Below are 72,089 nucleotides of genomic sequence, written 5' to 3' on the forward strand. Positions count from 1 at the left end.
GTCTTAGGATGGATTAATGTCATCAGGTCCACATGAATACCACAAGAGTTATGCCAACAAACACCTCCAGCCCACCCCTGAAATGTGGGCATTAGGTTGATGCTTATATAATAAATTTTAAAAAAGAAAACACTCTCCCATTAAAAAAAATCTTTGGTTACCCATGGCACCAAGCACACTCACTGGCAAATATTCCATTGAACTATATGAAACTGCCATTTTTATAGTTCCCACGCAGTTAAATGTTCAATATTTCATATGATTCCACCTCATACAAGAAGATCAACATTGACATGTTGCATAAGTGTCAGAGTTCACAATCCAGGGCTTGTCAACCTCATTCAATTATCCCCACTTTCTGCTTACAGATAAATGGGATGGAAAAACCTGACCAGCGTGTCTGAATTTTTCCTCCTGGGGCTCTCAGAGCAGGCAGAGCAACAGGAGCTCCTCTTTGGGCTGTTCCTCTCCATGTACCTGATCACAGTGGCAGGAAACCTCCTCATCATTCTGGCTGCCATCAGTGATGCTCGACTCCACACACCTATGTACTTCTTCCTGGCCAACCTCTCCCTTAATGACACCGGTCTTGTGTCCACCACAGTCCCCAACATGCTGGCAAACATGTGGATCCAGAATCAGGTCATCTCATATGCAGGGTGTCTGTCACAACTGTATTTTTTTATACTGTTTGGGACACTGGAGGCATTGCTCTTAGCAGTCATGGCCTATGACCGCTATGTGGCCATATGCCACCCACTCCATTACACCATGGTCATGAGCCCTGGGCTCTGTGTCCCCCTAGTGTCTGCATCCTGGATCATGAGTGGCCTCTACTCCCTCCTGCACACTCTGTTGATGAACAGCCTGTCCTTCTGTGCAGAGCAAGAGATCCCACATTTCTTTTGTGACATCAACCCCCTTCTGAGACTGTCCTGCACAGACCCCTTCATCAATGAGCTGGTGATCTTCAGCATCGGAGGTCTCACAGGCCTGGTGTGTGTGCTTTCCCTGATTATCTCTTACGCATACATTTTCTCAACAATCCAGAAGATCCCCTCCACTCAGGGGAAGCAGAAAGCCCTTTCCACCTGCAGCTCTCATCTCTCTGTGGTCTCCCTATTCTTCGGGACTTCCTCTTGTGTTTATTTCACTCCTCCCTCAACCCGCTCAGCACCAAATGGTGCAATTGCATCAGTGATGTACACAGCAGTAACCCCAATGCTGAACCCCTTCATCTACAGCTTGAGGAACAGAGACATCAAGTGTTCCCTGAGAAAGCTAATTTGGGTGAGGAAAATTTACTCCCCTCGGTGGTAGTGACTTCACATCCAATATGGGGGTCTCCCCTTATGTGTACTCCCCAAAAATTAGCAGTGAGGAGCAAGAGAGGGAGAGCAAGTGGAAACCTACTTCTAGGACCTATGATCTGAACTTGAAAAATTCATGCTTAAAGTTCTAAGAGCACATCAGAATAAACCAATTTTCACAGCAATATCTTTAGCTAAAGTTCTTAAAACCATAATGTTTAAAAGTCATAGCTATCCTGGTATATAATGTGAGAAAAGATGTGCTTGAAAACTTTTAATAGAACAGGGAATAGTTCATGAACACCAGGAACATTTGGTCGTGCTGTTTTATCTCGCCAAGAATACAGTCCAGGGAAAGTTAGCTCCCCCCACACTCCATCACTGTGACCTTGATGACTTTGACCCATACCAACTATGCCTTTCATACTTGGACTCCCCATGTGTGCCACCACTGTGCTGAAAGAACAGAAGGTAGGACTGGGAAGGATTTGATGGAGCACTTCCATTGACCTGCTGGCATATTTTACCAACCATCTGAGAACCCCATCACTCTTAACATCTTAAATTTCATTTTTGTTTTTGGGAAAACTTTTCCAAGTCAATTTTATCTTTGCTGCCCCAATGCTTGCCACTTGGCATAATGTCCGGGCCTCTTAATATGTTCTACACACCACAGGCATGACTATAATCATACAGTTAGGGGCCAGGAAAGAATGGTTTTATGAATACTTCATAATTGCTTACCTGAGTGATTGACACCCCCTCCTAGAAGTTCCCCAGTCCCCAGTCTCTCCCCATTCCAACTATTCTGCACACCGCAATCAGACTGATCTCCAAAATATATGGTTGCTTACATCACCATGACTCCCATCCTATTAGAAGACCCCAGTAGCTCTCCACTGCTGGCAGAATAAAGTTCAAAGTGTTCTTCCTATCGTTCGGGTCCACCATCACCAGTTCACAACTTATATGTCCACAGTTAACCCACTCTGTCCTATATGCCTCCCAAGATCAACTCAGGCCAATATTTTCATAATGCACTGATTATTATTGATGGTTACCAAAAAGCTACATCAGCAGTAGTTGTTGGAAAGATGACTCAGTAAAAGTTGGGGGAAAGGTATACCACGACCAACTCGGTTCAGTAAGAAAATAAAAGGCTAGTACTGAGAACTATTTTCATTCTTGCCCACTTCCCTTTAAGAATCAGGTTGCATGCTACAGTGACATAGGTTGTGATTCCTGCAGATAATATCTCACCAGTGGAAGGCAGCAGCTGATTGCTAGCTCACCTGCTCCCTATTTACCTTAAAGGAAGCTCACACACTCCTTCTGACAATAACAAGTAGTGTAGCAAAGCGGTAGACAGCACTGGCTCTAGAGTAAGACTGAAGCAAGTTCAGTCTTGGCTTTGCCACTGGTAAGCTGCATGATCCTGGGAAATTACTTCACCTTTCAAAGTAAATATAAACTACCTTCCATGTCATCAGGAAGTAGAGTTTGAGTAAAATGTGTAAAACATTCTGTGTGATGATTTCAATATGCATGTAAGCATGTAAATGGTTTATTCCTAGTATGTAGTATACCTTCAACAAATGTTAGCTGTTGTAGCAGTAGTCCTTGTTAAAAATTAAAGCTGAGCAGCAGCAGATAATGTGAATTCACTCTCAAAACTGCTGATAAGGGATTGCCTGTTTCTGCACTGGGAAACCAGAAGGGATCCTGTGCTTAAATCATTCTTTTGGAGAACATGGTGGGGCTTAATGTCGGGTCGTTCACTTAGCAGGATGCATGTGCTGGGAAGTTACCGGATACTGAAATTTACAGTAACAATTATGCACTTCACTTAAAATACACAGGTTTGCACCATCCCATGTGCATCTTTCACTATTTAAATTAATAATCACCAATCATTTTAGTTTTACTTTTACCTTAAACAGTATTTATATTTTATATATGAATGTCCCTGTAATGACCCAGTTTGCACATTTGTCATAACTACTTTCTGAGATGTGCCGAGACGCCCTTACTTGGTAGTTTTGTCGAGATTGCCCGACATTACTGCCTGAGGATTACTTCAAATTTTTGAATATTAAAAATAACCATTCCAACAACCATTACTTTTTACATGATTTGTTCTCCTAGCCTACATTCTTAAAAATACATATATCACATGTACTTATGGATACTTTAAAGCTCATGTCCTATACTGCCAAATACTTACAAAATGCAACTGTCTCCCCAAGGCTGCATCAACTGTTTCATTTTGTTATTCACTTTACTAGCAGCAAATTTACTAGCATTTTACTATAGGTACTTAATAAATATATAATAACACAAAATAATTATTGGTAAGAGTGATAATTTTCCCATAAGCATTAAAAAGTGAAAATTATTTCCATTGTCAGGGTTACAACAATTTTTCTATATTATTATTACATACTCACCAGAAGATTTAAAAATAGAGACATTTGTAAATGAACTATATGGTATCCTCATCTCAAATTTGAAGAACCATTGTTTCTTTTACAAAAAATTATGTGTATTATATGTATTTAAGAACCATTGTTTCTTTTTCATAAAAATTATGTGTATTTAAGGTGTAAACATGATAATAAATAGATATAGGCAAAGTAAAATCATCACCACTGGGAAGTTAATTGATATATCAATCTCACATAATTACCTTTCTTTGCCTCTGATGCGGGCATGTGAAATCTATTCTTTTAGCAAGTACCCTGTTGTCAGTGCAGTGTTACTAACTGATGTCCTCAAGCCATCCGTTAGATCCCTAGAACTTCTTTATCTTACAAGCCTGGAATTTTGAAATCTTTGACCAATATCTCTCTGTTTCCCTCACCTCCCTGCCCTGGTAACCACCATGCTACTCCCTGCTTCTGCGAAATTCACATGCACTCAGACTTAGTGAAACCCCCCAAAGCCCGTTATTCATGGCATCAGAGGATCCCAGGCAAGTGGCGAACTGTCAGCTCACAATGAGCAGAAATGAGCAGGGAAATTTCCACCCCGGCCACTGCTGAAATCAGGAGAATGGCTGAGCAAGATGTGAGTCTGAATATCGGCTCTGTCTGCTCTAATACTTCATAGACTTGTAAGGATGGAGAGGGACTCTGAGTGCAGAGTCCCTCTAGGGCCTGGCCTTGACAATCGTATTGTTTGGAAGCCCCCAGGAGGCCTTCTAGATCGATAGAGCCCTTTACTGCCCCTTCAGGCATCATCAAAGGAGCCCAGGAGAAACAGTCCCAGGCCACGCCCACTAACAAGGCCCTGAAGGGGAAGCACCAGGTTCCTGAAAACTCACAGGGACTTGGGCTTGAGGAAGGCTTCTCCCTCTGGTCTCTCTCCAGGCCTCTCCCCCACCCCACCGCATTCTCAGTCTAAGGCAAGTCTGGAAACTACCTAGTCTCTGTGGGAAGGCCCTGCATGGGGCGGGCCTCTGCCAAAGCAAAGCCCTCCCTTAGGGAACCTGTCTCTGGTCTCAATTGCCCTTCTGACTTCCTGGAGGACTTGGGGGACGAGGACAAGTCCTACAGGCCTCAGCAACCCATGATTAAGGGAAACTTACATCATCTGCCAGAACTACCTGTCATAAAGCCAGGGTGAGAGGTAAGGCCTTTTTAAAGAAAGTCCAAATACCAGCAGGTGGAAGACATTGTTGCTATATTCATGAAGGGCTGGAGTTGTTTACAAAACATCTTGGATGACTCCCACCTGTCTCTTCTTTCTTGGGAGGGATCATTTCTGAGACCCCCCCAGAGACAACACCTAGTGACTGGGGCCCTAAGGATAGAGAAGATATCAGCTTGTTTTTCTTCATTTTCTTCTATACAGCTGCTTTCTTTCTGAGTAGTTAACTGAGTCTGCAGAGCTCCTCATCTTCTTTCCTGAAGAGAACTGTCTGGCTTCTCTGCCCATGCCACAGTAAGTATTCTCAGGGCCCATCCACTGCCCTCCTGCTGCCATCAGCTCACACTCACCTTCACACAGGGTGCAGCTCATGCCCCTGAAAAGGGAAGCCTTTGGGGGAAACACCTGTGGTGATAACACATAGGCCTGCTTCCTCTCTGGGCCCCAGTGCCCTTGTCCCCCTTCCCAGATGAAGCCAGCCTGCCCTCTGGGACTCGTAGGAGAGAGTGTGAAGAGATTTGCTGAGCCTGGTTCACTGCCAGTTCTCGACACCAGCTTCATCAGGCAGCCTCGAACCTTCACTGCAGTCATAGGCCTTACTGAGCCTTTTCATCCCTGGGAGCAGGGAGGACTGAGGTGCAGTTCCAGAGCAGGGAGCTGCCTGAACTCCGTGAGGAGAACCTGGGCTCATGACACAGCCCCAAGAATGGTGATGTGAAAGGGCTCCTGATGATGGGGATCATGGTGACCCTTTGAACACTCTGGATGTCTCTGGTTGGTCAGAGGTCATCCCAGAATCCCACCGATTTCAAACAAGCTGTGCCTGTGTCCATGCAGGGACTGGCTGCAGCTGTTTGCTGCTCTTCTGTCCCTGGGTATAACTCACTTGCCTGGAGGGTACACCCCTCCCAAGGGCTTTATTCTCTGGGTGATTTACATTCAGTCTGTGGATTATTACATGCCTTGCCTGTTCCTTCAAAACCAGGAGAGCTGTAGTCCTGCCACCAACCTAGCACCCAGCACTTGCCCTTATTCCTCCACTAAGTCATTGTGATTCATACAAGTCGAGCTCTAATTCATCATTAGAGCTCTCTGTTCACTAAGTCTTTGTGACTACTCCAGTTCATACTAGATAGAGCTTTCCTTCTCTGATATCCTATGGACACTTAAACCATCACTTACTTGTTTCAGAAATATTGAGTATCTACTACTTATGAAGTATTATGTTAAGTACTGCTATTGGAAAACTGAATCAGTCTTACAGACAAGTAGGGGAGATATGCGTTTTAGAGTGGTGACTTAGTTAGAAGGTAGACAGTGAGAAGTTCCCTGAAATAATGTGTAGTTGTAGCTGAGGGAGGGAGGGAGAAATCAGGGAGGAAGGGAGGGTAGAGAAGAGACAGAGAGAGAGAGAGGGAGACTTTTCAGATGGAAGTGTTTCCACCAAGAAGTCATTCAGCAGCCAGTATTTGAGTCAATTGGCCTCCAGGAATTGGAGGGAGGCCTGTGCAGGGAGGGAAAACAGCATGAATAAAGGGGTAAAAATCACTGGTCACCTTCTAATGTTTGTGTGCAAATGGACCCTAGGAGTAAACAGAAAGTAGTTCATTGTCCTTTAATATGATAATATATGTAAAGAGCTGTTATGTATCCATTGACTTGTCAGTTGGCAAGGCATTTATCTCTTTGCAGTGAAGACCAGGCCTGGGGAGCATCCTCCCACCATCTCAGCAATCCTGTGCTCTTGGGATGTTAAGGCCCTTTTAGAGATCACCAGGTCCACCTTTTTTTCCATGGAGCGCAGACTCTCATCCCTGTTCCCTTTTGTTAGACTCACTGGACTCCAGCTGCATCCCATCTTCTGAATCCAGTGTATTCTCTGCAGGGAAATATCATTACTGTTAGTGAAGATGTAGCTCTGCTTATTCCATGGGCAATAAAGATACGTGTACAGTAATATATTTTGACCAGGAGTTTATTGTAAGCCGTGAAAATCTTAGCTCAGTCTAGCTCTGTATGTATGCACTTTCTTCTTTGAGAACCTCTTCTTACAGCTATTGGTCAGTCTACCTACTGTGCCTGAGTCAAAGACAAGTGCAAGGCTATGCAGAAAATTAACTTTGCAATGCAGAAAAGAAACTGCCCCTTAGCAGGAAACCACACATAGGTCATGTTACAATTTTAACTTGTGAAGCATGTAGCAGATACAATAAAAAGAAAACATCATTTGATGAAGCTGTTATTCAAAGTCCAGTGTAAAGGCCTAATTAAGAAAAAGACACTGGTACTTTATTGACCAAGGGATGTTGAATTTGTATTTGAGACTGTGTCTCTCACCTTGGAAGAATGTACTTGGCTAGAGTATGTATATCCAAAGTCATGGAGACCTTTCACCTAATTCTTGCCATATCTTTGTTCATCTTCAATATTCCTGAGAGTCTTCAAACCTCGGTTAGTTTTTCAAATGCCTAGTACTTTTTCTGGAAATATTATTAATTTTTGTTTTGAATTCTCTTTTTTGCTTTGGGCTAAGCCCTCAGAGGAAAATTGGGGAATTCCATCTTAAACTTACTGCTGTCAAAGAGGAAGTCAGCTTTTATCTTAATTTATTTTCCCCAAGTATTGTGACCCTTACAATAGGGACAGTATGGGAGGGACAAGGTGATGTTGATTTGGGGCATCTCAGCTGAGAGCAGGATAAAGGCTTTGGGGTAATGGGAGGTCCATGAGTGAGGTGTGGTCAGGGTGGGGGAAAATCAACACCTGGAGAACTGGGAACATATAAGGAAGCTCTGAACACAGGTGCTATAAACCCTTATGTTGCATAAATACACTGAGTCAACTGAGGCTTCCACACTGGGATGTTTCCTTACAGGTTCTCATGGAACCAGAATCCAGGGCAAATGGAACTGCTGTTACTGAGTTCATTCTACTGGGCTTGGTGGAGACTCCAGAGCTGTGGCCTCTTGTCTTTGTGCTCTTCCTCTTTGCCTACCTGGTCACAGTCGGGAGCAACCTGAGCATCCTGGCTGCCATCTTGGTGGAACCCAAACTCCACAACCCCATGTACTTTTTCCTGGGTAACCTGTCAGTGGTGGACATTGGGTGCATCACTGTCACTGTTCCCTCAATGTTGGGTCATCTGTTGACCCACAAGCATGCTATTCCTTATGGAGCTTGCCTCACACAGCTTTTCTTCTTCGATCTCCTGGGTGGGATGGACGGTTTCCTGTTGACAGCCATGGCCTATGACCGATTCCTGGCCATCTGCAGGCCCCTCACCTACAGCACCCGCATGAGTCAGACTGTCCAGAGGATTTTGGTGGCTGTGTCCTGGGCCTGTGCCTTTACCAATGCATTGACCCACACTGTGGCCATGTCCACGCTCACATTCTGTGGTCCCAATGTGATCCATCACTTCTACTGTGACCTCCCACAGCTCTTCCAGTTGTCCTGTTCCAGCACCCAACTCAATGAACTTCTGGCCTTTGCTCTTGGTTTCATAATGGCAGGTATGCCCGTGGCTCTCATTGTCACCTCCTATGCCCACGTGGCAGCTGCAGTTTTACGAATCCACTCAGTGGAGGGCAGGAAGAAAACCTTCTCCACATGTGGTTCCCATCTCGCTGTGGTTGCTCTATTCTATGGTTCAGCTATCTTTAACTACATGCGACTAGGTTCAGTCAAGCTTTCAGATAAGGATAAAGCTGTTGGAATTTTTAACACTGTCATCAACCCCATGCTGAACCCAGTCATCTACAGCCTCCGGAACCCTCACGTGCAAGGTGCCCTCTGGCAGGTGATCACAGGGAAGCGGTCACTGACTTGATAAGCTGACCAGTGTCACTTCCTCCTTTTCTTTTTGGAATAAAGGAGAAATCCTCTGGGGCTGATAGCTAGAACAAATGATCCAGAACTCTTTCTATCTCTCTGAGCATGATAACTTTTTTTTGGAAGTGATAATAGTTATTGTTTTCCACAGAAGCCCTGCCCAGTTATAGACAATGGGTATGTAAATTAATGCTAGGTCAGGTCAGTTGACAAATTACAACTTCAGTCACTGACTGCTCCCTATGCCAGGTAGAAGTGAAACCTAGGAATGCTTACAGGTTCATATCCCACAGGGAACGGCTTTTTAGTTGGTTAGATTGTGGGTTTCCGAAAACATCCCTGCAGATTTCCTCACCAGGGGGTCATCTGATTCACTCAGGTTCAGGTATGGTTGGTCTGCTTATAAAACTTAGGTCTGGAGGTCAGGATTATTTTCTTTCTCTCATCAGGCTTCTACAAAACTAAAAGAGCAGCTCCTCTCTTTCCCATCACACAGAGATGCCCTGGCAGACAGGGGAATAGATGGGGAGCTGTGCACTCATGTGTTCTCTGGTAACTCTGGAGAGCATAATCGCTGTGCGCACAACTTTAAACCTCCATTAACACATATGATACCTCTTATAATACCATGATGAATTTTCCTCATCTTTCCTGCCTCATGTGTTTCAAATCTTTGAAAAGCTAAGCATTTATAATCTGAATATTATTTCAACTTGAACTCCTCTCCAGAATACTCCATATGAATTTCCCCTCTAAATTCTTACTCTCAGTCCCCTAACCTGTTAGCTAAGAACCCATATCTGTAAATACAAGTCTGTTGTATTTGGTGATGTCTCACTTTAAGTTCCTGTTTGCAGTGGGAAAGTATGTCTCTAACCTAGAACACTATCTTATCTGGTGAAAATTAATGCTAGGTCTTATATCCTCACCTAACATTAATTTACATAATCATTGCCTTTTCTGCTTACCAGACTTTGGTTCAGTAATCATTGAGCTGAATTTCCCTTCTAGCCTCCCTATTAGGAGTAAGTGTCCATTCCTGGCATCCCTACTGGGCCACTGATGATTCACAATTCATTTCCCTCATAATCCCTTTGCCTGCTCCTGTGACATGGCTTCTCTGTGATATTATGTGGGGATAAAGCGATTGAAAGGATGAGAAAGATGGAGGTGAAAAGACATGAGAGAGGGAAATAAAACAAGGTTAAAATGGGGAGTTTGTGGAAAAGATAAAAAGGAAAAATGAGGAAGTGAAAAACAGGATGGAGTTGCAAGCAAAAGGGTAAGGTATGGGAGGGGTCAAATAGGGTAGAGATAGAGTGGGAGATGGGGAACACTGGAGAGATGTGATAAGAGGAAGGAAGTGGAGTAATACAATTAGTGGGTCAGAGATGGGAGAAGTGGGCTTCCTATTCTGCACTTTCCAGAAACATCCAGTTCTGGCAGCTCTAATACCATCATTGTAGTCCATCTACTCTACCAAGAATGAAATTATATTTTGAATTATGATAAAAGTGCTAAAAATGTAGTATAGGGCCCTGGCCAGGTGGCTCAGCAATTTGGAACATTGTCCTATATACCAAAGTGTTGCAGGTTCGATTCCAGGTCAGGGCACACACCTGGGTTGAGGGCCCTATACCTGGTGGGGCATATATGGGAGGCAAGCCATCACTGTTTTGCTCTCACATCGATGCCTCTCTCCTTCTCTATAAAGTCAATGAAAGTGTGTCCTCAGGTGACCTTTTTTTTTTAAGTGTATATAGGGAACTCATTTTCTGTTTCTCTGAAGAAAAGATGTTCCTAGAATGTGAGGGAGAAGGTTTGTCAGAGGGGAAAACAGGAGAAAAGAGTGCTGATATTTCCTCCACCTGCATCTCTAACGTCTCATCAGAGTTAGTACTAACTCCTCAACTTACCAGGTTACTCCCTGCCTTTTGAGTCACGTATGCCAGTGCTGTCAAAAGCCAAGGGAAAGATGGCTCTTTCCTCATCCTGTTTGAGTCTACAAACTTCAAGGATACAAAAAGCCAGCTTCCTTCAAGGGTCAAGAAAACTGTAGAGGAAGACCTGCAACATGGCTATCACCTTATCATTTCCTCTCGTCCACAATGCTCTTGACATTGAGTATGTTCTTTATCTTCTCTGGACCCGTAGTTGACAGAACCACCAAAGAATCATCACGGTTCTTCCACCTCTAATGTTCTCCGATTCTACTCGTCTGAAGGAACAGGAAACCTGTGTCATTCTGTTCACCCTGAAAAGTGACTCCATCTGCCACCATCACTTCCACCCACCAGCATTTAACCCTGCAGCAGCACAGAGCTTTCTGTTTCCTTCCGAAAGTCCCTGCGCCTCGGATATTTCCGCCATGTGAACACTGATGTAGAGCCTCAAGGGAGGATTTGGGGAAACATCACCACCACGTGCAATGGATCCACAGGCTCAGCATCACAAAGGATGGCCAAGGACACGGATTCCCAGCACTCTGTCCACTCTCTGGGATCACAGGGGTTTCTTAACAATTTATAGTTTCTTCACTTTTGTTCAGAATTTGTATCTGCTTTTTTTATTCTGAATTAGAAATCTTTGCTCTTTAAAAATGTCATGCTGCATGTCATATATCCTGTTGTGGAAGTTCAAGCAATAGAGAATGTCACCAGTGCCCTTTTATACCGTGCTGACCACAATCCTCTTATTTAAAGGCAGCTATTGGTAATAGTTGGTGTTTAGCCTTTCAGAGAAGTGAACACACGCATGCTCCCACACACATGTGTATTCAAAAGACTACACTAGTTTCTAAATGGTTTGGTCCCTGTTCACATTACAAAGTATAATTCTTTACATGTCAAGCAATAAATCTATCTCATCTATTCCAAGGGCTGCATACTATTTTATTTCAGATATAAACTGTATCTCTTTAAGTAAACCTATATTGATGAGATTCAAGTTATTCCTTTTTCTTTTTCTTTTTTTGTAATTGCTAATAATACTGGCATAATGTTCTTATTTACGTATCTTTCCATGCTTCTGAAATTATTTTCACTAGTTAAATTCATAAAAGCAACGTATGTGTTTATTTCCTTAGAGTGGGGAACCCATTCTAAGGAAATGAAGTTAAAAACTTGCAAATATTCTGCCTTCCTACTTGCCAAAAATTGTGCTCTATCTTCAGTCTTGGTTGGCAGTTTGAGAAATTTCCAGGGCAATTGTAAGGGCAGATTCAGAATGCTCGTGACCTCACTTGTTGACTTCACTGTGTGTTACAAATAAAACTTCAGAATGTAATTAATTGTGGCATTGTTTCTAAATTTGAAATTTTTCATTTATTGTATAGATATTTTACATCTATTATTATCTATATTTATTCCTTTTAAATTGCTTATTGAAACATTATTGTCCCTTTGCTGTAGGATATCTTTTATTTTTTTAATTTTTATTGTTTTCAATTACAGTTGTATGCCTTTTCTCCCCGGATATCTTTATCTTAATGATTGGTAGAAACACTTCATGTTTGGGGACAGTATCTCTTTGCTGTATATGTTCCACATATATTTCCCAATTTCCCAGTTGTTTTTAACTTTGTATAGGATAACTCTTTCCCAGATTAACTTTGACATTTTTATGAAATTTATTTTCTTTGGTATCATGCTTAGAGAAAATGACTTTTCCATGAAAATCCTGTGTAAGTATTTGTCTGCGATCTGTTTGCAGTACTTTAAAATTTCTTGACCCACTCATTTACTGATAGGAACTTAGGTTGCTTCCTGCACTTGGCTATTGTATATTGTGCTGTTATGAACATTGGAGTGCCTAAGTTCTTTTGGATTGGTGTTTCAGGGCTCTTAGGATATAATCCCAGCAGCAGAATGCCCAGGTCAAAAGGCAGTTCCATTTTTAGTTTCCAGAGGAAATTCCATACTGTCTTCCATAGTGGCTGCACCAGTCTGCATTCCTACCAACAGTGCACTAGGGTTCCCTTTTCTCCTCCTCCTCTCCAGCACTTCTTTATTGATATGTTTATGATGGCTATTCTGACCAGTGTGAAGTGATATCTCATTGTGGTTTTAATTTGCATCTCTCTGATGGCTAGTGATGCTGAGCATCTTTTCATATGTCTTTGGGCCCTCTGTATGTCCTCCTGGAAGAGGTGTCTGTTCAAGTCTTTTGCCCATTTTTTAATTGGGATTTTTGTCTTCCTGGATGAAGTTGTGTGAGTTCTCTATATATTTTGGAGATCAAACCCTTGTATTCACTGATGTGTCCCCTAAAGCAAGGAACAGAAAGGAATGAATAAACAAATGGGACCTCATGAAATTACAAAACTTTTGCATGGTTAAAGAAAACAGCATTAAAATGAAAAGAGAACCAAGTATATGGGAAAACATATTTGCCAGAGATACCTTGGATAAGGGTTTAAAATTTCTTTTTACATCAAATACTTAATACATTAACATTTACTTTTGTGTTTGTTCTAACTTTCCCCAGTTGATATCACCCGTAACCATAACCAATATACATAATGTATGTGCTCTTTCTCTATGTATATAATATATGTGATATTATATATATTATAATAGCCAATAAGATGGCACAAAAGGAGATTTCCACTCATATTCCCCCTAGCAACAATTCCTGGCAGCCATACTGAGACCAAACTGCCTTGTGGGAGCTTTCGATGGAGGTAGGGGATTGTGGGACCCTAGAGCAGCCCAAGACTCAGGAGGGCTCTGTTGAGTAAGCAAGCCTGTGTCTAGGTGGTAGACTGGCTGACAGTAGTCCTGGGCACACCTGGACAGAGCTCTGATCCCCTGTCGCCTCAGCCACAGCAGTATTAACAGCTCCACCATCCTTGGCTGTGTATGCTGAAGTAGCCTGTGATTCAGGTCCACACCATCTTAGCTACCAGACATGCCCGCCCAAGGACAGGGCAGCAGACACACTCATCTGTGCCCCTGAGACAGGCCCTCCAACCTCAGCACAACTGCAGGCATTGAAGGGGCCCTGTAATGTGGCTCTAACAGCTTTAGTCATGGGCCAGGAACACTCCTGCTTGTCCAGCAACCTGTTAGAAGACACATTCGTCTTCTGTGCCTCCAGAGGTAGGCCCACTGACCAATCTCTAGACCTTGAAGTGACCCCATAACCCAGCTCCTGCCCTGGAACCACAGTTAGGAACACTTCTGCCCACCCATTGACTTGGAGGAAGGCATGATCCCACAGGTAGGCCTGACAAACTTGGTTGGTCTCACTGTGGTTATTGCAGAGAGAGAACCTATAACCAAAAGCCAGTTTCAAAGAGACATCTGAAGAGTGTATTTGGAGGACACCTAGGCATCCTGGCCAGGATATTAAATCCTGAATCCTGCAAAGTGCTGCATGTCAATGAACTCTCCCCATTTAATATTAACGTTCTACCTGCTCCTTCATTGTTCATGATCCACTCCCATCATGCTCCTCTATAAAGGGGTGGAACTTCCAGATTCTCCCAGGATATATTAGCCAGTGGATTCACTTCTTATTGCTCTGATCACAAATTACCATAAACTTGGGGTGACTTCAAACAACAGAAATGTATTCGCTCATGGTTCTGGACGTCTCTCCACAATGAGCCCTACAGGGTTAACTTAGAGGTGTCAGCTGGGACAGTTTTTCTGGAGGCTCCAGGGAGAATCCATTCATTGTTTCCTCCAGCTTGTAGTGACTGCTGGCTTTCCTTGGCTTGTGACCACATTAGTCCACTCCGATTCCATCACCATCTTCCCTTTTTTCCTGTATAGCATCTCTCTACCTCTCTTTTGTAAGGACTCTTGAATTACTTTTAGGCTTATTGGATAACCTAGGATATGCTCCCTGGCTGAAGACCCCTAACAATGTGCCAACTCTTTTTTACCATATGAAGTGGATTTCAGGAGTTAGGGCCTAGATATCTTCGAGGACCAATATTCAGTGTACCTCAGACAGGTATGGGAATTCTTTTCAGTGAGTAAATTATTTCCTCTTGGATTATAGATGAGATTACCTTTCTCAGAATATACTTAGACCTAACCCAAATTTTTCTGAAAGCACTTGGGGGGATTTGGGAGAAGTTCTGGAGGAGGACAAGAATCGCCTTGTAAGGCATCTGCTTCATATAAGATCTTTGCATGGTCTTCAGGCAAAAGGAGGTTGACCTCCCCTCACATGGAGACCAGGATGCTTTTGCCAATGAAGTTCAGGAGGGCCTGAGGGGTAAAAATTCTCATGTTGAACTTGTCAAACATCCCCATCCAGGACTCAAGGTCTCAGTCCTTTCCTATCAGGGCTCTGGATTTAGCATGTAACAAAGCTACACACTCATGATCCCTTGTAGCTCTGCCACCCTTACAATTAGCTCCAAGGTCTATTTCCAGCCCTGTCTGCCTTGTGGCAGCAGAAGATTACTGTCTCATTAAATGTTGCCATGGAGGTATCCTGCCTTTCACAACAAACTTCCTAATTGATAGTTGGCTGACCTGGGCCCATCACTCGATTTCTTCAAGACTTCAGAATAAGTTAACAAAGGCCACCCTTTATTCCTGAAACTCCACTATTCTAATAATTATCATGGTTCACATAATATTAATGTGCCGGTGTTAACACATAACCTCGTGCTTTGCCTTGCACCTGTACATCATCCCAGTCTACCACAGGTGAGTCTCAGTAACTATGCTAGGGGTTATGATGAACCCCGCTTACCTAAACAGTAGTGAATGGTCCAGTTCCAGATTTTCATCTGGAAAATATGCTTCCTAGGGCTATCCAAGTACCAAGTGTCAGAACTGGGTTCCCTCCAACCAAGCACAGCCCAAGACAAGATGCATGTGTAGTTTAAAGAGGAAGTCATTTCAGGGAGCAAGAGGAAATTTATTTATTTGAAAGGCAGTCCCAAGGAGCAAGACCAAGGTTATGGATATGTGAGACCAAGATGGAAGGAGTATTCCTCACTGAGGGGTCTTTCCCAAGGTGCCTGCTATGGACGGCCCAGACTGGATTGTGCAAGAGCATACAGAATGCCTCCCAGCACTGTCTGAAGTAGAGGCAGTGGGGTGTTTATCCATTGGCTCCCTGCCTCCTATTTTCCAGGTTTCCTCTGCCATCAGAGCTCCACATGTGCTCACACCTAGTGAAACCCCCCAAATCCCGTTGTTCCTGGCATCACAGGGTCCTAGGCAAGTGGCAACACTGTCAGCTCACAATGAACAGAAATGGACAGGGAAATTTCAGATCTGGCCACTGCTGAAATCAGAAGAATGGCTGAGCAAGATGTGAGTCTGAACATCGGCTCTGTCTGCTGTGATGCACTTCATAGACTTGTTGTAAGGATGGAGAGGGACTCTGAGTGCAGAGTCCCTCTAGGGCCTGGCCTTAACAATCATATTGTTTGGAAGCCCCCAGGAGGCCTTCTAGATCCATAGAGCTCTTTACCAGCCCTTCAGGCATCATCAAAGGAGCCCAGGAGACACAGTCCCAGGATACCCCCACTAACAACACCCTGAAGGGGAGGCACCACGTTCCTGAAAACTCATAGGGACCTGGGCTTGAAAAGGCTTCTCCCTCTGGTCTCTCTCTGGCCTCTCCCACACCCCACCTCATTCTCAGGCCTAAGACAAGTCTGGAAACTACCTAGTCTCTGTGGGAAGGCCCTGCATGGAGCTGGCCTCTGCCTAAGTAAACCCCTCCCTTATTGAACCTGTCTCTGGTCTCAATTGCCCTTCTGACTTCCTGGAGGACTTGGGGGATGAGGACAAGTCCTAAAGGCCTCAGCAACCCGTGATTAAGGGAAACTTACATCATCTGACAGAACTACCTGTCATAAGGCCAGGGAGAGAGGTAAGGCCTTTTTAAAGAAAGTCCAAATACCAGCAGGTGTAAGACATTGTTGCTATATTCATGAAGGGCTGGAGTTGTTTACAAAACATCTTGGATGACTCCCACTTGTCTCTTCTTTCCTGGGAGGGATCATTTCTGAGACACCCCCCACCCTCAGAGGACAACACCTAGTGAATGGGGCCCTAAGATAAAGAAGATAACAACTTGTTTTTCTTCATTTTCTTCTATACAGCTGTTTCTTTCTGAGTAGATAACTGAGTCTGCAGAGCTCTTCATCTTCTTTCCTGAAGAGAACTCCCTGGCTTCTCTGCCCATGCCAGAGTACGTATTCTCAGGGCCCATCCACTGCCCTCCTGCTGCCATCAGCTCACACTCACCTTCACACAGGGTGCAGCTCATGCTCCTGAAAAGGGAAGCCCGTGGGGGAAACACGTGTGATGATAATGTAGAGACCTGCTTCCTCTCTGGGCCCCAGTGCCCATGTCCCCCTCCCCAGATGAAGCCAGCCTACCCTCTGGTACTCTTAGGAGGGAGTGTGCAGAGATTTGTTGAGAGTAGTTCACTGCTGGTTCTTTTTTGCTTTTTTTTTTTTGATATATTTATTGATTGTGCTATTACAGTTGTCCCATTTCCGCCCCTTCACTCAACTCCATCCTGCCCACCCCCTCCCTCCCACATTCCCCCCCTATAGTTCATGTCCATGGGTCATATTTATAAGTTCTTTGGCTTCTACATTTCCTACACTATTCTTACCCTCCCCCTCTCTATTTTCCACCTATCATTTATGCTATTTATTCTCTGTACATTTCACCCCTCTCCCCCTCCCACTCCCCTATTGATAACCCACCATGTTATCTCCATTTCTGTGGTTCTGTTTCTGTTCTAGTTGTTTGCTTAGTTTTCTTTTGTTTTAGTTTTAGGTGTGGTTGTTAATAACTGTGAGTTTGCTTTCAGTTTTACTGTTCATATTTTTTATCTTCTTTTTCTTAGATAAGTCCCTTTAACATTTCATATAATAATGGCTTGGTGATGATGAACTCCTTTAACTTGACCTTATCTGAGATGCACTTTATCTTCCCTTCCATTCTAAATGATAGCTTTGCTGGATACAGTGTTCTTGTATGTAGGTCCTTGCCTTTCATGACTTGGAATACTTCTTTCCAGCCCCTTGTTGCCTGTAAGGTCTCTTTGGAGAAATCAGCTGACAGTCTTATGGGAACTCCTTTGGAGGTAACTGTCTCCTTTTCTCTTGCTGCTTCTAAGATTCTCTCCTTCTCCTTAATCTTGGGGAATGTAATTATGATGTGCCTTGGTGTGTTCCTCCTTGGGCCCAGCTTCTTTGGGAATCTCTGAGCTTCCTGGACTTCCTGGAGGTCTATTTCCTTTGCCAGACTGGGGAAGTTCTCCTTCATTATTTGTTCAAATAAGTTTTCAATTTTTTGTTCTTCCTCTTCTCCTTCTGGCACCCCTATAATTCGGATGTTGGAACATTTCAAGATGTCCTGGAGGTTCCTAAACCTCTCCTCATTTTTCCGAATTCTTGTTTCTTCATTCTCTTCTGGTTGGATGTTTCTTTCTTCCTTCTGGTCCACACCATTGATGAGTCCCAGTTGCCTTCACATCACTATTGCGAAGGAACATTTTCCTTTGTTTCTCTTGGCATAGGCTTCATTTTTTTCATCTGGTTTTTGAACAAATTCAACCAATTCTGTGAGCATCTTGATAACCAGTGTTTTGAACTGTGCATTGGATAGGTTGGCTATCTCTTCCTCACTTAGTTGTATTTTTTCTGGAGCTTTGAATTGTTCTGTCATTTGGACCATTTTTTTTGTCCTGAAGCTTCTGTTACTTAAAGGGGTGGAGCCTTAGGTGTTCCCCAGGGCAGGGTAAAGCTAGTCGCTGCACTGTGACACTGTATGTGGGGGAGGGGCCAAGAGGGAGGAATGGCACCCATTCCACTCTCCACTGGATTTCAGCCACTCCCTCGGCTACCCACAATCTAATTGGGCCCCTCTGGTGCTGGTTCCCGAGTGGGTGGGCCTGTGCACACTCTAGGTCCCTGTGGGTCTCTCCAACAACCTCTCCTGTGAGGCTGGGAGTTTCTCCTGCTGCCGCCCCAACACCCATGGGTATTTTCAATCAGAGGGTGAGGCTTTATTTCCCCGTGCTGGAGCCCTGGGTTACGCGGTGTGCTCCCCGCCATTCGTCCCGGTTTATCTGTGCCCGAATGTGGGGACGCTGGGTCTGCTAGTGGTCCGAATGCCTCCTCTGTTTGTCCCACACTCCGCCAGTCTCGGTCCCGCCACAGCCAAGTGAGTCCTCTCTGCCCGGCTGCCTGTCTCCGCCCCTCCTACCGGTCTGGATGAATGTTTATTTTTTATTTCCTTGGTGTCGGACTACCTTGCCATTTGATTTTCCATCAGTTCTGGTTGTGTGAGGAGGCGTGGTGTGTCTACCTAAGCCTCCATCTTGGTTCTCTCTCCTCACTGCTGGTTCTTGACACCAACTTCATCAGGCATCCTCGAGCCTTCACTGGAGTCACAGGCCTTGCTGAGCCTTTTCATCCCGGGGAGCAGGGAGGACTGAGGTGCAGTTCCAGAGCAGGGAGCTGCCTGAACTCCGTGAGGAGAACCTGGGCTCATGACAATGCCTCAAAAATGGTGATGTGAAAGGGCTCCTGATGATGGGGATCATGGTGACCCTTTGAACACTCTGGATGTCTCTGGTTGGTCAGAGGTCATCCCAGAATCCCACCGATTTCAAACAAGCTGTGCCTGTGTCCATGCAGGGACTGGCTGCAGCTGTTTGCTGCTCTTCTGTCCCTGAGTATAACTCACTTCTTTGGTGGGTATACCCCTGCCAAGGGCCTTATTCTCTGGGTGCTTTACATGGAAAGAAACATACCAGTGTGTCTATTTTCACATGCCTTGCCTGATCCTTCAAAACCAGGAGAGCTGTAGTCCTGCCGCCCACCTAGCACCAGGCACTTGCCCTTATTCCTCCACTAAGTCATTGTGATTCATAAAAGTCGAGCTCTAATTCATCATGTTCACTAAGTCTTCCTTGACAACTCCATTTAATCCTAGATAGAGCTTTCCTTCTCTGATATCCTATGGACACTTAAACCATCACTTATTTGTTTGAGAAATATTGATTATCTACTATGTGTGAAGTATTATGGTAAATACTGCTATTGGAAACTGAATCAATCTTACAGAGAAGTAGGATAAATATGTTTTTAGAGTCATGACTTACTTAGAAAGTAGACAGTGATAACTTCCCTGAAATAATGTGTAAGTTGTAGCTGAGGGATGGAGTGAGAAGTCAGGGAGGGAGGAAGGGTAGAGAGAGAGAGAGAGAGAGAGAGATGCTTTTGAGATGGAAGGGTTTCCACCAAGAAGGCATTCAGCAGCCAGTATTTGAGTCAATTGGCCTCCAGGAATTGGAGGGAGGACTGTGCAGGGAAGGAAAACAGCATGAAAAAAAGGGTAAAAATCACTGGTCACCTTCTAATGTTTGTGTGCAAATGGACCCTAAGGAGAAAACAGAAAGTAGTTCATTGCCCTTTAAAATGATAATATATGTAAAGAGCTGTTATCCATCCATTGACTTGTCAATTGGCTGGGCATTTATCTCCTTTCAGTGAGGACCAGGCCTGGGGAGCATCCTCCCACCATCTGAGCAATCCTGTGCTCTTGGAATGTTAAGGCCCTTTTAGAGATCACCAGGTCCACCTTTTTATCCGTGGAGCACAGACTCTCATTGCTGTTCCCTTTTGTTAGACTCACTGGACTCCAGCTGCATCCCGTCTTCTGAATCCAGTGTATTCTCTGCAGGGAAATATCGTTACTGTTAGTGAAGATGTAGCTCTGCTTATTCCATTGGCAGTCAAGATACGTGTACAGTAATATATTTTTACCAGGAGTTTATTGTAAGCCATGAAAATCTTAGCTCAGTTTGCCTCTGTATGTATGCACTTCCTCATTGAGAATCTCTCCTGAGATCTATTGCTCAGTCTACCTACTGTGCCTGAGTCAAAGACAAGTGCAAGGCTATGCAGAAAATGAACTTTGCAATGCAGAAAAGGAACTGCCCCTTGCAGGAAACCACCCATAGGTCATGTTACAATTTTAACTTGTGAAGCAGGTAGCTGGTAATATAAAAAGAAAACATCATTTGATGAAGCTCTTACTCAAAGTCCAGTGTAAAGGCTTAATTAAGAACAAGACACTGGACATTAATTGACCAAGGGATTTTTTTTTTATGTTTTATTTTTTTATTATTTTTTTCAATTTATTTATCTAATTTTATTCAGTTACAATTGTCTGAATTTTCTCCCCTTCCCTCCACCCCACCCCAGCCAGTCCCAACTCCCTCCCCCACCTCTACCCTCCCCCTTGATTTTGTCCTTGTGTCCTTTATAGTAGCTCCTATAGACCCCTCTCTCCACTATCCCCTCCCCACTCCCCTGTGGCTATTTTTACAATATTCTTAATTTCAATGTCTCTGGTTATATGACCAAGGGATTTTGAATTTGTATTGGAGAGTATGTCCCTCACCTTGGAGGAATGCACTTGGCGAGAGTGTCTAATATCCACAGTCACAGAATTAATGTATTTTCCCAAGTATTCTGACCCTTATAATAGGGAGATTATGGGAGGAACAAGTATTGGTGGTTTGGGGCAAGTCAGCTGAGAGTTTTGGGCTGATGGGAGGTCAGTGAGTGAGGTGTGGCTGGGGATGAGGGAAAATCATCACTTGGAGAGCTGGGAACATATCGGGAAGCTCGGAACATAGGTGCTATAAACCCTTATGTTGCATAAATACACTGGGTCAACAGACGCTTCCACACTGGGATGTTTCCTTAAAGATTCTCATGGAACCAAAATCTGGGGCAAATGGAACTGCTGTTACTGAGTTCATTCTACTGGGTTTGGTGGACACGCCAGATCTGTGGCCTCATGTCTTTGTGCTCTTCCTCTTTGCCTATCTGGTCTCAGTTCTGGGCAACCTGAGCATCCTAGCTGCCCTCTTGGTGGAGCCCAAACTCCACACCCCCATGTACTTCTTCCTGGGGAACCTGTCAGTGCTGGATGTTGGGTGTATCACTGTCACTGTCCCTGCCATGTTGGGTCGTCTCTTGTCTCACAGGCATATAATTTCCTATCATGCCTGCCTCTCCCAACTCTTCTTCTTCCACCTTCTGGCTGGGATGGACTGCTTCCTGTGACAGCCATGGCCTATGACTGTCCACCTGCCAGCCCTTCACCTACAGCACCCGCATGAGCCAGACAGTGCAGTCGACGTTGGTGGCTGTGTTTGGGCCTGTGGCATCAGCAATGCACTGACCCACACTACTGCCCTTACTACCCTCAACTTCTGTGGTCCCAATATCATCAATCACTTCTACTGTGACTTCCCACAGCCGTTCCAGCTCTCCTGCTCCAGCATACAAGTCAATGAGCTGCTGCTCTTTGTCATGTGTATTTAATGGCAGGTGCCCCTCTGGTTCTCATCATCACCTCCTACATCCACGTGGCAGCTGCAGTTTTACGAATCCGCTCAGTGGAGGGCAGGAAGAAAGCTTTCTCCGCAAGTGGCTCCCACCTCACTGTGATTTGCCTCTTCTATGGAACTGGTATCTTCAACTACATGCGTCTGGGCTCAGTCGAGTCTTCAGACAAGGATAAAGGGGTTGGAGTTTTCAACACAGTTATCAACCCCATGCTGAACCCACTTGTCTATAGCCTTAGAAACCCTGATGTGCAGGGTGCCCTGTGCAGGGTGTTCATGGGGAAGTGGTCACTGACCTGAGCAGTGACAGGCTGATAGTGCCTCTCCTTTCCTGCTTTTCCTGACTTGAGAAAAATTTTCCATGAGAGCAGTAACCTGGAGAAATGATTACGAACCATTCATTTATAGATTCTGATGTTGGAAAAATTTGTGCGAAGTATCTGTCTTGCAAAGAAACCCTACATAATTTATTCATTTACTTGGACAACAAACATTTGTTGAATTGCTCTATGATCCAAACCCTCCTCTGGGGCACTGGTGATCCATCTCTGCACTTGTGCAACTCACATTTTAATGAAGGGTGACAAAATAAATGAAATAAACACACATCATATTTGATACATCATATAGTGACACATGCTACAAAGAACAGGTAAGATAAGGGGAAATGAGGTTAGGATCTGCCCAGCAAGGCCCCCCACCCCTGGCAAGTTGCTACCTTGTTTTCAGCTATGCTCACTTTCCAGGTAGCCTTGAAGCCTTGGAAGCCTGGTAGCTCCAGGCAGCAGTAGCGTACAAGGAAGGACTATTTGTTTGATCACAGCCTAAAGAACCACAAATGTCACTGTAAAGTATTCTTCTCATGGGAAATGGGAGATTCCTTCCAGATCAGGGTGTAGAAAGCTGTTTTAAATCAGTGCCAATGATTATTATACTCTATGGTTCACCTTTCACCTCTAGGAAAATCGGTTCCATCTCTTTACTAACACAAATAATCCCATAAAATGTTTAGGGAACAGGTAAGATCTAGAGAGAGAACTAGCCCATTACATAAAAACTACATCAATACATACATGGTATATCTGCAGGTCTAAAAAGGCATGTTTCATGTCCATCCTCTGCCATATTTTTCTCCCTTATTAAGTGAGTCACCATTCTCACATGCACGATAAAGCCTTTGAAAGAGTAAGCATTATTACTCCAGTCAGGCCCTTAGAATTTTCACTGTAGGATGTCCATTATAACCTTCTCCTCCAAAGTTCTGCATTTCTCCCCCAACCTCTTAGTTCAGAGAGTATCCATAAATGTAGTCTGTGGGAGTGATGCCTCTTTCTGAATTTACTTAATTACACATCAGTACAGCTCCCATGTAGAGGATTCATTCTTCTTGAGTTCCTCCAGCTTACCATTATCCATTACCGATTAGTGTCTTTTCTCCAACCTCCTCTGGAAGGCTACCAACCTGTCCTGGCCATTCTGCTCTGATGTCCCTCTACTGTATCACTCCTAAAACTGTCCCATGGCTACACCTGGAGCTTGGCTTCTTGCGATCTCTTCTTGGACCCAGGAAACTGTAAGAAAGAGCTGAAATGAGGAAGGGGGGAAGGACATAAGGGTAGGCAGTAGGGCAGGATTGGGAATGGAGCAATGAAGATGAGATGCGAGAATAGAGGGAGTGATGGGACAGCACAGTGAGCAAAAGGGCTGAGAAAGAAGGATAGCAGTTGGGGAAAGGACATGAGAAAGTGGGAGATGAGAAAGGATGGGAGGATTAGGAGTATCCAAAGAGGAAGACTAAGGAAGGTTGATGAGGACAAAGACGGCTGTGGAGCAAATGGAGGATGTACAGGGATGGGATATGAGAACAAAATCATACCGTGGACTCACTTCCCATTACCTGTGGCCACACAGCTAATAGCCCCTGTGATGTTCTTAGGCCTCACCCTTCCCAGCAGGAAGAAAAAATGTTTAAGTGTTGCCAAAGGTATAACGATGCAAAGTCGCCCAGGAACTACTCCTATGCTTCTTCTTGCTAGCAGACAATGTTAGAGGACAGAGTAGGACTGACAGGTGGGGCAGAGGAAGGGGAGATGTGTGTGCTGAGGGTTTATCCTGCACAACCCCATTGGGCCATCAGCCTCCCTGTCTTGCGGGCAGTGCCAGCCAATACAGTCTAATGAGCAGAGGTGAAGTATGTCTCTTTCCTGATACCCTCGTTTCTCCAGACTCTTTGGGGTTAGAGGTAGAGCTTCTCTCAAAGGGCAAAATTCTGGAGAAGGAAAAGCAGGCATGTGGGCTGTCACCACTGCTCGGTGAGCTTAGAAACTTCCTTTCTGTGGTAGGGCTTGTTTCGACCTATTCCATAAGGACCCAGGACAAGAGCATCTCTTCACAGTTCTTCACATTCAACTACCTTTGGTCAGAATGGTCTGGATGAAGTCTTTCCTAGGCTGCACTGAGAAGATGTTTTGGGAGCATGACCACCACCATTTTCACCACTCCATCTAGCTCTGAGCGATTAGCACTGTCCCAGTGCGTCCTACCTATGACCCTCAAAGGGTCATCTCCTACCCCTGGCCTCCGCATGTTTTCTCCTGAACTTTCATCCGAAACTCTTAGGATCTTTTCCTTGGAAACTGTTTCTTATGTTCTCCCTCTCCTGCAAGATCAAAGGGGGTCCTTAACAAGTGAAGAAGCTGCATTTCATTGGGACTCCTCCCTTTGTGTCCCCACATGTAAATATCTTCAGTTAAAAATTATTTAGAAATGTTATACCTGATAGTGGAAACATTCAGATTCTATATTATTTGTTCAAGTGGAAAGTAAAAATACAAGTGTCCTTTGACATCTGGGTACAAGTGTCTCTGCACCAAAAAACACCTTGATTCAGCATTTACTCCTCTGAAGAGTTTTATGTTCATCCTTCCAGAGATTTTACACAAACATGACATGCATATTTCACATCCTGAGACAAATTACTGTTCTGGGATCTGCCTTTTATTTTTCTAGACATTATGCAATATAACCTCTTACACAATAAAGACTAAAAGTCATCCTTTTTTATTTCAATGGTTGCACAGCGTAGCATTGTACACATAAACCATAATTTACTTAATCAAAGTTCTGTCAATATAATTTCAGTTGTTTCCAACTGTTTTTGCAACAACAAACAGTGCCGTGATGAATATCTTTGCAAAGACATTTTCCCAAATTTCTGTAATTATCCACCTGTAATTAATTCCTATGAATAACTTTTGGAATTAAAAAAATGCAAATATAAGTTTGGAGTTACACATGCACACATATATATGTTGTCCTCTTTCCAAAATGTCTGCACTAATGAGCATTTTCCCAACATTTCATTATGTCACATGAATTTATAAGCTATGCTGTTGATATACAACACAATAAATATCACAGGGGAATATTGTTGTCAGTGGAAAAAATCTCATAAAAAAGCTAATATACGTCTTTGCAACCCCATTATTCCAGCTGGGGTTTTGTTGGTGATTGTTATCTGTCTATTTGGGCAAGTATTTCCAATGATCCATTTCCACCCAGTAGCGCTGACTTGAAGAGCGGGGTTTATGCTCTTAAACTCTTAGGAGATATCTTTTGATTCAAAAGACCTGCCTCTTCCCATGTGTCCCACCTCTGCACATGTTATTCAAAACATTATCAACTCAGCCTGGGAATGAGAGGCCTATGCTATGGGTTCTTTATGGTGATTCTTATTGGTCTTCCATGTGTTTCCTGCAGGGCGGGGTACAGGAGGAAGCATCTACTCCTTTTTACTAAATGAGAGGACATGAGAAGGCATGGCACAGAGCCTGCCACATGAGGCAGTGCTCAATTTCAGTGGAGCACTCAGACTTTGAATGATAGTAATGGGACCATAGGCATGGTGAACATGCTTTCTTGACCATGTCTTAGTTTGCTCTTGTGTGTCCACGTCTAGAGAACTCTGGACCCCGGGGAGAGTGATGTTTCTTTTAGAAATGTATGCATCCACCAGCTTTTATTTCTCCATTCCCCCAGGTAGTGAACACCTAAGTTCATACAAACAACATTGTGATGACCAGCCTGCGCATGTCTCTCTATGGACCTTAAGACACTTTATGTGAGGTTTATGCCCAGAAATGGAATTCTAGGTAGCAGGAGATGGATGATACTCCTATGTATAGGAAGAGAGATAGACAGATAGATATAGATGAATGAATATATATACATATATACCAGCATACGTATGTGTATATAATTTTTAAAAATTTTAATCCTCACCCAAAGTAGAGCTTTTTAAATTGATTTTAGAGAGAGAGGAAAGGAGACAGAGAGGGAGTCAGAGAGAGAGAGAAAGAGACAATTATCAGTGTGAGAGAGAAACATCAATCAGTTGCCTGCTGTACATGCCCTTACTGGGGACCGACCCAAAACCTTTAGTGTATGGACAGGATGAGGCTCCAAACAACTGAGCCACCTGGCCGGAACTATATGTTTATATAGCATATATCCTAATATAGACCATCAGGAAAAAATGATTTGTACTTAGCAAAATTTTATGTGTGTGTGTGTGTGTGTGTATTCAAATGGACATATATAAGTAATTTTAATTTTCTCAGTACTGGCAGATGGCCCTCCTGATAGCCTCTGCTAGATCACAGTCCCATCACAGTACATGATGTTCCCAACTTCTCCCTATTCCCACCAACACTCGGTATCATCAGACTCTATTGGCATTGATGGGTGGAAAGAGCACCCATTACTTCTCTGACTACAGGTGAGATTGAACATCACTTCATAGTGGGCTAACAATTGGGGTTTCCCTTCATGAAATTCTCTTTTCACATACTCAACACATTTTTGTTCTTCATTTCAAAGATGTTTCCTACAAATTCTACATATTAATTTCAACAAGGGATTTAAGATATATCTTGTTAGTTTTAACAGAAAGCTTCCATAGGCATTTGTGTACAGGTGTTTGAGTGAACGTAAGTTTTGTTTCTCTAGAACAAATGCCCACGAGAACAACTGCTGGGTTGCACATTTAGTTTTATAAGAAATGACGAGACTACTTTCCAGAGTGGCTGTAATATTTTACCTTCCCACCAGCACTGCATGAGTGATACAGTTCTTTCCTTATTATTATTTCCTTTTTAAAACTAAAACTCTCATTTTTTCCTGCTTTTGATTTGTAGTTTTCTTTATTTTCTTCAATTGTAACTATTCCATAATTTCGCCCACAATTTCTTTTTGAACACAAGGTTTATACAGTATACATTTCACTTCATATTTAGTAATACATTCTTAAATTTTCATATGTTTGGTCATATGAGAGCTATCCTTTTATTATTAACTTCTTATCTTAGTGCATGATAGTTAGAGAACATATTTGCACTGTGCATTGTCTGTTGTCTCAAAGGAGAAAAGACATGTATTTCTTCTTCAGACCTTATTGAGACTTCCTATGTGGCATAGTACATGCTAGCATATCATTTTGCTTAAAAGGCTGGGTGTTGGTTGCTAGGTACTGACATAACGTGTACAACAAAGCAAATGATCACTTCCATTGGCCAAATTCTCTTCTCAGTTTTTCTTAGGGTTTACTGTTGCTCATTTAATGGGTCCTTTCTCCTGAGGATGGTTTAGTTTACCCATTCTATTTTGCAAGCCAGGATGCCTTCTCTTAACTTAAAATACATACATTGAAACCTACCCCCATGGATTTCTTAAACGTATCTCTGTTTTCCCCCAGCAGGACAAGTGCTATAACATGGTCTCCTGTCCCATCGTCCCAGACTCTCATCCACTCGACAGTGTTGACGCTACCTGGTATTTTAGAACTTTATCTCAGACTTTTTATGCGTCTTTTAGTCAAGAGGAAACCTGGCTAAATTATTTTCCCCCCTACTTATCATAACACTTGCATAATTGTCATGATTACGTTTGTCTTCTAACCTGAGTACTTTCTTCAGGAGAGTCTTCAAGGTAAATATTTCTCTGGAGAACATCTTAAGCCGTGTATAACTGAGAATGGTTTCATGATGACATCAAATTTAAGTGACTCTTAGGCTGAACATTAACTTTTGTATTTAAAGTTACTTTCTCTCCTGCTTTACACACATGATTTAATAGTCCTCTTGCACATAGTATGTTGGGGAGAAATCGGAATTCATGTCATTGTTGCTCCTTTGTCAGGAATCCTCTCTCTTTCTCTGGAAGCTTAAAATGTTCCCTTCCCACTGTTGTTAATTCCACTAACGTGCTCACACATTTTCTTATAACTTTTTCAGGGAATTCATGTGCTCCTTCTGTTCTAAAGATGTTTCTAGGAGGACTTCACATTTGAATTCTAAGGGGAAGATGGCGACGAGATAGGTGGGAGCAAGTCCACTTCCCCTGGGCACCAGTGAAACACCTAGCTGATCTAAGGAACAGAGCGAACAGCCAATGGTATTCCAGCATATATGAAGATCGGAGACCAAAGATAGAGGACATCGAAAGATCAGATGGTAAGAAGAGTGCTGGAGGACAATAAGGTCCCTGGGACCAGTGAGGGGACCAGGGCAGCTGAAGCTCCAGCCCGGGTGCAGGGTCTGCTGCAGGATTCTTGGGAGAGAGCCAGGCTGGGCTGTGTGAGAGGCCAGGTGCTTGTTTGGACCAGGGCGTCTTGAATAGGAAGAATTTCTCTAAAAGAAAAAGAGAGAAAATAGAGGCATTCAGCAGCTAGTTAGAGTACTCTCCACAGCAGCCGTGGCCTCTGGCGCCCCTCCCCCCTCAGCCCCTGGACTGTGAAGGCGGGATAAGCAGCCCCAGCTCTCGCCTGAAACCCTGGCTGGCACACACCCAGATTAGCGGACTGGGTGCCCACACCTGAAACCCTGGCTGGGCTCCCCCACCTGAAACCTCGGGTGGGTGTCCACCCGTATCAGTGGCTGGCTGCCCCACACACAGACCCAAAGCTGCACATTGGCAGCACAACACAGGCCCAAAGGCACGGATCGGCCGCACACACCACAACCAAAGCCACCTATCAGCTGCGCAACCCGATCAATGTCCTGGCTGCCTGCGGGCAACCACACCTAAGAGCACCAGTTCTGAACAACTCCCACCTAGCCCCTGCCCACAGAGCTCTGCAGGGCCTACTGGCTCTCTAGGAGGAAGGCAGAACGCCCAGCAGAAGGGAGCCGCAGGGCTGGGGGAGACTGCAGTCCCTGGAAAGACTTGACCCAGTAGGGGGCTGAACTACCCCATAGGAGCACCGAGAGCCCCTAGCATCTAAGACAGCAAAGAGCAAGAAGGTGGAATGTGAGTTGCCCCTAATTGGTGCAACTCAAGGACAGCACAAGTGGTGAACTAAAGGCCTAGTGGGGAGCAGAAGGACCCTGAGGAACTGGACTGGAGGCTGAACAACAGCGAAGAGTGTGGCTCAGGAAGAGAGAAAAGTGAAACCAATCCTTCCAACCACCCCCTCCTGGTTCACAGACAGGAAGACAAGCAGAACTACCTGACCGATTTAAAGGCAGCAGACTTTTTTTTTCTTTTTTTTCTTTTTTCCTCCTTTTCCCCTAAATTCCTACTTCCTTTCTGTCCTTCTTTCTTTTTGTATTCTTCTGCCTTCCATTCTTTACTTTTTGTATTCCTTCTTCCTGTGTTCTTTTATTTATTTTTTTATTTTGATTTTTGTTAAAATTCCTTCTTCTTACCTTTCCTCCCATCTTTTTTATTCCTTCCTTCTGCCTTCCTTCCTTCCTTCAATTCCTTTTCTAATCCCCTTTCCTCTCCTTCCCTTCCCTTTTCCCCCCTACTTTCTCTTTTTTGCACAGGTGAGACAATAAAACCTGGAGCCCTGAAAAGATCAGAGTTAGACCTTGTTAGACCCATAGAAGTCAGCACAAGACCAGTGAGCACAGGAGATTAAGGAGACAGCACCACTGAATCCCACTGGCATTCTACCATAGAAGTTCATACCATAAACCCAGGGAGTCAGAACACATCAATTTAAGAAGCAGAGGCTAACAAGAAGAGTCTCACAAACAATGGGAAGAAAAAGAAACAATTCCCAAACGAAAGGAAAGGAGGAAGCCTCAGAAAGAATGCTAACTGAAAGAGGCAAGTCAACTATCAGATACTGAGTTCAAAGCAATGGTCATCAGGAACCTCACTGAGCTCTCTGAGCTCAAAGAGAACTACCAGAAACTACAGGGAAACTACAGTGAACTCACTGCAAACTATATCAACATGAAAAAGGAAATAGAAACTTTCAACAAGGGCCAAGAGGAAATGAAGAATACAATTTCTGAATTGAAGAACACAGTAGAAGGAATGAAAAACAGACTTGATGAAGCAGAAGATCAGATCAGCAAGCTGGAGGACAAAGTAGAAAAAAACACCCAGAAAGAGCAAGAAAAGGAAAGAGGCTCAGAAAGAATGAAGAGACAATAAGGGAAATGCAGGACAACATGAAACGTAACAATATCCGTATAATAGGAATACCAGAAGGAGAAGAAGAAGAGCAAGGGAGAGCAAACCTGTTTGAAAAAGTAATGACAGAAAATTTCCCTAATCTGAGGAGAGAAAAAGTCACCCAAATCCAGGAAACACAGCGAGTCCCAAGCAAGAGGTACCCAAAGAGGCCCACTGCAAGACACATCATAATTAAAATGGCAAAATTGCAAGACAAAGAGAGGATCTTAAAGGCAGTAAGGGAGAAAAAGGAAGTAACATACAAGGGAGCCCCAATAAGGTTAGCAACTGACTTCTCAATGGAAACGCTCCAAGCTAGAAGAGAATGGCAAAAAATATTCCAAGTAATGAGAACCAGAGGCCAGCAAGGCTCTCAATCAAGATAGAAGGCCAGATAAAGAGTTTTCCAGACAAAAGAAGTCTAAAAGAATAAACCTCCACCAAACCAGCTCTGCAAGAGATGCTAAAAGGACTGCTTTAAGGAAAGGAAGGAAAAGAGAAAGACAGAGGAACACAGGTAGGAAAAAAAGGCAATGAATAACTACCTATCGATAATAACCTTAAACATAAATGGATTAAATGCTCCAATCAAACGACATAGAATGGCTGAATGGATAAGAAAACATGACCCACACATATGGTGCCTACAAGAGACCCATCTCAGGACAAAAGAATTGCACAGACTGAAAGTGAAAGGCTGGACATAAATTTCACAAGTAAATGGACAGGAAAAAACAGCAGGGTTAGCAATACTCATATCAGACAAAATAGACTTCCAAAGAAGGGCCATAAAGAGAGACCCAGATGGTCACTTCATAATACTCAAAGGAAGAACCCACCAAGAAGACATAAACATTGTAAATATATATGCACCCAACATAGGAGCACCCAAATACATAAAGAAAATCTTGGAGGACTTCAACAAAGATATTGACAGCAACACAATTATAGTAAGGGACTTTAACACCCCACTATCAAAAATGGACAGGTCTTCCAAACAAAATATCAACAAGGATATTGTGTCACTTAACAATACCGTAGAGGAAATGGACTTAACTGATATCTATAGAGCTTTTCATCCCAAAGAAGCAAAATACACATTCTTTTCCAGTGTCCATGGAACTTTTTCAAAGATAGACCACATGATAGGACACAAAGCAAGCCTCAACAAATTCATGAAAATTGAAATCATATCAAGCATTTTCTCTGACCACAAGGGACTGAAACTAGAAACCAACCCCAAAGGGAAAAACCCAAAACACTCAAAATCATGGACACTGAATAGCATGCTATTAAACAATGAATGGGTCAAGAACGAGATTAGGGAAGAAATCAAAAACTTTCTGGAAACAAATGAAAATGAACTCACAACAACCCAAAACCTATGGGACACAGCAAAGGCAGTCCTGAGAGGGAAGTTCATAGCAATACAGGCCTACCTTAAAAAGATAGAAACATTTCAAACAAACAACCTAATCCTATGCCTACAAGAACTCGAGGAACAACAACAGAGACAGCCCAGATCAAATAGAAGGAAGGAAATAACCAAGATCAGAGCAGAGTTAAATGACATAGAGACTAAAAGCACAATTGTAAGGATCAATGAATCCAGGAGCTGGTTCTTTGAAAAGATAAACAAAATCGACAAGCCTTTAAGTAGGCTCATCAAGAAAAAAAGAGAGAAGATCCAAATAAACACAATTAGAAATGAAAAAGGAGAGATCACAACTGATACCACAGAAATACAAAGGATTGTAAGAAATTACTACGAAGAACTGTATGCTAAGAAATTTTGAAACCTATCTGAAATGGACACATTTCTAGAAAAATATAGTCTTCCAAAACTGAATGAAGAAGAAGCAGAAAACCTGAACAGACCAATAACGGCAGACAACATTAAAGCAGTCATCAAAAAACTCCCAACGCAGGAAAGCCCTGGACCAGATGGTTTCACAGGAGAATTCTACAAAGCATTTAAGGAAGAGCTAACCCCTATCCTTCACAGACTATTCGAAAAAATCCAAACTGATGGAAGACTCCCAAACTCTTTTTATGAGGCCAGCATCATCCTAATCCCAAAACCAGATAAGGACACAACAAAGAAACAAAACTTCAGGCCAATATCGCTGATGAACATAGACGCTAAAATTCTCAACAAAATATTGGCAAACCGTATCCAGCAATACACTAAAAAGACCAAGTAGGATTCATCCCAGGGATGCAGGATGGTACAATATTCACAACCAATAAACATAATACATCACATAAACAACAGCAAAGACAAAAATCACATGATCATATCAATAGATGCAGAAAAAGCATTTGATAAGATACAGCACCGATTTCTAATAAAAACACTCAGCAAAGTGGGAATAAAGGGAGCATTCCTCAACATCATAAAGGCCATATATGAGAGACCTACAGCCAACATCATACCCAATGGACAAAAACTTAGAGCTTTCCCACTAAGATCAGGAACAAGACAAGGATGCCCTCTCTCACCACTCCTATTCAACATAGTACTGTAAGTCCTAGCCGCATCAATCAGACAAGAAAAAGAAATAAAAGGCATCCAAATTGGAAAGGAGGAAATGAAACTGTCACTGTTTGCAGATGACATGACAGTGTACATGGAAAATCCTATAGACTCCACCAAAAAACTACTTGACCTAATAAATGAATTTGCCAAACAGCTGGATACAGAGTCAATACCCAGAAATCAAAGGCATTCCTGTATACCAACAATGAAATTGCAGAAACAGAAATCAGGGAAAAAATCCCATTTAATATAGCAACAAGAAAAATAAAGTACCTAGGAATCAACCTAACCAAGGAGGTAAAAGACCTGTACTCAGAAAACTACACAACATTGAAGAAAGAAATTAAGGAAGACACAAACAAATGGAAGCATGTGCCATGCTCATGGATTGGAAGAATTAACATCATCAAAATGGCCATAGTACCCAAAGTAATTTATAGATTCAATGCAATCCCTATTAGAGTACCCATGACATATTTCACAGATATAGAACGAACATTTCAGAAATTTATATGGAACCGTAAATGACCCCGAATAGCTGCAGCAATTTTGAGAAAGAAGAACAAAGCAGGAGGGATCACAATACCTGATATCAAACTGTATTACAAGGCCACTGTAATCAAAACAGCCTGGTACTGGCAAAAAAATCAGGCATATAGACCAATGGAACAGAACAGAGAGCCCAGAAATAAACTCAAGTCTTTACGGTCAATTAATATTTGACAAAGGAGGCAGGAGCATAAAATAGAGCAAAAACAGCTTCTTCAACAGATGGTGTTGGGAGATCTGGACAGCTTCATGCAAAAAAATGAAACTCTATCACCAACTTACGCCACACACGAAAATAAACTCAAGATGGATAAAAGACTTAAATATAATTCATAATACCATAAAAGTCCTCGAGGAAAACTTTGGCAGGAAAATCTCAGACATTCCACGCAGCAACATCCTCACAGACACATCCCCTAAAGCAAGGGACATAAAGGAAAGAATAAACAAATGGGTCCTCATCAAAATAAAAAGCTTCTGCTTGGCTAAAGAAAACAGCACCAAATTACAAAGAGAACCAACAGTATGGGAAAACATATTTGCTAATGATACCTCAGACAAGGGCCTGATCTCCAAAATATATAAAGAACTCACCCGACTCTACTCCAGGAAGACAAACAACCCAATTAAAAAATGGGCAAAGGACTTGAACAGACACTTCTCCAAGGAAGACATACAGAGGGCCCAGAGACATATGAAAAGATGCTCAGCATCACTAGCCATCAGAGAGATGCAAATTAAAACCACAATGAGGTACCATCTCACACCAGTCAGAGTGGCCAACATAAACAAATCCACAAACAAATGTTGGAGAGGATGCGGAGAAAAGGGAACCCTAGTGCACTGTTGGTGGGAATGCAGACTGGTGAGGACACTGTGGAAAACAGTATGGAATTTCCTTAGAAAACTACAAATGGAACTGCCCTTTGACCCAGTAATTCCGCTGCTGGGATTATACCCTAAGAACACTGAAACACCAATCCAAAAGAACCTGTGCACCCCAATATTCATAGCAGCACAATTTACAATAGCCAAGTACTGGAAGCAACGTAAGTGCCCATCAGCAAACGAGTGGATCCAAAAACTATGGTATATTTACACAATGGAATTCTACGCAGCAGAGAGAAAGAAGGAGCTTATACCCTTTGCAACAGCATGGATGAAACTGGAGAGCATTATGCTAAGTGAAATAAGCCAGGAGGTGAGGGACAAATACCATATGATCTCACCTTTAACTGGAACATAATCAATAGAAGAAAAAAGCAAACAAAATACAACCAGAGACATTGAAGTTAAGAAGAATCTAACAATAGCCAGGGGGGAGTGGGGTGGGGACAGTGGGAAAAGGGGGTTACAGGAACTACTATAAGGACACATGGACCAAATCAAGGGGGAGGGTGGAGGTGGGGGAGGGAGGTGGGTTCAGTTGGGGTGGGGTGGATGGTTGGGGGAAAAGGCATAAACTGTAATTGATTAACTATAAAAATTTTAAAAAAATAAAATAAAATAAGTATTGTGCTAAAAAAATAAATAAGAGATTTCACATGTTTGGTGTCTTTTAGCTTTCACCTGCCCCATAGATCTGTCCATGAAACACCATCAAGGACAAGATTCAGCTTGCTGGCACGTGCCATGACAAAGAATGGCCTGACCCTACTCCTGATCTCCCCAGACCAAAAATGCTACATCTAGTATTGGTGGGGATGTACCAACAAAGCTTTAACCTGGACTAGGATTATTATGTCAAGAAGAAGACAAGATGGTAAGGTACTCTCTGAGCCAACATGGCTCACCTTATCTGGCCCTTTTCATGTGCTGCAGGCCTCTATCTATGCCTTCCTGAAAAGTCCCTGGAAGATATCACAAGGCTAAAAGAACCAACCAAAGCAACTTAGCTGCTTTTCTGGTGAATGAACTGCTATCATCCCATTGGGACCACAGAAGTGTCATAGGTCCCTAACTCATTAGCCTCTCTTGGACCAGCTCACACCAGGGACACCACACTGTGCTCTCAATCCTATTGGGTTTTGGGTACTGTACAGAATTAATGATCTTTGATTTAACAGATCTTGAGAAGGGCCCAACGTACAGCTAAGAAGAGCAGAATTTTCACTCCCAGGACATTGATGATATAAAAGAATGCAATTCTCATGGGTTGTACGAGGAAGTACAAGAGGCAGACACTAGCAGCATATTCTCATGTACATAGGAAAGGGACCCTACCTGGCTGTTATTCGGCTCTACTTCGTGTTCTGTGAATGTAGCTTCACAGATTGATATATACTGGCATGATCACAATCTTAACCCAGAGCTCTTATCCTTTTCTTTTCACAATGGACAAATATAAGAAGTTGTCTAATACTATAAGGCAAAAAAAGAAAATTGGACTGGTGCAGTGACAGCAAGAGTCATTATTCAACACATTCAGAGCGTGAAGCATATTTCCTTTTGGTGCCTTTAAACAAAGTTCCCATCACCTTCTAGCCATCCACTGCCAGAGAAGTGTGTATGAAGTAGACAGAAGCCTGCCAGTAACACCCTCAGCAACTGGCAAGAACAACCAGGTAAGGACTAGGATACATGACTCCATTTTGCTTCTTTTTCTCCCTCTTTTTCCTTTGCTCATCCTACCCTATGGTCAACTGGGAGCCTATCTTTCACAAATAGTCCTGTGCCAACAATGATAATACTGTGCTTCTTGAGTGACCAAAAGAGGCAGAGGCCCATGTCCATAAAATCTTACAGACAGTGAGAGACACATGCTATCAGGAGAACAGAGCACAGGAATCAACAGTGACTTCTCTTCAAATAATTCCACAACAATTCCTTTCAACGTCCACCCTTTGCAGGAGACACACATGCACTCACACAGATGCACAAAACGTGAACAGCACACTCATGGCCTCACACTGCGTTAAGAGATTAAAAGCATGTGGCTGCAACCAAACATTTTCTCTGCTATTTATGGAATCTCCAGAAGAGAGAGGCTGCTTTATTCTGCATTGTCTTTTATTTTGTACATTTTAAATTTATTTTTCAATGAGTAGTACATTCACACAGGCGAAACTTCTCACTATATGGTACACCTAAAACTAATATAAACAATATAAGATTGTATATACCAACCTACTTTTTAAAAAAACACAATGTGAGAAAAAATGTACTGAAAACTACACATGAAAATCTCCCTCCCTCTCCCGTGTCTCATCCACTGAAATCCATACTTCCAACAAGTAATCACTGTTACTGGCTTCCTGTGTACTCTTAAAATTTTTTATTGTTTATGCTACCACAGTTGTCCCCACTTTTTCCCCATTTGTCCACCTCCACCCAGCCTCTTGTCCCCCCACCTTAGGCCATCTTTGTCCATGTCCATGGGTCCAGCATATATATTCTTTCACTATTTTTTAACAAACATACAAATCAACAAAATATATATTAGTTTGGGAGGTGGGATTAAAATGTTTATGTTCGGAACAAGAATGGGAATAGGAATAGGAACAAATATTCTCAAATATGGGAATTCCTGATCACTCAGTTCCCCACCAACACCTTCTTCCTTCTGTTTTTACCCTGGTAACTTTCACTTCTTTCCTCTGGATGTTTCTTTCCTCATCAGTGGGAAACACAGGTCCTCTAAATTTCATTTCCATTTTCAAACTGAACCTGAGTCTAGGAAGCATCCAAGTGAAGTTCAACAAAAATTATGATCGACCACAGAAAATGTATGTGTTAAAACAGCATATGGGGGATGGGGAGAAAAGGCACACAACTGTAATTGAATAACAATAAAAAATTAAAATTAAAAAAAAGAAATCATAAAAAAAGAAAAGTAAATCAAGTTAATAAAAGAAAAGAAAATGTCTTGTAAAAAAACAAAAACAAAAAAACGGTACATAGCTGATCTAAAACGTAAGAACAAATTTGTCTTGAGTGGTAGGAGTTATAGTTTATAACAAGCCTGGAAAATGCCCCCTGCCCCCATAGGAAAAGGAAAGACACTGCATTGAATGAGTGTGATGTTTTGATAAAGTACTTTTGTATTCATAATTGGAAACATGGCCTAAAAGTTGGGACAAAACTGTAACAAAAGGAGAAAGAAAGGAGGACATGAGGTCTCTGGTCTGTGACTCAGGGAGCTCAGAGGAAAGCTGGTGGGGGAATGAGGGCTGAGGTTTCTGTGTCTGCTGAGCCAGAAGTGGTCAAGAGACAAGGTTGAGGAGAGTGGAGATTCTGAAGCCTTTTGATCTACCTTAGTCAATACACCTTCTGCCCTGAGTGAGGGAGAGGTGAGGGCCAGTGCTTTGGGCAGTGGAAAAGGACACAGCTAATGAGGCCAGGAAACTACAGAAGTGATTGTATTCATAAGGGCCATTGGGAGAGGTTAACCAATGCAGCCATGTTCTGAACCCCACTAATCCATCCACTACACCTAGAGCTAGCTCTGTGGGGTATTGAGAATACAAAGTCTAATAAACACAGGCCTGAGTAGTGTGGAAATCCTTGGGAGAACATGGGGGAGGCACCATCTATTATAATCATATTTGGGCCAGTTGCACACAAGTGGGTGATCTTGGGGATTTGAGCTGATAGCAGACAAGGTGTGGGGTAATGGAGACCATGTGGAGGGTGGGGAGCCTGGGCCTTGGAACTAAATGACTGAGACTACATCCAGTTCTGCCCATGCAGGATGTGACTTAGGGTTAGTGATCATCCATTTTTGTATTGGGGCTAATGTTCTTTACTTATTATTATTAAGTAATTAATCAATAATTTACTTACAATTATTAATCACTCCTTTAAGAATCTTAATTCTTTCTATAATGAATGTTAAAAATCAGCTTTCCACTTTTTTGCTTGCTTTTTTTAAACTTTGTGTGTGATCTTTCCCATTAAAAGGAGAGTTTTAATTTAATTTCATGAAACCAACTTTCTTTTCCATTCTGTTCCTTCCATTCTTTTTAATTAAAAGGCCAACCTTGTCCTGATAGCAAATAACTATTGTGCTTTATTTTCTTCTGGTCACTTTACCGTTATATCTGTAGATATAATGCTTCACTTACCTGAAATTCATTCAGCAAACACTGTGAGGTATGAGTCTAAATTAATTTTCCACCAAGAGTGAACTAGCTGGTCCCAGCACCATTTGTTCAATCCCTCTCCCCTTTCCTACCACTTGGCAATGCTGCCTTCAGCAGACCAAAACCTGATGTGCATTGTGCTCTGTTTCTGGGCTTACTGTATCTGCCTTTGGTGAAGATTTTTTAAATTATATGTTATTGATTATGCTATTACAGTCTTCCCAATTTTCTCTCATTATTGCCCCTCCACCCTGCAGCTCCAACCCTCCAGGATCCCCGCCTTAGTTCATGTCCATAGGTTGTACATGTAAATTCTCTGAGTCCTCATTTCCTATGCAACTTTTTACCTCTCCCTGTCTACTTAATGCCTGCTAATTATGCTTCTTCTGCCCTGTACATTTTCCCCACTATTCTTCCCCTCCCCCTCCCTACTGAAAACCCTCCATGTGATGTCCATTTCTCTGATTCTGTTCCTGTTCTAGTTGTTTACTTAGTTTTTGTTTTCATTGTTTATCTTTCTTTTATTATTTTAGCTTTATTTGTTGATAATTGTGAGTTTATTGTCATTTTACTGTTCATATTTTTGATCTCCCTTTTCTAAGATAAGTTCCTTTAACCTTGCATATAATAATGGCTTGGTGATGATGAACTCCTTTAACTTGACCTTATCTGAGAAGCACTTTATCGGCCCTTCCATTCTAAATGATACCTTTCCTAGATAGAGTATTCTTGGATGTGGGTCCCTGCTTTTCATGACTTGGAATACTTCTTTCCATCCCCTTCTTGCCTGTAAGGTTTCTTGTGAGAAATCAGCTCATAGCTTTATGGGCACCCATTTGTAGGTAACTCTCTCCTTTCCTCTTGCTGCTTTTCAGATTATCTCTTTGTCTTTAATATTGGGTAACTTAATGATGATGTGCTTTTGTGTGTTTCTCTTTGGGTCCACCTTCTTTGGGACTCTCTGGGCTGCCCGGACTTCCTGAAAGTCTTTCTCCTTTGCCAGATTGGGGAAGTTTTCCTTCATATTTGTTCAAATAAGTTTTCATTTCTTGCTCTTCCTCTTCTCTTTCCTGTACCCCTATAATTCGGATATTGGAATGTTCCCGGTTGCCCCAGAGATTCCTCAGCCTCTCTTCATTTCTTTGCATTCCTATTTCTTCATTCTGTTCCAGTTAGATGTTTATTTCTTCCTTTTCTTCCAAATTGTTGCTTTGAGTCCTGGTTTCCTTCCTGTCACTGTTGGTTGCCTGAATATTTTGCTTTATTTTACTTTGGGTATCTTTCATTTGTTCTTTCATTTTTCAACCCAGCTCAATCAGTTCTGTGAGCATTTTCATTACCAGGGCTTTAAATTCTCCACCAGATAGGTTGGCTATATCCTCTTCGCTTAGCTCTCTTTCTGATGTTTAGCTCTGTTCTTTCACGTTGGCCCTGTTTCTTTGCCAGGGGCCCCTGATAAGTTGTAAAGGGGGCAAGGCCTTAGGTATTCGCCCATGAAGGGCAAACCTCCTTGCTGCACTGCAGTGCTGCCTGTGGGGGAGGGGCCAGAGAGGGAACAATGCAGCTCCCCTGCTCTTCTCTGGCACACTTTTCAACGAACTCTGTAGTGTGAGATCGGGAGTTTGTCCCACCGCAGCAACCACTGTAGTACACAGCCAGCTCTGAGTCTCAGTTTCCCCTTAAGTCATCCCTTCCCACACAGCCTCCCACCTCGCTGCAGCCAGCCCTGCCCCCGTGGTCCACTGCCTCAGTGCAGTTTCTCCCCTCTGCTTCCATACAGATCTGGTTGTTCTGTTTGACTATTTCTTTAATTCCATGGTTGTTGCAGTTCCATGCAGTTTGACTTTCTGGCAACTCTGGTTGTTTCTTGATTTTAGATGGGTTGTTTTTCTCCTTTTGGTTGAGCGAGGAAGCAAAGGGTTTCTACCTATGCCCCCATCTTGGCCAGAACTCCTTCTGGTGAAGATTTTAATGAGAGGGAGCAGCATACAACATGTCCTGGGATACCCACAGACAAAAGGAAGACAGTTTGGTGAGAGATATCTGTGGTCAGTGAGCAAATAGGACAAAGATGCCATTGCCATGTGGGGAGTGGTCATTTCAGTGGCTGCAACTTGGGCTGACAGATTCATAGGACATATTTTACTTTGGAGGGAAACATTTAGCACAGGGAGGGAGACTGATTCTGTGGGTCAATTCCTCAGCTGAAACACTGTTCCATTCCCAGAATTTCACCTAGAAAGACTGCGTTTGCTTTGTTTGACATCTTTATGTCTCTGTAAATATGTTTTCTACATATTCCTAAGGCCAAGACTCCATTAAATCAAAGATACGTATGAACCTACTAACAAAAAGAGTCAGGCTGTTTCCAATGTGCAATGTTACCTCTACCCAACTTTACTGTCTCTTCTTTCTATTTCATGGGGTTTATTTATTCACATGCTGGACACTCCCTAGGTATCCTTGTTGTACTGGGCTCATGGCTAATGCTACATTTCAAAGACAAGTAAGACATGCACTTTCTCTGCCTACTCTCAAGGTGCTCACACCAGTGAGAGTGTGGAGGACACGGAAAAGTAAGTCAATAGTCACCATCCAGAGGGACACCTGCTGTGATGGGGAAGGCACATGGGCATGAGGGGCATGGACCTGAGTTTGTTGTAAAAGGATAAGTCAGAGAAGGCTCCGTAGAAGAAGTAGCATCTAAGCTAAAGTCTCAAGTTTAGCTAGATGGATGAATGAGAGAGGGAATCAGCCCAAGAAATAAGATGGGCAGATGACGCAGATCCCGGCCAGCAGGATCTGCTGTTGTGGCTGCAATATACACGTACACACGGACTACAGAAATCCTGTGGAGAAAAAGGGGCTGCGTAGCCACTCTCCAAGTTAGAGAGAGGGCCCCTGACCCCCGCCTGGACAGGCTTTTATTGTTTTTCTGGGCACATTTCATTGAGGGCGATCCTCATTTACCATGCACAGGTTCGCCACAGGTGATTGATTACCTTTTAAGGACGACAAAGGACAGAACACTGCTAATTACTTCAAAGACAAGGGTGTTACAGCTCAAGGGGGAAGCTGCTCACACTCCATACTCGGGTGTTTTTGCACAGACTTTAGGAAGATGAAGATACTCAGTAAACATTTGCTGCCTCAATTCAGGGTGAGGGAGTTTGGCAAGAGCAAGTATCATAGCAGTCAAGGTACAATGCAGGTCTGATTCCCCACTGGAGAACCTATCCGTGGACGTGGGTCCTGCCCACCAACCTCACTCCCCACTGGCTTTTCTGAGTGGGGCCTGAGCCACATTTCACACTCTTGGAACAGTTCCCCACAGGCAGAGTCTTAGGATGGATTAATGTCATCAGGTCCACATGAATACCACAAGAGTTATGCCAACAAACACCTCCAGCCCACCCCTGAAATGTGGGCATTAGGTTGATGCTTATATAAGAAATTTTAAAAAAGAAAACACTCTCCCATTAAAAAAATCTTTGGTTTCCCATGGCACCAAGCACACTCACTGGCAAATATTCCATTGAACTACATGAAACCACCATTTTTATAGTTCCCACGCAGTTAAATGTTCAATATTTCATATGATTCCACCTCATACAAGAAGATCAGCATTAGCATGTTGCATAAGTGTCAGAGTTCACAATCCAGGGCTTGTCAACCTCATTCAATTATCCCACTTTCTGCTTACAGTTAAATGGGATGGGAAAACCTGACCAGCGTGTCTGAATTTTTCCTCCTGGGGCTCTCAGAGCAGGCAGAGCAACAGGAGCTCCTCTTTGGGCTGTTCCTCTCCATGTACCTGATCACAGTGGCAGGAAACCTCCTCATCATTCTGGCTGTCATCACTGACACTCAACTCCACACACCTATGTACTTCTTCCTGGCCAACCTCTCCCTTAATGACACCGGTCTTGTGTCCACCACAGTCCCCAACATGCTGGCAAACATATGGATCCAGAATCAGGTCATCTCATATGCAGGGTGTCTATCACAACTGTATTTTTTTATACTGTTTGGGACACTGGAAGCATTGCTCTTAGCAGTCATGGCCTATGACCGCTATGTGGCCATATGCCACCCACTCCATTACACCATGGTCATGAGCCCTGGGCTTTATGTCCCCCTAGTATCTGCATCCTGGATCATGAGTGGCCTCTACTCCCTCCTGCACACTCTGTTGATGAACAGCCTGTCCTTCTGTGCAGAGCAAGAGATCCCACATTTCTTTTGTGACATCAACCCCCTTCTGAGACTGTCCTGCACAGACCCCTTCATCAATGAGCTGGTGATCTTCAGCATCGGAGGTCTCACAGGCCTGGTGTGCGTGCTTTCCCTGATTATCTCTTACGCATACATTTTCTCAACAATCCAGAAGATCCCCTCCACTCAGGGGAAGCAGAAAGCCCTTTCCACCTGCAGCTCTCATCTCTCTGTGGTCTCCCTATTCTTCGGGACTTCCTCTTGTGTTTATTTCAGTCCCCCCTCAACCCGCTCAGCACCTAATGCTGCAGTTGCATCAGTGATATACACAGCAGTAACCCCAATGCTGAACCCCTTCATCTACAGCTTGAGGAACAGAGACATCAAGTGTTCCCTGAGAAAGCTAATTTGGGTGAGGAAAATTTATTCCCCTCGGTGGTAGTGACTTCACATCCAATATGGGGGTCTCCCCTCATGTGTACTCCCCAAAAATTAACAGTGAGGAACAAGAGAGGGGGGAAAGTGGAAACCTACTTCTAGGACCTATGATCTGAACTTGAAAAATTCATGCTTAAAGTTCTAAGAGCACATCAGAATAAACCAATTTTCACAGCAATATCTTTAGCTAAAGTTCTTAAAACCATAATGTTTAAAAGTCATAGCTATCCTGGTATATAATGTGAGAAAACATGTGCTTGAAAACTTTTGATAGAACAGGGAATAGTTCACAAACACCAGGAACATCTGGTTGTGCTGTTGTATCTCGCCAAGAATACAGTCCAGGGAAAGTTAGCTTCCCCCCACCCCATCACTGTGACCTTGATGACTTTGACCCATACCAACTGTGCCTTTCATACTTGGACTCCCCATGTGTGCCACCACTGTGCTGAAAGAACAGAAGGTAGGACTGGGAAGGATTTGATGGAGCACTTCCATTGACCTGCTGGCATATTTTACCAACCATCTGAGAATCCCATCACTCTTAACATCTTAAATTTCATTTTTATTTTTGGGAAAACTTTTCCAAGTCAATTTTATCTTTGCTGCCCCAATGCTTGCCACTTGGCATAATGTCCAGGCCTCTTAATATGTTCTACACACCACAGGCATGACTACAATCATACAGTTAGGGGCCGGGAAGGAATGGCTTTATGGATACTTCATAATTGCTTACCTGAGTGATTGACACCCCCTCCTAGAAGATCTCCAGTCCCCAGTCTCTCCCCATTCCACCTATTCTGCACACCACAATCAGACTGATCTCCAAAGAATATGGTTGCTTACATCACCATGACTCCCATCCTATTAGAAGACCCCAGTAGCTCTCTACTGCTGACAGAATAAAGTTCAAAGTGTTCTTCCTATCGTTCGGGTCCACCATCACCAGTTCACAACTTATATGTCCACAGTTAACCCACTCTGTCCTATATGCCTCCCAAGATCAACTCAGGCCAATATTTTCATAATGCACTGATTATTATTGATGGTTACCAAAAAGCTACATCAGCAGTAGTTGTTGGAAAGATGACTCAGTAAAAGTTGGGGGAAAGGTATACCACGACCAACTCGGTTCAGTAAGAAAATAAAAGGCTAGTACTGAGAACTATTTTCATTCTTGCCCACTTCCCTTTAAGAATCAGGTTGCATGCTACAGTGACATAGGTTGTGATTCCTGCAGATAATATCTCACCAGTGGAAGGCAGCAGCTGATTGCTAGCTCACCTGCTCCCTATTTACCTTAAAGGAAGCTCACACACTCCTTCTGACAATAACAAGTAGTGTAGCAAAGCGGTAGACAGCACTGGCTCTAGAGTAAGACTGAAGCAAGTTCAGTCTTGGCTTTGCCACTGGTAAGCTGCATGATCCTGGGAAATTACTTCACCTTTCAAAGTAAATATAAACTACCTTCCATGTCATCAGGAAGTAGAGTTTGAGTAAAATATGTAAAACATTCTGTGTGATGATTTCAATATGCATGTAAGCATGTAAATGGTTTATTCCTAGTATGTAGTATACCTTCAACAAATGTTAGCTGTTGTAGCAGTAGTCCTTGTTAAAACTAAAGCTGAGCAGCAGCAGATAATGTGAATTCAGTCTCAAAACTGCTGATAAGGGATTGCCTGTTCCTGCACTGGGAAACCAGAAGGGATCCTGTGCTTAAATCATTCTTTTGGAGAACATGGTGGGGCTTAATGTCGGGTCGTTCACTTAGCAGGATGCATGTGCTGGGAAGTTACTGGATACTGAAATTTACAGTAACAATTATGCACTTCACTTAAAATACACAGGTTTGCACCAATCCATATGCATCTTTCATTATTTAAATTGATATTCACCGATCATTTTAGTTTTACTTTTTAATTTAAACAGAATTTATATTTTATATATGAATGTCCCTATAATGACCCAACTTGCACATTTGTCATAACTACTTTCTGAGATGTGCCGAGACGCCCTTACTTCATAGTTTTGTCGAGATTGCCCGACATTACTGCCTGAGGATTACTTCAAATTTTTGAATATTAAAAATAACCATTCCAGCAACCATTACTTTTTATGTGATTTGTTCTCCCAGCCTACATTCCTAAAAATGAATATGTCCTGTGTACTTACGGACAGTTTAAAGCTCATGTTGTATACTGCCAAATTGTTATCAAAACGTAAGTGTCTCCCCAAGGCTGCATCAACTGTTTCATTTTGTTATTCACTTTACTAGCAGCAAATTTACTAGTATTTTACTATAGGTACTTAATAAATATATAATAACACAAAATAATTATTGGTAAGAATGATAATTTTCCCATAAGCATTGAAAAGTGAAAATTATTTCCATCGTCAGGGTTACAACAATTTTTCTATATTATTATTACATACTCACCAGAAGATTTAAAAATAGAGACATTTGTAAATGAACTATATGGTATCCTCATCTCAAATTTGAAGAACCATTGTTTCTTTTACAAAAAATTATGTGTATTACATGTATTTAAGAACAATTGTTTCTTTTTCATAAAAATTATGTGTATTTAAGGTGTAAACATGATAATAAATAGATATAGGCAAAGTAAAATCATCACCACAGGGAAGTTAATTGATAATCAATCTCACATAATTACCTTTCTTTGCCTCTGATGCAGGCATGTGAAATCTATTCTTTTAGCAAGTACCCTGTTGTCAGTGCAGTGTTACTAACTGATGTCCTCAAGCCATCCGTTAGATCCCTAGAACTTCTTTATCTTACAAGCCTGAAATTTTGTAATCTTTGACCAATATCTCTCTGTTTCCCTCACCCCCCTGCCCTGGTAACCACCATTCTACTCCCTGCTTCTGCGAAATTCACATGCGCTCAGACTTAGTGAAACCCCCCAAAGCCCGTTATTCATGGCATCAGAGGATCCCAGGCAAGTGGTGACACTGTCAGCTCACAATGAGCAGAAACAAACAGGGAAATTTCCACCCCTACCACAGCTGAAAGTAGAAGATTGGCTGAGCAAGATGTGAGTCTGAATATCGGCTCTGTCTGCTGTGATGCACTTCATAGACTTGTTGTAAGGATGGAGAGGGACTCTGAGTGCAGAGTCCCTCTAGGGCCTGGCCTTAACAATCATATTGTTTGGAAGCCCCCAGGAGGCCTTCTAGATCCATAGAGCTCTTTACCAGCCCTTCAGGCATCATCAAAGGAGCCCAGGAGACACAGTCCCAGGATACCCCCACTAACAACGCCCTGAAGGGGAGGCACCATGTTCCTGAAAACTCATAGGTACCTGGGCTTGAGGAAGGCTTCTTCCTCTGGTCTCTCTCCAGGTCTCTCCCCCACCCCACCACATTCTCAGTCCTAAGGCAAGTCTGGAAACTACCTAGTCTCTGTGGGAAGGCCCTGCATGGGTTTGGCCTCTGCCAAAGCAAAGCCCTCCCTTAGGGAAACTGTCTCTGGTCTCAATTGCCCTTCTGGCTTCCTGGAGGACTTGGGGGACGAGGACAAGTCCTAGAGGTCTCAGCAACCCATGATTAAGGGAAACTTACATCATCTGCCAGAACTACCTGTCATAAAGCCAGGGGGAGAGGTAAGGCCTTTTTAAAGAAAGTACAAGTACCAGCAGGTGGAAGACATTGTTGCTATATTCATGAAGGGCTGGAGTTGTTTGCAAAACATCTTGGATGACTCCCACCTGTCTCTTCTTTCTTGGGAGGAATCATTTCTGAGGCCCCCCCAGAGACAACACCTAGTGACTGGGGCCCTAAGGATAGAGAAGATATCAGCTTGTTTTTCTTCATTCTCTTCTATACAGCTGCTTTCTTTCTGAGTAGTTAACTGAGTCTGCAGAGCTCCTCATCTTCTTTCCTGAAGAGAACTCCCTGGCTTCTCTGCCCATGCCACAGTAAGTATTCTCAGGGTCCATCCACTGCCCTCCTGCTGCCATCAGCTCACACTCATCTTCACACAGGGTGCACCTCATGCTCCTGAAAAGGGAAGCCTGCAGGGAAACACGTGTGGTGATAACACAGAGAACTGCTTACTCTCTGGGCCCAGTGCCCATGTCGCCCTTCCCAGATGAAGCCAGTCTACCCTCCGGTACTCTTAAGAAGGACTGTGAAGAGATTTGCTGAGCCTAGTTCACTGCCAGTTCTCAACACCAACTTCATCAGGCAGCCTTGAACTTTCACTTCAGTCACAGACCTTGCTGAAACTTTCCATCCCTGGGAGCAGGGAGGACTGAGGTGCAGTTCCAGAGCAGGGAGCTGCCCTAACTCCATGAAGAGAACCTGGGCTCATGACAAAGCCCCAAGAATGGTGATGTGAAAGGGCTCGTTATGATGGACATCATGGCGACCCTTTGAACACTCTGGATGTCTCTGGTTGGTCAGAGGTCATCCCAGAATCTCACTGATTTCAAGCAAGCTGTGCCTGTGTCCATGCAGGGACTGGCTGCAGCTGTTTGCTGCTCTTCTGTCCCTGGGTATAACTCACTTGCCTGGAGTGTACACCGCTCCCAAGGGCCTTATTCTCCGGGTGTTTTACAGGGAAAGAAACATACCAGTGTGTGGATTGTTACATGCCTTGCCTGTTCCTTCAAAACCAGGAGAGCTGTAGTCCTGCCACCAACCTAGCACCAGGCACTTGCCCTTATTCCTCCACTAAGTCATTGTGATTCATAAAAGCCTAAAGTCGAGGTCTAATTCATCATGTTCACAAAGTCTTCCTTGACAACTCCAGTTAATCCCAGATAGAGCTTTCCTTCTCAGATATCCTATGGACACTTAAACCATCACCTATTTTTTTGAGAAATACTGAGTACCTACTATGTGTGAAGTATTATGGTAAGTACTGCTATTGGAAAACTGAATCAGTCTTACAGACAAGTAGGGGAGATATGCTTTTCGAGTCATGACTTAGTTAGAAGGTGGACAGTGATAAGTTCCCTGAAATAATGTGTAGTTGTGGCAGAGGGAGGGAGGGAGAAGTCAGGGGGGGAGGAAGGGGAGAGGGAGAGATAGAGAGAGAGAGAGAGAGATCCTTTTCAGATGGAAGTGTTTCCACCTGAAGTCATTCAGCAGCCAGTATTTGAGTCAATTGGCCTCCAGGAATTGGAGGGAGGCCTGTGCAGGGAGGGAAAACAGCATGAAAAAAGGGGTAAAAAATCACTGGTCACCTTCTAATGTTTGTGTGCAAATGGACCCTAAGGAGAAAACAGAAAGTAGTTCATTGCCCTTTAATATGATAATATATGTAAAGAGCTGTTATCTATCCATTGACTTGTCAATTGGCAAGGCATTTATCTCTTTTCAGGGAGGACCAGGCCTGGGGAGCATCCTCCCACCATCTGAGCAATCCTGTGCTCTTGGAATGTTAAGGCCCTTTTAGAGATCACCAGGTCCACCTTTTTATCCATGGAGCACAGACTCTCATTGCTGTTCCCTTTTGTTAGACTCACTGGACTCCAGCTGCATCCCATCTTCTGAATCCAGTGTATTCTCTGCAGGGAAATATCGTTACTGTTAGTGAAGATGTAGCTCTGCTTATTCCATGGGCAATAAAGATATGCGTAGAGTAATATATTTTGAGCAGGAGTTTATTTTAAGCCATGAAAATCTTAGCTCAGTTTGCCTCTGTATGTATGCACTTCCTCATTGAGAATCTCCTCTTAGAGCTATTGGTCAGTCTACCTACTGTGCCTGAGTCAAGGATAGGTGCAAAGCTATGCAGAAAATTAACTTTGCAATGCAGAAAAGGAACTGCCCCTAGCAAGAAGCCACCCATAGGTCATGTTACAATTTTAAGTTGTGAAGCAGGTAGCATATAGTGTCAAAAGAAACATCGTTGGATGAAGCTGTCAATCAAAGTCCAGTTTAAGGCTTCATTAAGAACAATAACACTGGACATTAATTGACCAAGGGATTTTGAATTTGTATTTGAGACTGTGTCTCTCACCTTGGAAGAATGTACTTGGCTAGAGTATGTATATCCACAGTCATGGAGACCTTTTACCTAATACTTGCCATATCTTTCTTCATCTTCAATATTCCTGAGAGTCTCGAAACCTAGGTTAGTTTTTTAAATGCCTTGTACTTTTTCTGGAAACATCATTAATTTTTATTTTGAATTCTGTTTGATGCTTTGGTCTAAGCCCTCAAAGGAAAATGGGGCAATTCCATCTTAAACTTACTGCTGTCAAAGACAAAGTCAGATTTTATCTTAATCTTTTTTTCCCCAAGTATTGTGACCCTTACAATAGGGACAGTATGGGAGGGACAAGGTGATGTTGATTTGGGGCATCTCAGCTGAGAGTAGGATAAAGGCTTTGGGGTGATGGGAGGTCAGTGAGTGAGGTGTGGTCAGGGGTGGGGGAAAATCATCACCTGGAGAGCTGGGGACTATTCAGGGAGTTCTGAACACAGGTGCTGTGAAACACTTATGTTGTGTAAATACATTGAGTTGACTGATACTTCCACACGGAGACGTTTCCTTACAGGTACTGATGGATCCAGAATCCGGGGCAAATGGAACTGTTGTTACTGAGTTCATTCTACTGGGCTTGGTGGAGACGCCAGAGCTGTGGCCTCTGGTCTTTGTGCTTTTCCTCTGTGCCTACCTGGTCACAGTCGGGGGCAACCTGAGCATCCTGGCTGCCATCTTGGTGGAGCCCAAACTTCACAACCCCATGTACTTCTTCTTAGGGAACCTGTCAGTCGTGGACTTTGGGTGCATCACTGTCACTGTCCCCTCAATGTTGGGTCGTATGTTGACCCACAAGCGTGCTATTCCTTATGGAGCTTGCCTCACACAGCTTTTTCTCTTCGATCTCCTGGGTGGTGTGGACTGTTTCCTGTTGACAGCCATGGCTTATGACCGATTCCTGGCCATCTGTAGGCCCCTCACCTACAGCACCCGCATGAGTCAGACTGTCCAGAGGATTTTGGTGACTGTGTCCTGGGCCTGTGCCTTTACCAATGCATTGACCCACACTGTGGCCATGTCCACGCTCACATTCTGTGGTCCCAATGTAATCCATCACTTCTACTGTGACCTCCCACAGCTCTTCCAGCTGTCTTGTTCCAGCACCCAACTCAATGAGCAGTTGCTCTTTGATGTTGGTTTCATAATGGCAGGTACCCCCATGGCTCTCATTGTTACCTCCTATGCCCACGTGGCAGCTGCAGTTTTACGAATCCGCTCAGTGGAGGGCAGGAAGAAAACCTTCTCCACATGTGGTTCCCATCTCACTGTGGTTGCTCTATTCTATGGCTCAGGTGTCTTTAACTACATGCGACTAGGTTCAGCCAAGCTTTCAGATAAGGATAAAGCTGTTGGGATTTTTAACACTGTCATCAACCCCATGCTGAACCCAGTCATCTACAGCCTCCGGAACCCTCACGTGCAAGGTGCCCTCTGGCAGGTGATCACAGGGAAGCGGTCACTGACTTGATAAGCTGACCAGTGTCACTTCCTCCTTTTCTTTTTGGAATAAAGGAGAAATCCTCTGGGGCCAATAGCTAGAACAAATGATCCAGAACTCTTTCTATCTCTCTGAGCATGATAACTTTTTTGGGAAGTGATAATAGTTATTGTTTTTCACAGAAGCCCTGCCCATTTATAGACAATGGGTATGTAAATTAATGCTAGGTCAGGTCAGTTGACAAATTACAACTTCAGTCACTGACTGCTCCCTATGCCAGGTAGAAGTGAAACCTAGGAATGCTTACAGGTTCATATCCCACAGGGAACGGCTTTTTGGTTGGTTAGATTGTGAGTTTCCAAAAACATCCCTGCAGATTTTCCCACCAGGGGGTCATCTGATTCACTCAGGTTCAGGTATGGTTGGTCTGCTTCTAAAACTTAGGTCTGGAGGTCAGGATTATTTTCTTTCTCTCATCAGCAATGCACTGACCCACACTATTGCCCTTACTAACTTCTGTGGTCCCAATGTCATCAATCACTTCTACTGTGACCTCCCGCAGCTCTTCTAGCTCTCCTGCTCCCCCATACAACTCAATGAGCTGCTGCTCTTTGTCATGTGTATTTAATGGCAGGTGCCCCTCTGGTTCTCATCATCACCTCCTACATCCACGTGGCAGCTGCAGTATTACGAATCCGTTCAGTGGAGGGCAGGAAGAAAGCCTTCTCCACATGTGGCTCCCACCTCACTGTGGTTTGCCTCTTCACTGGTATCTTCAACTACATGCATCTGGGCTCAGTCGAGTCTTCAGACAAGGATAAAGGGGTTGGGATTTTCAACACAGTTATCAACCCCATGCTGAACCCACTTGTCTATAGCCTTAGAAACCCTGATGTGCAGGGTGCCCTGTGCAGGGTGCTCATGGGGAAGTGGTCACTGACCTGAGCAGTGACAGGCTGATAATGTCTCTCCTTTCCTGCTTTTCCTGAATTGAGGAAAATATTCCATGAGGGCAATAACCTGGAGAAATGATTACGAACCATTCATTTATAGATTCTGATGTTGGAAAAATTTGTGCGATGTATCTGTTTTGCAAAGAAACTGTACATAATTTATTCATTTACTTGGACAACAAACATCTATTGAATTGCGTCTATGATCCAAACCCTCCTCTGGGGCACTGGTGATCCATCTCTGCACTTGTGCAACTCACATTTTAATGAAGGGTGACAAAATAAATGAAATAAACACACATCATATTTGATACATCATATAGTGACACATGCTATGAAGAACAGGTAAGATAAGGGGAAATGAGGTTAGGATCTGCCCAGCAAGGCCCCCCACCCCTGGCAAGTTGCTACCTTGTTTTCAGCTATGCTCACTTTCCAGGTAGCCTTGAAGCCTTGGAAGCCTGGTAGCTCTGGGCAGCAGTAGCCTACAAGGAAGAACTATTTCTTTGATCGCAGCTTAAAAAACCACGAATGTCACTGTAAAGTATTCTTCTCATGGGAAATGGGAGATTCCTTCCAGATTAGGCTGCAGAAAGCTGTTTTAAATCAGTGCCAAGGATTACTCTACTCTATGCTTCACCTTTCACCTCTAGGAAAATCAGTTCCTTCTCTTTACTAACACAAATAATCCCATAAGATGTTTAGGGGACAGGTAAGATCTAGAGAGGGAACTAGCCCATTACATAAAAGCTACATCAATACATACATGGTATATCTGCAGGTCTAAAAAGGCATGTTTCATGTCCATCCTCTGCCATATTTTTCTCCCTTATTAAGTGAGTCACCATTCTTGCATGCACGATAAAGCCTTTGAAAGAGTAAGCATTATTACTCCAGTCAGGCCCTTAGAATTTTCACTGTAGGATGTCCATTATAACCTTCTCCTTCCAAGTTCTGCATTTCTCCCCCAAACCTCCTAGTTCAGAGAGTATCCATAAATGTAGTCTGTGGGAGTGATGCCTCTTTCTGAATTTACTTAATTACACATCAACACAGCTACCATGTAGAGGATTCACTCTTCTTCAGTTCCTCCAGCTTTCGATCATCCATTCCCGATTTGTGCCTTTTCTCCAGCCTCCTATGGAAGGCTACCAACCTGTCCTGGCCATCTACTCTGATGTCCCTCTACTGTATCACTCCTTAACTGTCCCATGGCCACACCTGGAGCTTGGATTCTCTGCAATCTCTTCTTGGAGCCAGGAAATTGTAAAAAAGAGCTGAAATGAGGAAGGGGGGAAGGACATGAGGGTAGGCAGTAGGGCAGGATTGGGAATGGAGCAATGAAGATGAGGTGTGAGGGTAGGACGAGTGATGGGACAGCATGGTGAGCAAAAGGGCTGAGAAAGAAGGATAGCAGTTGGGGAAAGGACATGAGAAAGTGGGAGATGAGAAAGGATGGGAGGATTAGGAGTATCCAATGAAGATGACTAAGGAAGGTTGATGAGGTCAAAGACAGCTGTGGAGCAAATGGAGGATGTACAGGGACGGGATATGAGAACAAAATCATACCGTGGACTCACTTCCCATTCCCTGTGGCCACACAGCTAATAGCCCCTTTGATGTTCTTGTTAGGCCTCACCCTTCCCAGCAGGAAGAAAAAATGTTTAAGTGTTGCCAAAGGTATAAGGATGCAAAGTCGCCCGGGAACTACTCCTATGCTTCTTCTTGCTAGCAGACAATGTTAGAGGACAGAGTAGGACTGACAGGTGGGGCAGAGGGAGGGGAGATGTGTGTGCTGAGGGTTTATCCTGCACAACCCCATTGGGCCATCAGCCTCCCTACCTTGCGGGCAGTGCCAGCCAATACAGTCTAATGAGCAGAGGTGAGGTATGTCTCTTTCCTGATACCCTCGTTTCTCCTGACTCTTTGGGGTTAGAGGTTGAGCTTCTCTCAAAGGGCAAAATTCTTGAGAAGGAAAAGCAGGCACGTGGGCTGTCACCACTGCTCGGTGAGCTTAGAAACTTACTTTCTGTGGTAGGCCTTGTTTCGACCTATTCCATAAGGACCCAGGACAAGAGCATCTCTTCACAGTTCTTCACATTCAACTACCTTTGGTTAGAATGGTCTGGACTAAGTCTGTCCTAGGCTGCACCCAGAAGATATTTTGGGAGCATGACCACCACCATTTTTACCACTCCATCTAGCTCTGAGTGATTAGCACTGTCCCAGTGCGTCCTACCTATGACCCCCAAAGGGTCATCTGCTACCCCTGGCCTCCGCATGTTTTCTCCTGAACCTTCATCCCAAACTCTTAGGATCTTTTCCTTGGAAACTGTTTCTTATGTTCTCCCTCTCCTGCAAGATCAAAGGGGGTCCTTAACAAGTGAAGAAGCTGCATTTCATTGGGATTCCTCCCTTTGTGTCCCCACATGTAAATAGCTTCAGTTAAAAATTATTTAGAAATCTTATACCTGATAGTGGAAACATTCAGATTCTATATTATTTGGTCAAGTGGAAAGTAAAAATACAAGTGTCCTTTGACATCTGGGTACAAGTGTCTCTGCACCAAAAAACACCTTGATTCAGCATTTACTCCTCTGAAGAGTTCTATGTTCATCCTTCCAGAGATTTTACACATACATGACAAGCATATTTCACATCTTGAGACCAATTATGGTTCTGTGATCTGCCTTTTATTTTTCTAGACATTATGCAATATAACCTCTTACACAATAAAGACTAAAAGTCATCCTTTTTTATTGCAATGGTTGCACAGCATAGCATTGTACACATAAACTATAATTTACTTAATCAAACTTCTGTCGATATAATTTCAGTTGTTTCCAACTGTTTTTGCAACAACAAACAGTGCTGTGATGAATATCTTTGCAAAGATATTATTCCAGATTTCTGTAATTATCCACTTGGAATTAATTCCTATGAATAACTTTTGAAATTTAAAAAATGCAAATATAAGTTTGGAGTTACACATGCACACATATATATGTTGTCCTCTTCCCAAAATGTCTGCACTAATGAGCATTTTCCCAACATTTCATTATGTCACATGAATTTATTAGCTATGCTGTTGATATACAAAACAATTAATATCACAGGGGAATGTTGTTGTCAATGGAAAAATTCTCATAAAAAAGCTAATATAAGTCTTTGCAACCCCATTATTCCAGCTGGGGTTTTGTTGGTGATTGTTTTCTGTCTATTTGGGCAAGTATTTCCAATGATCCATTTCCACCCAGTGATGCGGACTTGAAGAGCTGGGTTTATGCTCTTAAACTCTTAGGGGATATCTTTTGATTCAAAAGACCTGCCTCTTCCCATGTGTCCCTTCTGTGCAAATGTTATTCAAAAAATGATCAACTCAACCTGAGAATGAGAGGCCTATGCTATGGGTTCTTTATGGTGATTCTTACTGGTCTTCCATGTGTTTCCTGCAGGGCGGGGTACAGGAGGAAGCATCTACTCCTTTTTACTAAATGAGATGACATGAGAAGGCATGGCACAGAGCCTGCCTCATGAGGCAGTGCTCAATTTCAGTGGACCACTCAGACTTTGAATGATAGTAATGGGGCCATAGGCATGGTGAAAATGCTTTCTTGACCATGTCTTAGCTTGCTCTTGTGTGTCCACGTCTAGAGAACTGTGGACCCCGGGGAGAGTGATGTTTCTTTTAGAAATGTATGCATCCACCAGCTTTTATTTCTCCATTCCCCCAGGTAATGAACACCTAAGTTCATACAAACAACATTGTGATGACCAGCCTGCGCATGTCTCTCTATGGACCTTAAGACACTTTATGTGAGGTTTATGCCCAGAAATGGAATTCTAGGTAACAGGAGATGGATGATACTCCTATACATGGGAAGAGAGATAGACAGATAGATATAGATGAATGAATATATATACATATATACCAGCATACATATTTGTATATAATTTTAAAAATATTTAATCCTTACCCAAAGTAGAGCTTTTTAAATTGATTTTAAAGAGAGAAGAAGGGAGACGGAGAGGAAGTCAGAGAGAGAAAGAGAGAGAGAATTATCAGTGTGAGAGAGAAACATCAATCAGTTGCCTCCTATACATGCCCTTACTGGGGACCGACCCAAAACCTTTAGCGTATGGATGGGATGATGCTCCAAACAACTGAGCCACCTGGCCGGGACTATATGTTTATATAGCATATATCCTAATATAGACCATCAGGAAAAAACAATTTGTACTTAGCAAAATTGTGTGTGTGCGTGTGTGTATTCAAATGGACATATATAGGTAATTTTAATTTTCTCAGTACTGGCAGATGGCCCTCCTGATAGCCTCTGCTAGATCACAGTCCCATCACAGTACATGATGTTCCCAATTTCTCCCTATTCCCACCAACACTCGGTATCATCAGACTCTATTGGCATTGATGGGTGGAAAGGGCACCCATTACTTCTCTGACTACAGGTGAGATTGAACATCACTTCATAGCAGGCTAACAATTGGGGTTTCCCTTCATGAAATTCTCTTTTCACATACTCAACACATTTTTGTTCTACATTTGACAGATGTTTCTTACAAATTCTAGATATTAATCTCAACAAGGGATTTAAGATATATCTTGTTAGTTTTAACAGAAAGCTTCCATAGGCATTTGTGTACAGGTGTTTGAGTGAACGTAAGTTTTGTTTCTCTAGAATAAATGCCCACGAGAACAACTGCTGGGTTGCACATTAGGTTTTATATGAAATGACGAGACTACTTTCCAGAGCGGCTGTAGTATTTTACCTTCCCACCAGCACTGCATGAGCGATACAGTTCTTTCCTTATTATTATTTCCTTTTAAAAACTAAAACTCTCTCTCATTTTTTTTACTGCTCTTGATTTGTAGTTTTCTTTATTTTCTTTAATTGTAAGAATTCCATCATTTTGCTCACGATTTCTTTTTGAACACAAGGTTTATACAGTATACATTTCACTTCATATTTAGTAATATATTCTTAAATTTTCAGATATTTGGTCATATGAGAGCTATCCTTTTATTATTAACTTCTTACCTTAGTGCATGATGGTTAGAGAACATATTTGCACTGTGCATTGTCTGTTGTCTCAAAGGAGAAAAGACATGTATTTCTTCTTCAGACCTTATTGAGACTTCCTATGTGGCATAGTACATGCTAACATGTCATTTTGCTTAAAAGGCTGGGTGTTGGTTGCTAGGTACTGACATAACGTGTACAACAAAGCAAATGATCACTTCCATTGGCCAAATTCTCTTCTCAGTTTTTCTTAGGGTTTACTGTTGCTCATTTAATGGGTCCTTTCTCCTGAGGATGGTTTAGTTTACCCATTCTATTTTGCAAGCCAGGATGCCTTCTCTTAACTTAAAATACATACATTGAAACCTACCCCCATGGATTTCTTAAACGTATCTTTGTTTTCCCCCAGCAGGACAAGTGCTTTAACATGGTCTCCTGTCCCATCGTCCCAGACTCTCATCCACTCGACAGTGTTGACGCTACCTGGTATTTTAGAACTTTATCTCAGACTTTTTATGCGTCTTTTAGTCAAGAGGAAACCTGGCTAAATTATTTTCCCCCCTACTTATCATAATACTTGCATAATTGTCATGATTACGTTTGTCTTCTAACCTGAGTACTTTCTTCAGGAGAGTCTTCAAGGTAAATAATTCTCTGGAGAACATCTTGAGCCGTGTATAACTGAGAATGGTTTCGTGATGACATCAAATTTAAGTGACTCTTAGGCTGAACATTAACTTTTGTATTTAAAGTTACTTTTTCTCCTGCTTTACACACATGATTTAATAGTCCTCTTGCACATAGTATGTTAGGGAGAAATCGGAATTCATGTCATTGTTGCTCCTTTGTCAGGAATCCTCTCTCTTTCTCTGGAAGCTTAAAATGTTCCCTTCCCACTGTTGTTAATTCCACTAACGTGCTCACACATTTACTTATAACTTTTTCAGGGAATTCATGTGCTCCTTCTGTTCTAAAGATGTTTGTAGGAGGACTTCACATTTGAATTCTAAGGGGAAGATGGCGACGAGATAGGTGGGAGCAAGTCCACTTCCCCTCGGCACCAGTGAAACACCTAGCTGATCTAAGGAACAGAGCGAACAGCCAATGGTATTCCAGCATATATGAAGATGGGAGACCAAAGATAGAGGACATTGAAAGATCAGATGGTAAGAAGAGTTCTTAAGGACAATAAGGTCCCTGGGACCAGTGAGGGGACCAGGGCAGCTGAAGCTCCAGCCCGGGTGCAGGGTCTGCTGCAGGATTCTTGGGAGAGAGCCAGGCTGGGCTGTGTGAGAGGCCAGGTGCTTGTTTGGACCAGGGCGTCTTGAATAGGAAGAATTTCTCTAAAAGAAAAAGAGAGAAAATAGAGGCATTCAGCAGCTAGTTAGAGTACTCTCCACAGCAGCCGTGGCCTCTGGCGCCCCTCCCCCCTCAGCCCCTGGACTGTGAAGGCGGGATAAGCAGCCCCAGCTCTCGCCTGAAACCCTGGCTGGCACACACCCAGATTAGCGGACTGGGTGCCCACACCTGAAACCCTGGCTGGGCTCCCCCACCTGAAACCTCGGGTGGGTGTCCACCCGTATCAGTGGCTGGCTGCCCCACACACAGCCCCAAAGCTTCACATTGGCAGCACAACACAGGCCCAAAGGCACGGATTGGCCGCGCACACCACAACCAAAGCCACCTATCAGCTGCGCAACCCGATCAATGTCCTGGCTGCCTGCGGGCAACCACACCTAAGAGCACCAGTTCTGAACAACTCCCACCTAGCCCCTGCCCACAGAGCTCTGCAGGGCCTACTGGCTCTCTAGGAGGAAGGCAGAACGCCCAGCAGAAGGGAGTCGCAGGGCTGAGGGAGACTGCAGTCCCTGGAAAGACTTGACCCAGTAGGGGGCTGAACTACCCCATAGGAGCACCGAGAGCCCCTAGCATCTAAGACAGCAAAGAGCAAGAAGGTGGAATGTGAGTTGCCCCTAATTGGTGCAACTCAAGGACAGCACAAGTGGTGAACTAAAGGCCTAGTGGGGAGCAGAAGGACCCTGAGGAACTGGACTGGAGGCTGAACAACAGCGAAGAGTGTGGCTCAGGAAGGGAGAAAAGTGAAACCAATCCTTCCAACCACCCCCTCCTGGTTCACAGACAGGAAGACAAGCAGAACCTACCTGACCAATGTAAAGCCAGCAGACTTTTTTTTTTTTCTTTTTTCCTCCTTTTCCCTGAAATTCCTTCTTCCTTTCTTTCCTTCTTTCTTTTTGTATTCCTTCTTCCTGCCTTCTTTTATTTATTTTTTTGTTTTGATTCTTGTTAAAAATCCTTCTTCTTATCTTTCCTCCGATCTTTTTTTATTCCTTCTTCCTGCCTTCCTTCCTTCCTTTAATTCCTTTTCTAATCCCCTTTTCCTCTCCTTACCTTCTCCTTTTTTTCCCCCCTTCTTTCTCTTTTTCCCACAGGTGAGACAATAAAATCTAGAACGCTGAAAAGATCAGAATTAGACCTTGTTAAACCCATAAAAGTCAGCACAAGACCAGTGAGCACAGGAGATTAAGGAGACAGCACCACTGAATCCCACTGGCATTCTACCATAGAAGTTCATACCATAAACCCAGGGAGTCAGAACACATCAATTTAAGAAGCAGAGGCTAACAAGAAGAGTCTCACAAACAATGGGAAGACAAAGAAACAATCCCCAAATGAAAGGAAAGGAGGATGCCCCAGAAAGAATGCTAACTGAAAAAGAGGCAAGTCAACTATCAGATACTGAGTTCAAAGCAATGGTCATCAGGAAGCTCACTGAGCTCACAGAGAACTACCAGAAACTATAGGGAAAGTACAATGAATTCACTGCAAACTATATCAACATGAAAAAGGAAATAGAAAATATCAACAAGGGCCAAGGGGAAATGAAGAATACAATTTCTGAATTGAAGAACACAGTAGAAGGAATTAAAAGCAGACTTGATGAAACAGAGGATCAGATCAGCGAGCTGGAGGACAAAGTAGAAAAAAACACCCAGAAAGAGCAAGAAGAGGAAAAGAGGCTCAGAAAGAATGAAGAGGCAATAAGGGAAATGCAGGACAACATGAAACGTAATAATATGCGTATAATAGGGATACCAGAAGGAGAAGAAGAAGAGAAAGGAATAGAAAACCTGTTTGAAAAAGTAATGATGGAAAATTTCCCTAATATGATGAGAGAAAAAGTCACCCAAATCCAGAAAACACAGAGAGTCCCACGCAAGAGGAACCCAAAGAGGCCCACTGCAAGACACATCATAATTAAAATGGCAAATTTCCAAGACAAAGAGAAGATCTTAAAGGCAGCAAGGGAGAAACAGGACATAACACACAAGGGAGCCCCAATAAGGTTAGCAACTGACTTCTCAATGGAAACGCTCCAAGCCAGAAGAGAATGGCAAAAAATATTCCAAGTAATGAGATCCAGAGGCCTGCAACCAAGACTACTTTACCCAGCAAGGCTCTCAATCAAGATAGAAGGCCAGATAAAGAGTTTCCCAGACAAAATAAGCCTAAAAGAATACACTTTCACCAAGCCAGCTCTGCAAGAGATGCTAAAGGGACTGCTTTAAGGAAAGGAAGGAAAAGAGAAAGACAGAGGAACACAGGTAGGAAAAAGTGGCAATGAATAGCTACCGACCTATAATAACCTTAAATGTAAATGGATTAAATGCTCCAATCAAAACACATAGAATAGCTGAATGGATAAGAAAACATGACCCACACATATGCTGCCTACAAAAGACCCATCTCAGTACAAAAGACTTACACAGACTGAAAGTGAAGGGCTAGAAACAAATTTTCCAAGCAAACAGACAGGAAAAAAAAAAATCAGGGGTAGCAATACTCATATCAGACAAAATAGACTTCCAAAGAAGGGCCATAAAGAGAGACCCAGAAGGTCACTTCATAATAATAAAAGGAAGAATCCACAAGAAGACATAAACATTGTAAATATATACGTACCCAACATAGGAGCACCCAAATACATAAAGAAAATCTTGGAGGACTTCAAGAAAGATATTGACAGCAACACATTATAGTAGGGGACTTTAACACCCCACTACCAAAAATGGACAGATCTTCCAAACAAAATATCAACAAGGATATTGTGTCACTGAACAATACCTACATGAAATGGACTTAACTGATATATAGAGAGCTTTTCATCCCAAAGAAGCAAAATACACATTCTTTTCAAGTGTCCATGGAACTTTTTCAAGATAGACCACATGATAGGACACAAAGCAAGCCTCAACAAATTCAAGAAAATTGAAATCATATCAAGCATTTTCTCTGACCACAAGGGACTGAAACTAGAAACCAACCCCAAAGGAAAAAACCCAAAACACTCAAAATCATGGAGACTGAATAGCATGCTATTAAACAATGAATGGGTCAAGAACGAGATTAGGGAAGAAATCAAAAAGTTTCTGGAAGCAAATGAAAATGAACTCACAACAACCCAAAACCTATGGGACACAGCAAAGGCAGTCCTGAGAGGGAAGTTCATAGCAATACAGGCCTACCTTAAAAAGATAGAAACAGTTCAAACAAACAACCTAACCCTATGCCTACAAGAACTGGAGGAACAACAACAAAGACAGTTCAGAGCAAGTAGAAGGAAGGAAATAACCAAGATCAGAGCAGACTTAAATGACATAGAGACTAAAAGCACAATTCTAAGGATCAATGAATCCAGGAGCTGGTTCTTTGGAAAGATAAACAAAATTGACAAGCCTTTAAGTAGGCTCATCAAGAAAAAAAGAGAGAAGATCCAAATAAACACAATTAGAAATGAAAGAGGAGAGATTACAACTGATACCACAGAAATACAAAGGATTGTAAGAAGTTACTACGAAGAACTGTATGCTAAGAAATTTTGAAACCTATCGGAAATGGACACATTTCTAGAAAAATATAGTCTTCCAAAACTGAATGAAGAAGAAGCAGAAAACCTGAACAGACCAATAACAGCAGACAAAATTAAAGCAGTCATCAAAAAACTCCCAACGCAGAAAAGCCCTGGACCAGATGGTTTCACAGGAGAATTCTACAAAGCATTTAAGGAAGAGCTAACCCCTATCCTTCACAGACTATTCAAAAAAATCCAAACTGATGGAAGACTCCCAAATTCTTTTTATGAGGCCAGCATCATCCTAATCCCAAAACCAGATAAAGACACAACAAAGAAACAAAACTTCAGGCCAATATCGCTGATGAACATAGACGCTAAAATTCTCAACAAAATATTGGCGAACCGCATCCAGCAATACATTAAAAATATCATACACCATGACCAAGTGGGATTCATCCCAGGGATGCAGGATGGTACAATATTCACAACAAATAAACATAATACATCACATAAACAACAGCAAAGACAAAAATCACATGATCATGTCAATAGATGCAGAAAAAGCATTTGATAAGATACAGCACCCATTTCTGATAAAAACACTCAGCAAAGTGGGAATAGAGGGAGCATTCCTCAACATAATAAAGGCCATATATGAGACACCTACAGCCAACATCATACCCAATGGACAAAAACTTAGAGCTTTCCCACTAAGATCAGGAGCAAGACAAGGATGCCCTCTCTTACCACTCCTATTCAACATAGTACTGGAAGTCCTAGCCACAGCAATCATACAAGAAAAAGCAATAAAAGGCATCCAAATTGGAAAGGAGGAAATGAAACTGTCACTGTTTGCAGATGACATGATAGTGTACATGAAAAATCCTATAGACTCCACCAAAGAACTACTTGACCTAATAAATGAATTTGGCAAAACAGCTGGATACAAAGTCAATACTCAGAAATCAAAGGCATTCCTGTACACCAACAACGAATTTGCAGAAACAGAAATCAGGAAAAAAATCCCATTTGATATAGCAACAAGAAAAATAAAGTACCTAAGAATAAACCTAACCAAGGAGGTAAAAGACCTGTACTCAGAAAACTACACAACACTGAAGAAAAAAATTAAGGAAGACACAAACAAATGGAAGCATGTACCATTCCCATGGATTGGAAGAATTAACATAATCAAAATGGCCATACTACCCAAAGCAATTTATAGATTCAATGCAATCCCTATTAGAGTACCCATGACATATTTCACAGATATAGAACAAACATTTCAGAAATTTATATGGAACCATAAACGACCCCGAATAGCTGCAGCAATTTTGAGAAAGAAGAACAGAGTGGGACGGATCACAATACCTGATATCAAACTGTATTACAAGGCCACTGTAATCAAAACAGCCTGGTACTGGCATAAAAACAGGCACATAGACCAATGGAACAGAACAGAGAGCCCAGGTCAATTAATATTTGACAAAGGAGGCAGGAGCATAAAATGGAGCAAAAACAGCCTCTTCAACAGATGGTGTTGGGAGATCTGGACAGCTACGTGCAAAAAAATGAAACTCGATCATCAACTTATGCCATACACAAAAATAAATTCAAGATGGATAAAAGACTTAAATATAAGTCGTAACACCATAAAAGTCCTAAAGGAAAACATTGGCAGGAAAATCTCAGATATTCCACACAGCAACATCCTCACAGACACATCCCCTAAAGCAAGGGACATAAAGGAAAGAATAAAGAAATGGGACCTCATCAAAATAAAAAGCTCTGCATGGCTAAAGAAAACAGCATTAAAATACAAAGAGAACTGAGAACCAAGATGGCGGTGTAGGTAGACACACTGCGCCTCCTCGCACAACCAGAACTGACGGAAAATCAAACGGCAAGGAAGTCTGACACCAAGTAAATAAAAAATAAACAATCATCCAGGCCACTAGGAGAAGTGGAGATGGGCAGCCGGGGCAGAGAGGACTCGAGTTGCGGTGGCGGGACCGAGACTGGCCGAGTGTGGGATGGACAGGGCAGGCAGTTGGACCACTGGCAGCCCCTGCAACCCCACATTCACACAAATATAAACCAAGATGGCTGGACTCAGAGTGGTGGAGGACGGGGCAGGCAGAGTGGCGGATAGTACCCCGCGGCCCCACATGCCCGCACAGATAGACCGGGACAAACAGCGGGGAGCGAAGCAGACAGCGCAGCCCAGGGCTCCAGCATGGGGAAATAAAGCCTCAGACCTCTGATTGAAAATGCCCATCCGGGTTGCGGCTGCAGCAGGAGAGACTCCCAGCCTCACAGGAGAGGTCCTTGGAGAGACTCACAGGGGTCTAGAGTGTGCACAGACCCACCCACTTGGGAGCCAGCGCTTGAGGGGCCCAGTTTGATTGTGGGTAGGGGAGGGAGTGACTAAATCCAGCAGAGAGTGGAGCAAGCACCATTTCTCCCTCTCGGCCCCTCCCCCACGTACAGTGTCACAGCACAGCGACCAGCATTACCCTGCCCCGGGGAACACCTAAGGCTCCACCCCTTAAAGTAACAGATACGCCAAGACAGGAAAAAAAAAAAAATGGCCCAAATTATAGAACACTTCAAAGCTCCAGAGAAAATACAACTAAGCGAGGAAGAGATAGCCAACCTATCTGATGCACAGTTCAAAACACTGGTTATCAAGATGCTCACAGAATTGGTTGAATCCGTTCAAAAACCAGATGAAAAAATGAAGCCTATGCTAAGAGAAACAAAGGAAAATGTACAGGGAACCAATAGTGATGCAAAGGAAACTGGGACTCATCAATGCTGTGGACCAGAAGGAAGAAAGAAACATCCAACCAGAAAAGAATGAAGAAACAAGAATTCGGAAAAATGAGGAGAGGTTTAGGAACCTCCAGGACATCTTGAAACGTTCCAACATCCGAATTATAGGGGTGCCAGAAGGAGAAGAGGAAGAACAAAAAATTGAAAACTTATTTGAACAAATAATGAAGGAGAACTTCCCCAGTCTGGCAAAGGAAATAGACTTCCAGGAAGTCCAGGAAGCTCAGAGAGTCCCAAAGAAGCTGGACCCAAGGAGGAACACACCAAGGCACATCATAATTACATTAGCCAAGATTAAGTAGAAGGAGAGAATCTTAGAAGCAGAGAGAGAAAAGGAGACAGTTACTTACAAAGGGGTTCCAATAAGACTGTCAGCTGATTTCTCAAAACAGACCTTACAGGCAAGAAGGGGCTGGCAAGAAGTATTCCAAGTCATGAAAGGCAAGGACCTACATCCAAGATTACTGTATCCAGCAAAGCTATCATTTAGAATTAAAGGGCAGATAAAGTGCTTCTCAGATAAGGTCAAGTTAAAGGAGTTCATCATCACCAAGCCCTTATTATATGAAATGTTAAAGGGACTTATCTAAGAAAAAGAAGATAAAAAATATGAACAGTAAAAAGGACAGCAAACTCACCGTTATTAACAACCACACCTAAAACAAAAACAAAAGAAAACTAAGCAAACAACTAGAACAGAAACAGAACTGCAGAAATGGAGATCGCATGGAGGGTTATCAATAGAGGATTGGGAGGGGGAGAGAGGGGCGAAAGGTACAGAAAATAAATAGAATAAATGATACATGGAAAATAGACAGTGGGAGGGTAAGAATAGTGTAGGAAATGTAGAAGCCACAGAACTTATAAGTATGACCCATGGACATGAACTATAGGGGGGGAATGTGGGAGGGAGGGGGTGGGCAGGATGGAGGTGAGTGAAGGGGCGGAAATGGGACAACTGTAATAGCATAATCAATAAATATATAAAAAAAAAAGAAAGGTAGGAGAAGGTTGAAGAGAAAAACATTATTTGAGGATTTGAAGTAAAGATAAAAGACTATCAAACGTGAATATCCAATTAAAAATGGCATATTAGGGAAGCAAATTTACTGATCTTGCTTTGCTATGGCCTAACCCAGTGGTCTTTGTGATTTACAATCTTTTGATGCCAGTGGAGATGCCTGTTACCTGCCAGCTCTGGGCTCATTCTGAGTTTGGTCAGTGGAAAAATTTCTACTTGTCTAGGGTGCTCACTGATATTTCTTTTCCCTGAAATGGTTCTTCAAAGACTCCAAACTACTGTTCTTTCCTTTTCATGTGTAATAAAATTAGCATGTGATTCTGACTTCCCTATTAAGATGTAAGGTCCCTGAGAGCAGAGACTATGCCATACATAAACAAGTGGGCAAATCAACTGTTATTTTCACACATTTATACTTTTCTGTGAGGTGTATCAAAGCATCCAGACCCTAGGTGGTTGGATGATAGTCCTGAGGTTGCGAAGATGGGCACCACAGATTCGAGATCACTTATTTCTTAGACAGGACTGTCCAGGGTCAACTATCAATTAGTGCTACTGACCAAAAGGAATTCTCCCTCCCATCCCACCCCACTCACCAATCTATTCACCTATTTCTGAATTTAGTCACCCAGGTTTAGACACAACAAATAAGGGAGTCAAAAGAGGTGGTTGAGGATGATCATTACACACACCAACTTCATTAATAAACTTGGATTTCTCTCCCTTTTCCTGCTGAGGAATCCATGAGAGAAGACAACAGGTCTTCTGCCCTGGAGTTTATCCTTCTGGGAGTCAGCAGGAAGCAGGAACAGGAAGATTTCTCCTTCATCCTCTTCCTCTTCACTTACCACATCACACTGATTGGAAACCTGCTCATCATCTTGGCCACTGGACTTCACAACCCCATGTGTTCCTTCTTGCTAACCTCTCCTTTGTTGGCATCTCTTGTCTTCTGTAACCATCCCTAAGATGCTAGTCAACCATCTCTTGGACCCAACCATCATCCACCCACTTCATTACACAACAATTATGGGCCCACGCACTTGTGTCCTGCTAGTTGTTGGGTCTTGGGTGGTTGGAAACATCAATGCCCTCCCCCACAGTCTGCTCACAGCTAGTCTGTCCTTCTGCAGCAACCAGGAAGTGGCCAGTTTCTACTGTGACATTATCCCTTTGCTCAAGCTGTCCTGTTCTGACATCCACTTTAATGAGAAGATGATGTATCTAGGGGTTGCTGTTTTCTCTGTGCCACTGCTGTGCATCATCATCTCCTATGTTCGGGTCTTCTCTACAGTCTTCTGTGTCCCATCCACCAAGGGTGTGCTCAGAGCTTTCTCTACCTGTGGCATCCACCTCACAGTTGTTTCTTTGTATTATGGGACAGTCATGGGCATGTACTTCCAACCTCTGACCAGTTACAGCCTGAAAGATGCTGTGATGACTGTGATGTACATCGCAGTGACCCCAATGTTAAATCCTTTCATCTATAGTCTGAGAAATCGGGACACGAAGGCTGCCCTGGGCAAATGCTTCAGCAAGAGAATCTCCACGTAAGTAAGCAGCTGGAGTTCATATTTGGAGACTGCAGTCATCAGTTAAAATGCACTTGTAATTCCATCCCCAATGTCTTCCCTCTCCGAGTAGCCACCTTTGTTCTTTACACCTACTACATTCCTCTTCCCTGAAATCTTATAGCAGTGTGATGAGATATGGTATTGAGATTATCAATTTGTGCACATTATTGCTCCTTTTCACAGATTGGCAGAAGAGGCATATTGGGATCTGTCCCAGCTTTGCTAGTGACTAGCAGAGCAAAGTTGAGAATTTTGGAGCCTTGGTGTCCAGATTTCCATAAAAAAAAAAAAATGTCTGCCTTGTCTGTCATAGGTTGACTATCACAGTACTTCAGGCTTTGAAGGCTATGAATCAACATTTAAAAGTCATTTTTGGACTTTTATGTTTAATCAGCCTTACTTTGTCTGCAAACCTGAGCAAAAGGGTTTTATTAACACATCACTGTACCTTTGCAGGTTTGTTCATTAAAGAAGATACCTATTGGTGGAGGTGGAATGAATAAATGTAATCTGATCATGATTAGATGCAATCAGCTTTGACTTATTTCTCACCTGTCATATATACCTGGTATGGCATAAAGTCACTTAGGAGCTATTCAGAAATCATATGCATAACATTTAAATAAAGAGGACTTTAAACAGAAAATTAGATGCATAGGTGCATTCTGAAAGCAACTGAAGCTGATAAAAGATGAATACTGATGTAACTTCAAATGATTAACTTTGGGAAGAACTTACTTTCACTGGGACTGGGGGAACTAAAGAGAAAAGGTGGTGTTACCACAACCATGGAGTTCAGAAAAGGGGAGACCACGTAGTACTGCCTCTTTTTGTCATTGTTGTTGATGTAGTTTCTATTCATCTTTACTGCTGGGCATAGAAATACAAATGAATCCCAGGCATCCTTATAGACGCAGTCCTCCTGACACCCCTTTGTGTATTATCAACACAACATCCATCCAATTGGGATCAGTCACTGCTGCCAATAGGAAATCTTCTATTTTCTGAATGGCGCATGGTAATTTGGTTGATTCATACTATAATTTGTGTGCTCTCATCATAATAATATATGCTGAAGATATGTATGTTTCAAAATACTACCATACATAAATTTTTCATAAGATTAGAAGCAAGTAAAAACCCAAAAACATCACTTTGTGGGAATAATGTGGATGCAATAAAAGCACATTAAAAACAAAATGAAAACATCAGTACAGAATTCAGGATGAGAGGATATTCAAGGGGGAGACTCAAGTTAATGGAAGTGCAGCACCATGTAGGTCGTTACTCAAGTCTTGATTTTAAGGTTGGATAGTGGATCAATGATGTTTATAACATTTCCCATTATGAATAAATAAATAAGTAGATGTTAGATATGTAAATAGAGAGAAGCCTGTTAATCTGTAAAAAAAAAGAAAGAAGGAAGGAAAGAGAGAAAGAAAGAGAGAAAGAAAGAAAGGAAAGAAAGAAAGAAAGAAAGAAAGAAAGAAAGAAAGAAAGAAAGAAAGAAAAATAGAGGTTTGCACAAAACAAGGATGAGAGCTTTTCTTTAGAAGGGGTAGGTAGGAGAGAGAGCAGTAAGGGAAGAGCAGGGAGTGGTGATTACAGGAGTTTAATTAGGCATCTCAGAGCAATCTGGAGTGCAACAGTGAAGACATAGACAAAGAATCTAGATGCAAAAGTTATGCGGAAATAGAAATAGTAGAATGTGGTAATTTTTAGGATAATAAAGGATGCCTTTCTTCAAATTAGTAAGAAGAGAGTAATTTAAGAGAAAATAGTTCCATTTTGGGCCAATCTTAAAGGGGGCTTGTGGGATGCTATAATGGACGTATTCAATAAATTGTCCAAGGAATATATGAAACTTTGCAGCAAAATCAGCAGAGTAGTCCTGGCCTGGTGGCTCAGTTGGTTGGAGTGTCATCCTGAACACCAAAAAAAGGTTCTGGGTTCGATTCCTGGTCAGGGCACATACCAATGTTGTGGGTTCCATCCTCAGTCAGGGTGCATACAGGAGACAAGTGATCAATGTTTCTCACACTGATGTTTCTTTCTCTCTCTCTTTCCCTTCCTCTGTCTCTAATATAAATAAATACATCCTCAGGTGAGGATTTAAAAAATTAGCAGAGTGTAAATTAGACTGGAGTTGATAAAGTTCAGAAATAGATGAAATCATGTAAAAGACTCTGATATAATGATTAAATTTCAAGAAAGGGGGTCATAGTGGAGAATGAAAATTCCAATTGGGGAAGAAAGAAACTTATACAAACTCAACTCGATGACCATGCAAATCAACCTATGAGTCTCTCTTAGTTTTCTGTCAGTAGAAGCACATGGCCCGGGATACTTTCGGTGTATTGTCATACTACTACTGAGTATGCACGCAAATACTAGTTTGTTTTTTAATGAAACAATAAACAGACTCATAGACACAGAGAACAGACTGATGGCTGCCAGAGGGGAGGAGCGTGTGACAGGCTAAATGAACAAGTGACATGACTAAGAAGTACAGATTTGTAGTTGCAGAATAGTCACAGGGATGTAAAGTACAGCATAGGGAATACAGTCAGTAATGTTGTAATAACTGTACGGCACCAGGTGGGTGCTGGGCATACTGGGGGCACCACTTTGTAACGTATATGAGTGTCTGTCCACTGTGGTGGACACCTGAAACTAATACAAAACAATATTGAATGTAAACTGTAATTGAGATCATTTTTAAAATTAAATAAATTAAATAATTAAAAAATAAGTGCAACAATAGTCAACACAAAGGAAAAGTGCCAAGTGCCACATAGCTCAAAATGTGCCATATGGTTCCAGAGAAAGTATTTCTTTAAATGTCATATATACACATGTGCATGTGTATTTTATTCTATCATATGTATTACTGTCTTTTTAAATTTTCAGAATAGTCTTGTAATAGAGATAATAATAGCCCTCTGGTACAGATGAGGAAACCAAATCCCCAAAAGATGAAGGGACTTATTCGATCTCTTTCATTAGAAAGTAGGTGAGGATTTGAGCTCAGTTTCCCTCATACCAACTGCACTCTCCTGACTCAATAGCAGGCCCATGGAAGAGACATAAAGGAAGGAGTGATGATGTCTAAGTCAGTCAGAATGTGCACACTGGCGGCAGACGTGGCCAGAATTTTGAGAGGCAGAGAGGACACTCCGGCTATGAAATAGTTGAGTTACAGGACAGAGGCAAGAAACTTGGGCTCCCACAGAAACTTATGAAACTGTAAAGTGGGAAAATGAACTGACAACTTCTGGTCTCAGTTCCCATTCATCATCATCATCATGTGGCCCACCCAAATGTACCCAGTCCCACCAAAGAGAGTGCAAAGGAACTTCACGAGGAGGAAATGACAGGAACAGAAATCACAGCTGTCAGACTCCGTCCATGTCTCTGGTTTCCCAGGAGGTCATGGAAATGGTTAAGGGATGTGTCACTGGGCCATGGGCTTTGGCAGAAACCAAAGTAGAAGAAACAGGATTTTTTCTCTAAAACCATGTCTTCCCTATCCTGAAGAGAAGGTGAAAACCAGGTGTCCTCTGAGGACAGTTGCTCAAATTATAGACAGAAAAGAAAAACTTTCAAAATAATTTATAAAGCAATTATACTGTTGATTTTTAAGACTTGATAAATATTTCACAGAAATAAAACCACAAAGGAGTCTCACTTGTGAGTATTGATGTAAAAATTCCCAGAAAAATTTAAGCGGGCACCAGTAAAACATTAAAAGGGCACTCTGCCTTCACCAATGGGGATTATTACAAGAATGCATGGCTGGTTAAATATTAGGGAAAATACTGTTCTATTTTGCCAAGTGCTTTTTCTGCATACGTGGAGATGACCACATGAATTTTCTTTCATTCTATTCATGTGGTGTATCACACTTTTGATTTGTATATGTTGAACCCCTGCTCTTTTGGGTTTCATTTGCATGAAGTTTTTTTTTTATCCCTTCACTGTGAGCTGATGTATGTCCTTAAGGTTGAAGTCAGTCTCTTGAAGGGAGCATATTGTTGGGTCTTGGTTTATTTTTTATCCATTCAGCCACTCTGTCTTTGTAATTATTATTACATCATAGTTGACATGGAACATTATATTAGCTTCAGGTGTACAACATAGTGATCCTACATTTATACACCTTACAATGTGATCACCCTGGTATGTCAGTGACCATCTGTCAGCAAACACAGGTGTTAAATACAATAGAATTGACTAGCTTATGCTGTTTTCACAAGAGCATTTAATTCATTATATGTAAGGTAATGGATAGGTAAGGATTATAGTCGTTTAGTTCTTTTTTTTGGGGGGGGGGGATGTTCGGTAGTTCCTTTGCTCTTTTATCCATTTTTACTGTCTTCCTTTGTGATTTGATGGTTATTTTTGCAGAGGTATGCTTTGATTCCTTTCTTTTTGTCTTTTGTGTTTTGAGTTTGCTTTGTGGTTGCCATGAAGCTTACATAAGTCTTATAGTTATTACAGTTTAGTTTAAGCTAGTAGCTTAACTTTGATTGCATACAAAAACATTACACTTTGTCCGCCTCCCAACAATTGACAGTTTATGTCACAATTACCATGTCTTTACATCATTTACTCAGTAACAAATTACTGTAGCTATACTTATTTTAATACCTTTGTCTTTTAAACATTATACTAGAATTAAAATGACTTACACACACAGCTATTACAAAATTAGAGTGTTCTGAATTTGTCCCTATACCTGTCTTCACCAGGTTTATACTTTCACATTTTCATGTTACAAATTAACATCCTTTGTTTCAGCTTGAAGAACTCTCTATAGCACTTGTTAAAAGTCTAGTGCATTTTTCATTTCAATCTTAGTATTCTTTTTTTTATTTTAATTTTTTATTGTTATTCAATTA

The 72,089-nt window shown here is 42.5% G+C and overlaps 4 protein-coding genes and 2 pseudogenes across 6 annotated transcripts in view; all 6 read left to right on the forward strand.

The window, feature by feature from the left end:
* Positions 1 to 3,379, forward strand: part of LOC128779297 (olfactory receptor 1G1-like) — a 9,616-nt gene extending 6,237 nt beyond the window's left edge. The window contains exon 2 of the mRNA XM_053911891.1: positions 369 to 3,379. Coding sequence (XP_053767866.1) covers positions 373 to 1,320 — 948 coding nt within the window. The 5' untranslated portion in view covers positions 369 to 372 and the 3' untranslated portion in view covers positions 1,321 to 3,379. The remainder of the gene's footprint in view (positions 1 to 368) is intronic.
* Positions 3,380 to 4,676: 1,297 nt separating this feature from the next.
* On the forward strand, positions 4,677 to 12,103 carry LOC128779298 (olfactory receptor 3A1-like). 2 transcript variants are annotated; one of them, XM_053911893.2, is made up of 3 exons: positions 4,677 to 4,937; positions 5,163 to 5,252; positions 7,834 to 12,103. In XM_053911893.2, the coding sequence occupies exon 3, from the start codon at positions 7,840 to 7,842 to the stop codon at positions 8,785 to 8,787; it is 948 nt and encodes a 315-aa protein (XP_053767868.1). In that variant the 5' UTR covers positions 4,677 to 4,937; positions 5,163 to 5,252; positions 7,834 to 7,839; the 3' UTR covers positions 8,788 to 12,103. The 2 variants fall into 2 exon arrangements, with proteins under 2 accessions (XP_053767868.1, XP_053767867.1); XM_053911892.2 differs by having other exon boundaries at positions 4,677 to 5,252.
* Positions 12,104 to 21,501: 9,398 nt separating this feature from the next.
* Positions 21,502 to 22,451, forward strand: LOC112308711 (olfactory receptor 3A2-like; annotated as a pseudogene).
* A 13,484-nt stretch (positions 22,452 to 35,935) lies between these two features.
* Positions 35,936 to 44,968, forward strand: LOC128779259 (olfactory receptor 1G1-like). Its single transcript, XM_053911500.1, has 2 exons — positions 35,936 to 36,266; positions 42,489 to 44,968. Exon 2 carries the CDS (start codon positions 42,493 to 42,495, stop codon positions 43,438 to 43,440), a length of 948 nt encoding a protein of 315 aa, XP_053767475.1. The 5' UTR covers positions 35,936 to 36,266; positions 42,489 to 42,492; the 3' UTR covers positions 43,441 to 44,968.
* Positions 44,969 to 48,062: 3,094 nt separating this feature from the next.
* LOC128779253 (olfactory receptor 3A1-like) lies at positions 48,063 to 51,838 on the forward strand. Of its 2 annotated transcripts, none has more exons than XM_053911337.1 (2): positions 48,063 to 48,317; positions 49,970 to 51,448. In XM_053911337.1, exons 1-2 carry the CDS (start codon positions 48,315 to 48,317, stop codon positions 50,921 to 50,923), a joined length of 957 nt encoding a protein of 318 aa, XP_053767312.1. In that variant the 5' UTR covers positions 48,063 to 48,314; the 3' UTR covers positions 50,924 to 51,448. The 2 variants fall into 2 exon arrangements, with proteins under 2 accessions (XP_053767312.1, XP_053767313.1); XM_053911338.1 differs by lacking the exon at positions 48,063 to 48,317 and adding an exon at positions 51,677 to 51,838 and having other exon boundaries at positions 49,964 to 50,761.
* A 14,519-nt stretch (positions 51,839 to 66,357) lies between these two features.
* LOC112308474 (olfactory receptor 1A1-like) lies at positions 66,358 to 67,168 on the forward strand (annotated as a pseudogene).
* The last annotated feature ends 4,921 nt before the right edge of the window (positions 67,169 to 72,089 follow it).

This window comes from Desmodus rotundus, chromosome 9 (genome assembly GCF_022682495.2).
Source record: "Desmodus rotundus isolate HL8 chromosome 9, HLdesRot8A.1, whole genome shotgun sequence".
In the NCBI taxonomy this organism is placed as follows: Eukaryota; Metazoa; Chordata; class Mammalia; order Chiroptera; family Phyllostomidae; genus Desmodus; species Desmodus rotundus.

Bases quoted from the DNA above. Each gene is read 5' to 3' on its own strand.
- LOC128779298 (XM_053911892.2), top strand. From the start codon at position 7,840: ATGGAACCAGAATCCAGGGCAAATGGAACTGCTGTTACTGAGTTCATT.
- LOC128779259 (XM_053911500.1), top strand. From the start codon at position 42,493: ATGGGATGGGAAAACCTGACCAGCGTGTCTGAATTTTTCCTCCTGGGG.